General features: G+C 35.7%; 3 protein-coding genes and 2 pseudogenes across 3 annotated transcripts; all 5 read left to right on the forward strand.

Annotated features, from left to right (window-relative positions):
• Positions 1–2,012: 2,012 nt before the first annotated feature.
• On the forward strand, positions 2,013–2,675 carry LOC143610639 (L-type lectin-domain containing receptor kinase IX.1-like). Its single transcript, XM_077085058.1, has one exon. The coding sequence runs from the start codon at positions 2,013–2,015 to the stop codon at positions 2,673–2,675; it is 663 nt and encodes a 220-aa protein (XP_076941173.1).
• Positions 2,676–16,936: 14,261 nt separating this feature from the next.
• Positions 16,937–18,968, forward strand: LOC143610640 (L-type lectin-domain containing receptor kinase IX.1 pseudogene; annotated as a pseudogene).
• Positions 18,969–39,551: 20,583 nt separating this feature from the next.
• LOC143610637 (L-type lectin-domain containing receptor kinase IX.1 pseudogene) lies at positions 39,552–41,531 on the forward strand (annotated as a pseudogene).
• Positions 41,532–53,629: 12,098 nt separating this feature from the next.
• Positions 53,630–57,979, forward strand: LOC143610641 (putative receptor-like protein kinase At1g49730). The gene is made up of 2 exons (XM_077085059.1): positions 53,630–53,969; positions 57,273–57,979. The coding sequence occupies exons 1-2, from the start codon at positions 53,630–53,632 to the stop codon at positions 57,977–57,979; spliced, it is 1,047 nt and encodes a 348-aa protein (XP_076941174.1).
• A 1,058-nt stretch (positions 57,980–59,037) lies between these two features.
• LOC143610642 (large ribosomal subunit protein bL12c-like) lies at positions 59,038–59,349 on the forward strand (the record flags this gene model as incomplete). Its single annotated transcript, XM_077085060.1, has 1 exon — positions 59,038–59,349. A coding segment is annotated over exon 1 (312 nt), but the record flags the coding sequence as incomplete, so codon positions are not given.
• Positions 59,350–66,255: the final 6,906 nt, after the last annotated feature.

A 66,255-nucleotide genomic window follows, 5' to 3' on the forward strand; every position in this document is an offset into this window, starting at 1 on the left:
TTGTGGAATGAGACTAAAGCCCATGAAGAAAGTGAGTGCAAGGGAAAACCTAACCTATGAGATTGGAGATCAAATGATCTAGGTTCAATAGGACAACCTAACTGCATAAACTAAGGGGTCAATGTGAGGGCATAGCTTATGTATAAGTTGACGCATAAACTAATATCTATATCCTCCTAAACCACAAAGGGTGCTTAAATAAATATCCTAGTCCATTCCAAAGACAGTCAGTGACAAAGGGGAGGCTAAGCATAACATATGGTTAATGAAATGGGGATCATGATAACCATTATGCTTTTAATGATTTGAAGGTCAAATCAACTATGTGATGATTAATGATATGCAGATCATGGTAACCATAATGTTTTGAGGATCAAATCACCTATGTGAGAGAGAAGTGGGGTCGCCTCAAATGGATTTGTGGGGGCGCAAATCCTAGAGCTCTCGCAGAACCAGGCTAGTGTTCCATGACCAAGAAAGGACATGACAATGAGGGGTTAACCAGACCAGGAAGAGTGTTGTGTGAAATATAATAACGTCTACATCAAAAGGGGATTGGTTCAAGGACACCGCGTCTACCAACCGCTAGGAGACTAAGTATATTTCACAAAGGAGGTTCAAGGCTAACGCTACCTATCCTGCAACGCTCAACCGCTGTAACTCTATTTGACACGTGAGTTTACGGATCGATCTCCATTCATGTGGGGGATTGTTGGAAATTTTGGACTAATAACAATTGTTAGTAATAAATATTAGACTAATATAATTGTTAGTTATAAATATAAGACTAATAATACTTATTAGTATATGTTAGGGATAAATTAATTATTAATGAGTCCAAAAGAGTAGAGATGAATGCGATATCGATACTCTAAAGTGTGTAGCTGAGAACATGAACATTGGTAAAAAAGGGAAATGGGTTTGTCCCACATTGAAGTAGAACACTCGAGAGCCTCCTTAGTATTTTTGGTGGTTGGACCGGGCCTTGGGACACGTGTTAGACCATCTGACGAGTCATCACGACATGTGTCATCACCATATGAATGTTATGACAAGTGTCTCCTACAGTCGCCAAGTGTCAAGTGTGGTGATGAGTCAGCATGCTAGGTGTCATCATGTAGTGAACCGCGTGCCACCATCTAACAAGTGGCGAAGGTGTCTCATGCGTGGTGACAAGTGGCGTGATGAGTCACCCCTTAACCTACTATATATAGGTGTTATGGTGGGTGTTTATAGGGCAGGTTAATCAGCATCAGGTCAGTCGTATGTTCGAGCAAACTCACAACAACCGAGTCTCGCACCATTTATAGTTCAGTTCGTTTCCAACTTTCATGATCCCGAACTCGCGTTTCAAATATGGTTCGGGTGCTAGGGTAATCCCGACAGTACATACTGCTTCGGATGTTGTACCCTGGGAAACAGACGGGCTCGCGGAGGTGGCCTGAAATCTGTTTTAAGGGACCTCTGTTTAACAGAAATCCTCAGCCACAACTGGGAACCATAGTTTGTTCAGTTTTGCAGCTAGAAAGGTGTAGACGTTTTCGAGTAATCAAGACGGGTTCACCAAGGGAAGAGGTATACAAGAAGACATGACTCAGAGGTGATGCTCGGATCTCGGTGAACACGAGCTAGACGATGTGAGCTTGGTTCCCGTGCGGTTTCAACACGATGATCAACTCGGCTCCGGTCCGGTTTCAACTCGTCAAAGAATCCGGTGTTCGAGCACAAGTTGGGGACTTCGGTATGAATCAAGACATGTATATATGTTGTTATTCTCATTTATATTTGTATACGGTATATGCACTAAAATTTTCCAAATTGTATAAAGAGATTATTTATTTATTTTATTAATATTGTTTAATAAAATCGTGACCCATGTCCTACATAGCTTTCGAGATCAATAGCTTTCTTCATGAATCATGATACAAAAAATATACTCTACTAAGGTGATGCAGTGCCTTCTTCTGGTGCCGTAGAGTTCAACCGACTTGATGACTTAATGCTTGTTGGCCATGTTCAATACACATAAGCAGTCCAGACCTGGGACAAAAAAATCCAAGAAGCTCTCTGATTTCACTACTCACTTCACTTTCGTTATAGATACACTAAACCAGTCTAGATATGGCGACGGTTTGGCTTTCTTTCTTGCACCAGTTGGCTTTCAAATCCCACCAAACTCAGGTGGTAAATATCTAGGACTGTTCAACTCAAGTAACTATAATTCGCCCCAAAACCAAATTATTGTTGTTGAGTGTGATACATACAATAATTCTTGGAGTATTGAACCTCCATATCGTCATGTGGGTATCAATGTCAACTCGATTATTTCATCAAATTTTGCTTTTTGGAATGCCAGTTTGCACAGCGGAGAGCCTGCAGACGCTTGGGTGGCTTTCAATGCTACCACTCACATGCTGAGCCTGTCTTTGCGTTATGGAGCTGAAAATGCACCTACAGATTATATCCACCTATCGTATAAAGTTGACTTAAGAGAAGTTCTTCCCGAGTTGGTGGCAATTGGATTTTCGGGTGCCATCGGTCTTGTAAAGGAGAAGCATACTCTTCGATACTGGAAGTTCAGTTCAAGCTTGAAAACACTACAAGAAGGGGAAGATGAATCAAAGAAAAGGAAACTAGTAGCGAGATTAGCAATTCCTCTAATTTGTGAATATTAACTAATTGACTTTCTGGAATATTGGAATATTAGTTTGTGAATATGGATTAGGATTCATCATTATTTGAACATTAGTTTGTGAATATGGATTAGGATTCATCATTATTTGAACATCTGTGCATGAATTACGTTTATTAATTGGTAAGACTCATGATCTGATTGTTTTATGATTTCAATAATATGACTTCCCATGTTGCCATATAGATGCAACTTCACAAGAAAATTTATGGATAATGATTGCATATATAGGGTATGTTTGGCAAAACTAGCCGGTGGCTGGAAGCTGGTGACTGGTGGCTGGAAGCTGGTAGCTGGAAGCTGTAGCTTTTAGATATATTTAGATGTTTGGCAGAGTAGCTGGAGCTTTTAATAAAATGTATAAAATGACCAAAATGGGCATAACTAAAAAACAATAATATTAAATGTACTTATTTTGGAAGGTTATTTAAGTAATTAAAATACTAAAAGCTTGTAGCTCTTTCTAAACGCTATTAGTTGGAGCTTTAAGCTTTAAGCTGTTTCTCATGACCTAAAAGCTTCAAGCTCCTTCAACAAAACAAGACTTTTAATTGAGTATGAGCTTTTTCTTAAAAACTTGAAGCTTGAAGCCCCTAAAAGCTCATTGCCAAACATACATATAATGATTGCTATATGATTGTATTAGAATAGAAGATTAATGTTGTTTTATTGCCTATACATGAAATTATTATTTGGATCGTGAACCAATTTGGAACCCATTTAATATTTTAATTTATTTTATATTGATGGCCGTAACTATGTGATTTGAATCAAATGAAAAAGTTTAAATCACTTTTTGGCAAGTGTTTATTTGATTTAAAGGGTTCAAGAAATGGGGACTGGGTGTTTTTCTAAAGTTGCAAAGACCAGCGGTTTTGTTTTCTGTTAGTACAAAATTGGGTCCAAGAATACACCGTCACAACCAGGTAGGTATTAAAAATCTTGTTTGATTATTAATTTTGGTTTATAAGATATCAAAAATGTCACAAGATCCTAACTAATCTCCAGAAGAGAATCAAACATGTTTCACATAAATATATATATTTATATGATGTATGGTTATATGACCGACATGAGAAATATTTATAGCACCTCTGTATGCTAGTAATCATTTAAATATGATAGTATTCCTAGTTTTAGGGGGAGATAAGAATGAAAAGCCTGATGATATATGAAATAATATGAAATGCACTACAAATATCAAATTTAAGATCCTGGAAGAGGTCAATATAAATCTGAAGTCAAAGATGTCATACATTCATAAAGAGTAACTAAAGAGTTACTAGATGCATTCATAAAACACATATAGAGTGACAATGTCACATATACCAGTATCAAATTCATTTGCTCGAATTGAAGTAATCCCAGAAGAGATTACAATACAAAGAAACGTGGGAGACCAATCGGTTCCAAAGATAAGAACCCACGAAAATCGAATGACCAAAGTAATGTACTTGGTGTAACCCTAGAAGAGGTTACTTGTAAAACCATATAAGAGGTTATTAATATAATACCATGTTAGGTAAATGTCCCAGAAGAGACTAATATATTTCTAGAAAGAAATAATAAAACCTTGGAATAGGTAAATGTCCTAGAAGAGACTAATATAATCTATAAAGTTCCAGAAGAAACACCAGTATTAAATCGATATGAGATCTCTACAAATTATGTACTAAAGTACAATATGGAACCAACATAAAACGAGCGCTAATGAATGCTTGCATATGCTATAGCTACAGATGTAATCGATGAGAAAGATTACGAATCTAAAACTCTGTAAGAGTATACACACAGAGATGATTGCCAAAATGGCAAAATGCCTTTAAGGCTAAACAAGAATTGTATGACGAGCAAAACGTTTTCGAACCTGCAGTTCGAACATCCATAAACGTCAAACCAGTTGGTTATAAATGGGTGTCCTAAAAATAAAAAGGAATGAAAAGAATGAGATTTGCGATGTATGGCACGAGTTGTAACACAATGGTTGTTTTCCAAAATCCCAGAAGTTGATTATGAGGAAACGTATTCCCCTGTAGTGGATGCGATAACCATTAAATGTTTTAATCAGCCCCGCAATCTCAAAAGGACTTCAGATAAAAGTTATGTATGTTATCACTGTATATTTGTACGTGACAATTGAACATTACATATACATGAATATCCCTGTATGGATAAAAATGCCTGAAGCATTAAAAAAATACCCCGAGATATGAATCTAAGATTTTTATACGGTCTCAATAAAACTAGTCGTATGTGGTACAAACGACTCTATAGACATCTGAATAAAGGGTATGAGTTTGGTCAAATGTGTCATATGCATTTATCATAATTTCATTCTTAAAAGTTCATATAATCGCAGTTTACAGTGATGATGTCCTACATCATCGAGAGACTCTGTCGAACTATTTAAGAGAAAATTTTGATATGCAATAACTTGACGCAACTAAATTAATCCTCAACCAGCAGTTCGAGTATTTGTGTAATTGCATATTTGTTTGTTAATCAAATTGCATCCAGAAGATGTTAACATATTTTAATAACGGATAAAGTTGGTTCACTAAGCACACTTAAGATTGTTTGATCTCTAAATGCACATATAAATCTTTACCGTCCCCAAGAAGAGGGCGAAGATATACTTGGTCCAGAAGTACCATAGTTAAATGAGATCAATGCCTCAATGCATCTTGTAAATATTACGAGATTGAATACCGCAGTATTAATATATGTGCTAGTGAAATTTGATTATATTCTACCACGTTGCACTGTTTTTCCCTTCACTAAGTTTTGTCCCATGTGGTTTTCTTAGTAAGGTTTTTAATGAGGCAACATAACTGATATAGTAGCATCAGTTTATCTTATAGGTCCCGAAGTATTGATTTAACATCATCCTGAAGCATGTTGTTTGTTATGTACAATACGCGATGCACGATTTTTGCCCCTTAGCTATGGTTTTGTCCCACCGGGTTTTCCTAGCAAGGTTTTTAGCGAGATAGCATCATTAAGCATATTAAATGATAAGCTAATATCCTCTAAATGACTCGATACATGGATTTGTTCCATAAAGAAAATATAGAGTCCCATGTTATGTTTATGCAGGATATCCATCAGACTTGCACTAAGATTGACTATAATTCAGAAACACTATCAATCATGAAGATAAATGATCCAACACAACAAGATTCGTGGGATTTAGACTAAATCAAAGACCTAAAGACTATATATGAAGACAATACAACTTGCATAGTTCTTATTGGAGACGACTACATTAAAATCAAGTCAAGCAGCAACGAAAGAAGATTGATTTTTAAAGACTTAGATATTATGTTCAATTGAGGGGGAGAAACACACATGTTGTACTCTTTTTCCTTACACTAAGTTTTGTCCCTCTGGGTTTTCTTAGTAAGGTTTTAACGAGGCAACATAACTAATCCAGCAGTATTAGTTAATATCGGTCCAGAAGAACCGAGCCAACATTATCCAGTAGTATAATGTTGATAGTGTATATAATGTATATCTGAGGGGGAGTGTTGTAAACCAGATATACAATACCCCACATAAATGTATTTGACGGTTAGTTTTATATTTTACATGTGTATATACGTACATTATGGTTAGTATGAATGACTTGATCATCAATAATATTCTACACAAATTCTCTCTGGATTCTCTGGTTCATTTTAGAAACAACCATTATTAATCACTTTAAAGTTTAACTCCTTTCTTCTTCCTTCTCCCTTCTTCTTCCTTACTTTCTTCCCTACTTTCTACTTTCTGTAAACTCCTTCCTGTTTCTTTCTTCTTCCTTCATGTTTATTTTCTCTCTTCTCTTCACACTTTAAATGCTTAATAAGAGATAAATCATGTAACCGGAGGGTGGGCACTTGGACTTAAACAAGAAGATTGGACTATTAACTAGACTAAGAACATGGGTTAAACACCGGTTGGACGGTTGGCATTAGCCCACCCTCCTTTGCCCTTGGATCCGCCCCTGCTGCAGTGTCCATCTATTACTCGGCACCAGATGGCACTGAATTCAATTTGTCTAGTGCTGCAATGACCAACAGTAGCATCGATATGGCACGTTGAACACACATGGTTGTTTAAAGTAATTAATGAATTTATTTTGGGATTGTGTATCTGTGTTTGACATCAATTGAATTGTTGCATATTGTATTTAATGTAATTTGTAAGATGACCCCACTGATATAACTATCATCCAACTATCCAATCTACCTTATTAATGCATATACATGCTGTATTTTTTCTTTTAACGATTAAGTGTTGCACTCTACATGGATTGAGCCCTTACCTCCTATCAGCACATTTGAACAATGAATTGGTGGAGTTTGAATTCAGGAAAAATTAGTTAACAGATTTGTATATAAGTTTGAACAATAAATAATCTTGAAACACTATACTTGGTGTAAGAAAATGTTCTTTTTGTTGGAAAGTGTCAAAGTGGAACTGTGGAAGAGATAATCACGAGATACATAATCTCACACAGGTATAATCAAACAAGGACTTCATATTTAACGGGGTTTACGTAGTTATGTCATAACCAAACCAATAACGTACTGTTGCAAAATCAAATATGCATTAACACAATTCATCTCACAATAGAATGAATAAGCACAAGATTAAAAACATAATAAACTTGCTTGATTGCCAATAGTTCATACAACAAACTTCTTACAAACACAAATGACGTAAGTTGCACTTTCTAAAAGGACACAAGACCCCTAACTTATAGTTGATATATTCCAGCATTCCCCTTTAAACTAAACTAATTGCTTTGAACCCGCGTGTAATGGTGGGGACACGGGCGGAACTCAGCATTATTGATTCGGTTTGTTAGGACACTTTCATTCCTTGTAATAAGCAATGTGTGTAACATGCCTTGTTTGGCATTTCAAGAATATAATAACCAAAATTTTGCAATCCGAAAATTCAATGAAGCATGCCACACCAAAAGTAGACCCAAACCACACTAAAGTCTCTCAAATGAAATGAAAGTGAACCCCAGCCCCTTCAATGTCCCTGGCCTGGGCTTGGGCTTGACTCTTAAGGGTGGAGAGTTTCAAAATGTGTTTTACACACACAACTAACCTCTCTCACACACAAATATTTTGACATTTACAAGTAGAGATGCATACTTAGGTGTTCAGATTTGACATTTTTTAAACTGAATTCCGGGTTTAACATATTCGAATTCATTACATTCAAAACTGATTCATGACAATATATCAATATCTATCTATACTAGACATAGACACCTTCTTTTTAAGAGTTTTACAAATCAATCAACAGATAATACAACCTTCAATGCATCTAGGATAAAGGTAAATATGTCCAATATAAAAGTCAACTGTCATTAAATAATAGTTACAATATTGTCCCCTTCACTTTGCTTAACTTTTGTAAAATGTTAAAAAATAGTTACAATTATGATCATTGATCTTTCACTTATGTGTGATTTTTATTTTCACTTTTAATCCAACTTCCCCCATGATTTTTACACCTTAATAAATGTTTCACACATTAATATTTTTTAAAGAAATTGCACCATAAAACGGTAATGGGAAGGCGGTTAAAACGCACACGCTAGTTAGTTTCACGAGGGATGTCGACGATAAGTCCTAGTTTTAAGGTTACAATATTAAAATAAATAAACTAACGACATAAATGAACAAGAATAGGTTCATAACGGATTTGGGGATCGATAAATCATTGAATAATAATTTATATTACTTTTATATAAGTGTAATAAGAACATAAACAATTTAAATATTATGATTTTTAAACAATGAAAAGCTAATTTAATATTATAGATATTATCTATTAAACTAATAACTTGCTTTTAAAAGTTTACGGTGATCGGTTCATCTAGCGAATAAAAACTATTTTTAGTTAACTTATTTATAAATTATACTAGCTTTTGATTCGAAAGAAAACTTATGTGGGTTTATCAATAATAGATAAATAAATCAAACTGTGTGTGTATCTATATATACATACAAGGTACGTTATGTTAGAATAAAAACCTACCTGATTTGTAAAAACTTTATAAACTCATTCTCAACACATGTTTTTAATTAAGGTTTGAAATTTATGGTTCACAATTAAAGTTAATAAAATATGTTTACATTTTCTCTCTCCTGAAACTATGTTTAAAAGTTAAACAAAATGTCAAAAAAATAGATAACAATTTTTTTTAATTTTTTGATGTTTTTTATTTAACAACACATGTTATATATATATATATATAAAGAACGATGTTACATAGGGTTTTCACGGGTTTTCTCAACTTAAAAGGGTTTTCAAATTATACTTCTCTTATACATACATACATACATACATACATACATATGTGTGTGTGTGCGCGCGCGCTCGCATACAATAATGAGAATTTATTTTGAGGGTTTTAAGGTGTTCGGTCCACTAAATGGTTAAAAATATTATTAGTTTTTATGGTATTAATTAATTAACATAAAAGGAGTAAAAGAAAATAACAATAATAAAAAAGAAAGCAAAAACCGGCCTTTGTAGGGCTCGAACTCGTGCCAACCAAAGTCTAGAACCATAACAAGCATTGCACCAGCTAACTGGGCTGGTGTCTAACCTTTAATTACTTTAAAAAAAATTAATTTATAGCGTAACAGCAATAATCCTCAAATCCTATCATAAAACCCTAGATAAATTCAAACCCGATTGATCACCATAGTCCCTCTGTTAAACTAAATTGACAGAGGGCTTTTGATTAGGGCATGAAAACAAGCATGATCCATATAACAATTACCTAGAATAAAGTCTGCTTGAATGAGATCGACGAATTAGGGTTTTTCGGCTTGGACACGAACCTGAACTAGATTCAAACAGCTTCTGGATCAAAATTAGTTTAGGCTTGTGATTCGAAATGAGCTAAGGAGTATGTTGGACAAGTTAATTGCAGCTCGTTTAGGCCGCGGTTTATGATAGCATGAAATTAGTGACAATTAGCTGTTATTAGATCAATTACATCTATGATTGAACGCGTTTGCCAGTAGTTAACATGCAAAGAAGATTGGCTTTCACTCAGTTCTGTTCCTAGCCGGTTCGAATTAGAGATTGGCTTTCAGTCTTAGTCGTCATTTGTGCATAAGAAAGATCAAGGACTGATTTTCAGTCTTCAATTATTTGTCAAAATTATACCAATTGCAAAACTAATATTCATTATCCATAGAGATTTATAGATCAAGCAATTATCGAGTAATATTCAGTCTTCAATAACGACCCGTATACTATTATTTTGAGAACATATATTAGAGATTGACAATCAGTCATAACAATTAATGCGAGATATATAAATGAGTGATTTTCAGTCTTGAATAAAGAACGAATTAGAAACTGAAGTGATGGTCTATATGATCAATTATACTTAACCAGGGTAAATGATGGTCACATTGAGTTATTAATGGTTAAGTAGCATTTTTTTTTTTTGAAAAATGAACTCGTTGGTGTGACCGGTTGAACCGATAACCGGTGAAGGCGTGGGTCTAAATACACACTTGAACCATTTTACAGTTAATCGGGTAGAAAGGCTCACGGTTTTGAAACCTGGACCGAGCCGGTTGACCGAGACTCGATCATGAGCCGGATTTGGTTTGATTTGTTTGGACCAGTTTGAGTTTGATTGACCAATTCGACCGGTCGGACCGGTTTGATGATCATACTGGGTTGAGCAAATTTGTTTTTTATTATGAAACTTGTTAGATTCAAACTTGTTTAAAATGATTTACCAACGATTCTAGAAAGAACTTAATTTTATATTTCATATTTAAAAATTATATTTACAATTCACTTATGTATGAAGAAAAATATTACTCGTAGATTATATGTTTAAAAATTAATTTTTATTTTATTTAAATAAATGAAATAACTACAATTTTTTTTAATTCGACACTACTTAAATTTTATCTAATATTTGAATATATTTAAATTAATTATGACGTTATCCAGTTATAGTATTTGATCCGACTTGTAACTCGGTAAGGCGTGATTCAGTGCCCGGTCCGAGTCTGAAACGTTGGTTACGCCAGAAACCGGGTTGAACTTGTAGCAGGTCGAAGTGGATCATTGTCGGTCAAGTTGCAATGCATGTTTTTTTATATTTCGGGAGTATTTTGTTTTATAAACGAGAAAAGAAATGTTGAATGCTTGAATTTAACAAGTAGCGTTCTGAGATTCAAGTTTTAAGATAAGGAGCCTATTAATACTGAAAAATAATAATTTGAATTATGAAGTTTTAAGAAGTATTAGAAGGATTTGTAGCCATACAAAAATCCTCAAATTTTTTTTTTAAAAAGTAATAAAAAACCATAATTCAAAACTTAATAAAAAAACAAAAAATGTAAAAACACAATATTTCCACCGTCTTTCTCGTTCTCAAAAAAAATGTTGAGTGAAAGACATTATTGTGTCTTTTTGTTTATCATTGTATTTTATGTTTATTTTTGTCATTGATTATATCTTTTTTTCCTGACATTATGTTTTTTTTTCTTGATATTTGTGTTATATTACTCAACATTATGTTATATTTTATTCGACATTGCGTTATATTTTTGCGATCTATTGTGTTTTTTAGTTATAATTGTGTATATTTTTCATTTTCGTTATTGTGTCTTTAATCTCGGCATTGTGTCTTTTCGTTGGCTTTTTTAAACAGGAATGATGGGGCAGACATTTTAGTTTCTTAATTTTTTTGTTTTTTTATTTATATTTTGAGTTATGATTTTTTATTAATTTTTTGAATTTATTTTTAAATGATTTTTTGTGTAGTAACAAATCCTTCTCACACGTTTCATTTTTTGTCTCTCTTTTTATTTACTTTATCAAATTTCACAATTTTCTAGAAAATTAACTTCTTTATTTCCACTCTCAAAATTCATTCGTGCTAGATCTAAAATTAATAGAAAATTAACTTCTTTATTTCCACTCTCAAAATTCATTCGTGCTAGATCTAAAATTAATTAACTTCTTTATTTCCACTCTCAAAATTCATTCGTGCTAGATCTAAAATTTTGAATTCCCCACATCCCAAATTAATCTCTCTTCCTATAACCCTGGATCTAAAACAAACAAGCACACATGACACTCTTTTTCTCGTCTATATCATTGTATGGATACGATTGTAAAGCCCAATCCACCAGCTCTGCCGTTCACTTCCTCTAATCATCTCTTTATTGTCATAATTCTTAGGGCCTGAGTTTCCGCGGCCTTCTCGATGCAGAAATGATGTCGACTTGGGAATAAAGATCAAACAATAGTAATATATTAACAGTAGTAGCAGTAGCAGTAGCAGCAGCAGCAGCAGTAGTAGTAGTAGTAATAATGTAAAAATAGTAGCAACGGTAATAATAATAATAATAATATATTAAGAATAATAATAGTAATAATAATAATAATGGTAGCATATATTAGTTAAAAATCAAACTAACGACTTTATATTAAATAAATATACAACAAAACCTGGTTCAAATTTGGTAACCCCGCTGAGCTAGGCTGACCGTAAAATTGTTCAGTCTGAATATCATAACCGACATACTCCTAACAAAACGTAATGTAACATGCCTTATTTTAAAAAGCAACTAACGACTTTATACTAAATAAATACAAAACAAAACCTTATTCAAATCCGGTAACCACGGCGTTCTAGGATGATCGTTAAGCGTGTAACCCGGCTACTCCTCGTTCGAGTCTGGAAATAAATGGTTGAACCATGACATTTTTTTTGCTTCTCTTTTCTCGGGTGTACGTTATAAAATATGTGTGTGTGTTATAAAATATGTGTGTATGTTGATATTTAGTGTAATATAAGTGTGTGTATATATAATAATAAAGAGAAGGGAGTGAGAGGGAGGGAGAGCCGGGCTCAATAATTCAAATTGGCATAATAGGCCCCGTATAGCTCTGTACAGGGCCGGCCCTTGGGGTGGTTGGGTGGTCGACGGCCACAAGGCCGACACCTCGCTAGGCCCGAGTTTTTTTTTTTTTTTGAAAAAAAATTATATGTATTTTTATTAAAAACAATATGTATATTTAACGTTTAAACACAATTACATAACCACTAGCTTGGTCTAGTGGCAGATGGAAACTACTCACAACCAAGAGGTTGTGGGTTCTAGCCTAGACATGTTTAATTCTTTTTTTTATACAAAAGTTTTATACACAACTCAAATTATAACCAAGTAAGCCCATAAAAAAATTAAACCCAACAAAATACTCCTTTTACTTAAGGCCAAAAAAAAATTTCGCCTTCGACCCAAATTTTTTTTTTTGCTTTCTTGGAGCCGCCCCTGGCTCTGTAAGAGGCGTATAAGGTACGACGAGACAACCTAGGACTGTCATGGTCAGTCCTAGGCTGACTGTACCCTATACGGCGCGTATAGCACTATACGCGACATATTAAGGGGTGTCAAAGGGTGTCCCCAGCAGAACCCTTATTTTACTCTGTGAACTATGAAAGATAAAAAGATCTCCTATGTTAAACAAAAAAGAAAAATGCTAAAAAAGCATGTTAAAACCTTTAATTTAATAAAATATGAAAGTTGAATGATTTTATTGAAACATTTCTTAAAGTTGAGTGACCTAATTGAAACACTTTTGAAAGTTGGTTACTATTCTATGAAATTGTCCATTCTTTTTATCACATAATGGTGGATTTATTATACTCGCTAAAAATATTATTAAACATAATTCAAAATATAGATACGTAGATCATAACCAAGTTGGCTCGATGTTAGCTAGTCACCCCTTATGCGAAAGCCTCGTGCATCATATTTGTGTTTATTTCTTAATTAGTAATTTTAAGTTAGAGTTAGATAATAGATAACTAAACCGATGTAAATATAAATATTGTAGACATTTTCCTTTTTCTCTTTCAAGCGTTGGGACGGTCGTTGAAGATTTTTTTTTTTTTTCAAACTAGTAGGTTTTACCAAAAGAAAGTGGGTTTTAGGTGTCTGACAAGAGTGTTAATGAGTTAGGTGTTCCTCTATCTGAGATGGGGGAACTGATCTAATGACACTCCAAGTAAGTGGTGAAGTGTAAGTTAGAGATGTCTCGATCAGTTATCTGAGATGACTGGATCCAAGATTCCTCCATTGCGCCACATGACCGCTTAACATTAAATCCTCAATCTAAGGTGGAGGGATTGAACTCTATATATTCAATTTGAGCAAACTTACATATAATAATTAAAGATATGAAATCTCATAGGGGATAACTTGAAATGAGTGACGCCCTCCATATGAGATTAGGGATTGAACTCTAAGTATTCCATCGAACGGCTTTTACAAGCCAGAAAAGTTGGAACCGTTAATAGAATGTTACGACGGAAAGTGTCGCTAGTACGACTCGGAACAAGAGACAGATATGTACTCGTCGAAAGGCGAGTATAGTGACTAAGTTAATCAACTTTTATCGTCGATTAATATGTAATTTTAATTTTGAGAAAATTACTGGTTGCGTCCCTGTGGTTTTAGAGCGGAGACACAATGAGTCCTCAAAAATATTTTGAACTGGTTGAGTCCCCGTGGTTTCAGAAACGAACAATTTGAGTCAATGTGGTTTCAGAAACGAACAATTTGAGTCAATGTGGTTTCATAAACGAACAATTTGAGTCCCTGTAGTTTCAGTAAAATGAAAGTTTACCCTAAAAGTTAAGTAGCGGCATGGACTCAAATGGTTAATTTTTGAAACCACAGAGACAACCAGTTCAAAAAAATTTTCTGGGACTCATTGTGCCACCGCCTTAAAACCAAAGGGACGCAAACAGTAATTTTCTCTTTAATTTTTAGGAAGGTTATTTATGTTCTATTAATTTTCATTTAAGTAATTTCTATTTTAGTAATCTGTGTTTAAGCAGTTTCTTTTTATGTAATTGTTATAGAACGGCTAAAAGATGTAACCTTTGTTATTTTTTTAGTTTTCACATGCTACTCACATGAGAGCATATTCATCTATTAATGTGTTTAAACTGTCATCAAAGCATAAAAATCAAGTTTAAACCATTGTTGTTCAATTGTTATCAATAAAACATAGAGACTTAAACAAACGAGTTTATTGAAACGAAAACAAACATCAAACAAACTAACACCCTCTTACACTAGATATTTAACAACAAAACATAATAACAAGATAAAGATGATAATGTTCTTCAAACGGGTCTTTGCTTAAAGGACGACAACTTCAGATTCTAGCTTGTTTTTAGAACACGAAAGTTCCAGAATAATGGCTACAGGAGGATCGCACATGGGCTGGTCTATCCAACCAAGACAACACCCATGAGTGTGCCAAAACTGAAAACTTGGAGTTCAATCCCTTCGTATCATATGGAGGGTTTCAATCATTTTCAAGTTACCCCCTTATGAGATTTCATATCCTTTTTTATTATACGTAAGTTTGCTAAAAATGAAAACATAGAGTTCAATCCCTCCATCTCATATGGAGGATTTCAAGTTAAGCTATCATGTGACGCAAGGGAAGATCTTGGATCTAGCCATCTCAGATAGCGGATCCAGTCATCTTCAACTTGCATGTCACCGCTGACTTGACTTGCCATTAGATTAGTTCCTCCTGTAAGATAATGGTAAATACTGAGTTGATCATTAATTCAGTAGTGATTACAATATATAGAGACGAAATGCAAACCTTAGAAACCTAAGGTGGGGCCGTGGGCTTACGCTAATAATACTTAACAATAATACAATCCAATACTCCCCCACGGTCGGAGCGGAACGAAACCAGAAGCTTAGATTGAGAAAAGAAAAAAACATAGAAAGATAATAATTAGATAAATGTGCTTTGATCGATTTAGAAATCCGAAATTTTACCAAAAAATCCATATTTTGCTTGATTTTATCATCCACGAGCTTCAATGACAGATCCGTAATCCTGCAAGAAACATGCAATGCGGCGGCACAGCGATCAAAAGAAAAAGAAAACCAACCAACTAGCAGTGCGACGGCAGACCGTAGTCTAACAGGTGGCGTGGAAGAGGACCGAAGTCCAATAAGCGGTGGACCGAAGTCGACGGCAATAGTAAGGACCGTAGTCCAATAAGCGGCGGACCAAAGTCAGCGGAAATAAATAAAAACAAAAGAGTGTGGCAGTGTGGCGACAAGGAGTGGCTTGAGGAGTACGATCGATCGGTGAGATGATGCTGTAGCACCGTCCGTGACTTGGTGGGTGTAGCAGCACTTCTGCTTTGTTTTGAGAACCAAGATTGATACAAAATATTTTTATCTTGTTGCAAACCAAGAATGAATGAAGCAATAGGTGCTTACCTACACCCAGGGTCTGCTCAACGTCCATGGAGGCCTAAAACTAACTAAACTGTTGAGGTCTTTTCCTTTTCTTTTCGTTATGCATATAGCGGTAGAGCGTATACAAGAATAATAGATTATAAACGATATGCAATGATAATGGATATGAAACAATCCTCCTTAGCTTGTGACCCAACAATGAGTTACCAATTCTAAAATAACTCTACTTTCAAAATTTCATAATACATAACTCCTACTTAAGATGGAGGCCCTATAAAACCGGAGGCCTAAACCCATTGCCTCAATTAGTTTATCCATGAGACGTCCCTGCCTACACCAACATGATAATAATCCTTTGACTGAAATGTGTAATGAACGAACGGTGACCGTTTCAATGGTTGAGTTGGACAAAAAAGGATAACTGATAGTAAAGCTTTATTTGAACCAAAACTAAATATGGATAAGAAAAAATGAAACTGAAATCGAAGGTGGGGCAGGGCGGCGGCAATGGTGGCACGCCGCCCTGTCTAGGGTTTGAACTCGGTGGCGACGGCTAGGGTTTGTTTGTGTTTGGGGCAGCGAAAGTGGTTGTGGTTGGTTGTGATACCATGCAAGATATTGGTAAATACTGGGTTAATCATTCATTTAATGGTGATTACAATAAATGGAGACGAAATGCAAACCCTAGAAACCTAATGTGGGCCCATGGGCTCACACTAATAATACTTAACAATAATACAATTCAATACCTCCATCTCAATAGAGGAACACCTAAAACCTATTAAAACTCTTTTCAAACACATGAAATCTACTTTCTTTTGGTAAAACCTACTAGTTTTGAAAAAAGAAAAAAAAATGGGTCGTTGAAGGACCACATAAGGTTGTGGATGACAAATGAAGAACAATCAACGCAATGACTTTATGACTAATCAACTAATCATGGTTATTTATGGACTAGTTTAATTTGGTGCCTGTGCTCTTGCCTCATGGCTAAGTCTTTCTCATCTTCGAGGCTTGATACTGCTTATATCATTCTATTTGTTTCTTTTTCTTCCTTATTCCTCCTGCCCTTGTCTGAATCAATAGATTTCGAGATCACTAGTTTTTTTTATGATACAAAAAAAATACTCTACTCGGGTGATGCCGTACCTTCTTCGGGTGCCATAGAGTTCAATCGAGTTGATGACGTAATGCGTGTTGGCCATGTTCAATACACAGAAGCCGTCCAGATATGGGACAAAAAATCCAAAAAGCTCTCTGATTTCGCCACTCACTTCACTTTCGTTATAGATACACTAAAACAGACCAACTATGGGGATGCTCTTGCTTTCTTTCTTGCCCCAGTTGGCTTCCAAATCCCACCAAACTCAGCTGGTCAATATCTGGGCCTGTTCAACACTACTAACTATAACTCGCCTCAAAACCATATGATTTTTGTTGAGTTTGATACTGTGCCCAATACATGGCTTGGTGATCCTCCATATGGTCACGTGGGTATCAACATCAACTCGATCGGTTCAGTAAATTCCACTGTTTGGAATGCTAGTTTGCACAGCGGAGAGCCTGCAGATGCTTGGGTGACTTACAATGCTACCACTCACATGCTGAGCCTGTCTTTGCGCTATGGGGCTAAAAATCCATCTACAGATAATATCCACCTTTCGTATAAAGTTGACTTAAGGGAAGTTCTTCCCGAGTTGGTGACAATTGGATTTTCGGGTACCACCGGTCTTGTAAAGGAGAAACATATTCTTCAATACTGGAAGTTCGGTTCAAGCTTGAAGACAACACAAGAAAGGGATGATATATCATACAATTGGAAACTAGCAGTGGGTTTGGCCATTCCTTTTGTTGGTATACTTGTAGGAGGCATAGTAGCATATGCTATAATTTTGAGGAGAGGAAGGAAAGCTACACATGATCAATCAGAAGACAGAGTTGCCTTGACATCAATTACAAATTATGATGATCTTGAAAGAAATGTAGGACCCAAAAGATTTACTTTCATAGATCTCGCTTTGGCTACCAATAACTTCTCTGATGATCAGATGTTAGGCAAGGGAGGATTCGGGTGTGTTTATAAGGGCTACTTATCCCATGAAGATATCATGGTAGCTGTCAAGAAAATTTCACGGGGTTCTAAACAAGGAAAGAAAGAGTATGTGACTGAAGTGAAGATCATCAGCAGCCTAAGGCACCGAAACTTGGTGCGACTCATTGGTTGGTGCAATGAAAAAAATCAGTTCTTGCTAGTGTACGAGTTTATGCCAAACGGAAGCCTTGATTATCATCTATTCAACAAAAAGAGTATCCTTAAATGGGATGTCAGGTACAAAATTGCTACAGGTTTAGCCTCAGCATTGCTATATCTCCATGAAGAGTGTGAGCAATGTGTGGTGCATAGGGATATAAAATCAAGCAACATTATGCTTGATTCAGGATTCAACGCAAAGCTTGGAGACTTTGGATTGGCTAGACTCATGAACCATGAACTGTATCTAAAAACAACTGATGTAGCCGGAACTCTAGGCTACATGGCTCCTGAGTATGCACTAACCGGAAAAGCCAGCAAAGAGTCTGATGTGTATAGCTTTGGGGTGGTTGCATTAGAGATAGCTTGCGGAAAAAGGGCAACAGATATAGTTGACCCAGACTCAGACTTTGGGTTGGTTAGGTGGGTTTGGGATTTACATGGAAAATCTGAGCTGCTTTCTGGTGTGGATCAGATACTAAACAATGAATTCAACGCAAAAGAAGTTGAGTGTTTGATGATGGTGGGGTTATGGTGTTCACACCCTGACCGAAATCTGAGGCCATCTATCGGTCAAGCAATTCAGGTGCTCAAGTTTGAAGGTACACTCCCAAATCTTCCAACGAAGATGCCTTTGCCCAGCTATTTCTCAGCACCTGACAGCTCTGAAGTCGGTTCATCTAGCACTACGGGGAGCAGCAGTAGCATCGATATGGTACACTGAACAATCATAACTATTGAAAACATAAAATTGAACTTTGTATACACTATGTTCTCATAATTTTGTGTATAAAAAACTTAAATAATTATTATGAACTAGATTTTAGATAAAGAAAAAAATTATATGTTAAGATAATGAGCCTGATTCTTGCACGGCAGCAATTTGATTTGATTATTGCAGCTGACATTTGATCGAACAGTTGGTTTATGTATTTATTTGATCAGTTCTTAATTTTACATGGAAACTATGCTAAAATTCATCAAGTTTTTCGTCATTATGATACATCTTTCTTCTAATGTCTAAATTATTGATGAACGTGTTTACCAATTTTACTTTCCACACATATGCATTTAATTATTTTTACCTGCTTTAAAAATTCATTTAATTTGCTTAAGTTGAATCATTATTATTATTTTTTATTTTTTTTAACGGCCAACGAATCCTCCAAACGAGCTACTGGCTAAATTATTGGGATAAGCTCGTCTTCTGATCAGGGGAAAAACCCTCACCTAAGGCCAATGTCCGTGAACACTCGCCCGAAGGTACGACAGTGTGGTGAGATAAAACTCATTCGGTTCAAGAAACCAACTAGTGAACGCCACCTACTCGCCTAGTCTCTCATCATCACCCTAGTGCCGCCAAAACTAAATGTTGGGACAGAATCGAACCTAAATCATTTGTAATAATATAATTGTTAATATTAAATTCAAATGTTAAATTTTAGCATTATATTATATTTGTATTAAAGAAATAGAGAATGGAGGAATGAGGATGATGGAGAACGGTGAGTATTAGGGGTGTTCAAACAGGCCAGACTCGTGAGATCGCATCTGGATCCTTTTAGTGGCATTCTCATGTTACAAGCCAAACCGAAGAATTCAACCCAAAAGACTAGTCTGATAGGTGAAGGAACCTATTTGGCTTATAAAGCCCACATCAGTTGCCCATACAACCGATGTGGGACAAGTCCCATACCTTGTAATGGTTTCAGTGCATAACATCTCAAGACCCTGGATCTGTCCCTATTGTAAATAGCATGGTCTGAATGGTTCGGGTCTCACAGGTTTTACCAGACATGTACAGAGAAAATGGACAAACCCATGAGACCCGACCCAGATCCGTTATTGGTAGGGTTGAAGGGCGAAGGAAAATCTGATGTAGCGAATGGTCTCAATAGTAGAGAATGGATTATAACGCATAGCCTTGAAATACTATAGTATTATTATTATTATAAAGGGACACACCATACCATTAGAACAATATGCCATTAGTATTACTACACTTTCTAAACTAGTTATGAAAGAGATGAATATGGATGGTTTCTCTACATTTTCTGATCTGATTTACAAACCTTAATATTATGTTCTAGTTTTATGTTATAAAACCATCTGTCAACTTTTGTAATTACTTCTTTGATATCAAGATTCAAATGTGGTAGTTATTAAATAAAAAATTTAGACGTTACGCTATAACTAATTATTAAGGCTAACCTTTATGTTGTAGCGTTTTCATAAAGCTTGGGAATTTATTGAGCGTTTCATCCCAATCTAGTTCCATACAAAATTTTGTGCAAAACCAACTTCATTTATCCATTCTTTTTATGAACCGAACTTTACTCATTTAACAGGAACCGAACCAATCAGCTCGTTTATGATAAAGTTTGCAACTTTAACACTCATTATATCCCGATCTAACATCCTACCAATTTTATGGCAATCCGATATCAAATAAATAACTTACTTAACTAAAACATACCTTTTTGAGGTCGGTTCAGATTTGGTTTGAGATTGGTTCAGGTCGGTCCTCACTAGAGCTTAAACTATCTTGATCCCGCTTAAATTCTTGCTACTTAATACTAACGACCACCAACGAGCTCAAGTCTTCCTTTTAATTCCTTAGATCTAGGATATGGATAGGCAGATGGAGTGTGTGTGTGTGTGTGTATGTGTAGAGCAAAAGATGAAATATGAGATCTAGGGTTTTAGGGATGTTTAAAGTGACTTTATATGCAAAGTCCATGGACCTTAAGCACATAACCACTCATAAGTCCGTGTTTTTATTTCTAAGCGCATCCCTCAACCTATTTAAATAAATAAATAATAACACATAATTATAATAAAAATTCTTTATAATTATTTCGATAAAAGTCGGATGTTACAAGTTTGCCCTCCTTTAAAGAGGTTTCGTCCAGAAACCGAACTACCATTAAACAAAAACAGGTAAAACTTCTGCATCTCATCTTTGACATCCCAAGTAGCATCTGATCATTTATGATGCTTCCATATCACTTTGATCAGTGGAATGACTTCGTGACAGAGTTGTTTCTCTTACCGACAATCTCCATTGGTTGCTCAACATAATTCAGTTGTTTATTCACTTCAATATCTTCCACTTACGTGAATCTCTTCTTTAATTATTGGAAAACATATTCTTAATAGTTATCCCAAACAAATACTATAGTCCTTCTGGTCATACCGGTCAATAGTGCGTCCATCTAGGAGAAATTATGGATAAGTCTTCGGTAGTAGTCGGCCAACCCTAAGAAACTGTGTATCTCAGTTTGGTTATAAGGAGTCTTTCAATTTACTATCACTTCCGGGGTCCACAGTGATTCCTTTAGATTGATTATGTGTCCAAAGAACTGCACTTGCACTTCACGCAACCAAAATGCACACTTGGAAAACTTGGTATATAACTTTTCTTTCTTTAGAGTCTCCAATACTTCTCTCAAGTGTTTAGCATGGTCAGACTCACTCTTCGAATAAATCAAGATATCGTCAATGAAAACAATAACTGATTTTTCTAACATCGAACGACATATCTTATTCATCCTATCCATAAATAGTGCTGGAGCATTTGTCAATCCAATCGACATCAAAAGAAACTCGTAGTGTCCATATCGCGTCTGAAACGTTGTCTTAAGGATGTCTGCCTCTTTCACTTATAACTGATGATAGCCTGATATGAGGTCAATTCTGGAGAACCAACTAGCACCTTGTAATTGTAAAAAAGATCCTCAATCTGCGGCAATAAATAGATTCTTCACCATAAGCTTATTCAGCTTGTGGTAGCCTATACACATTCTCATACTTTCGTCTTTCTTCTTCACGAACAGCATTGGTGCACCCCATTAGGAAACACTCGGCCTTGTAAAACCTTTGTCAATGAGCTCTTGCTGTTGGGATATTAACTCTTTCATATCGGGCGACGCCAGATGGTAAGGTACTTTTGCAATGGGTTGTGCTCATAGTATTAACTATATCTGAAATTCTACCTCCTAGTATTAACTATATCTGAAATTCTATCTCCCGGCCTTGTGGTAATCCTAGAAGATCCTCAGGGAACACTTCTAGATAGTCATGCACCACATGATCATCTTTTATTTCTTTTATCCCAGCTGGAGCTTTGACAACATATGCCAGGTAGGCGTTGCACTCTCGTTTTAACAAACCCTCTACATTTATCGTTAAAATAACGTTAAGCCTTAAGCATTTGCCAGTTACACCAAAAGATGCAGTCAATACAGCCAGAACCACACCTGTAACCAAAGTTAATTCGCGTGGTTTTTAAATCCACCGGTGAGATATACACGAAATACATGTAGGATTATCATTAGGACCATCATACTTACCGACCATCGATGAACAGATCGGATTAACCAGCCAAAATTAGCTTCAGTCATTATGTATTGAACAGAAGCAAAAGCATCAGTAACGGTCGGACGGTAGTAAAAGGTCATAGCAAATCCTGTAGCCACATGTACTAGAAAACAAGTAAGCGTAACCCCCCCTGGACAATAAAATATGTTTACATGAGGAGGAACATATTTACTAGTTATATTATCCGCAATCGCCTGAATCTTGAGGCGCTTTTCAAACCAATCATAAACTTTATTGAGATAGGTGTTGCGATCTCGGAGGCCGTAAACCGTCACTTTACCATCATCCAAAGATCTTAATTTTATAAACATACTCTCACACATTATCCGAGCTACAAACTTAGACAACCATTCCATTCATAAAACCACATCAAACACTTCTAAGGTCATAACATAAAGAGTAACAAGGAACTCATGTCCTTCTAGCTCTATCTTAAAATTCTGAAACATTCTCATAATTTTAACAGAAGTATCACTAGTGTTCTCTATCGTAAAAGTCTCAGGCACTCGAATACATTTTATTTTTGCTAACTTACAGAATGACAAAACTATAAAACTTTTATTCACACCAGAATCAAACAACACAAAAACAAAAGTACCATTTACTAGGAACGTACCTGAACAACCTCTGGAATATGCTTGGCTTGCTCCTGAGTCAACACATAAGCTATGGTATTAGCTCTAGGCTTCTCAGCATCATTCTTTCCACTTCATCCAGTATCAGAGTTGGTACTGTAATATGCCTAAACATATGTTTTCTAAACATATTAGGGTTTTAAATATTTTCTATATAAATTAATAATTTTAAGTGATATTTTTTTCCACTGCGTAAAAACTCTAAATTAACATAAAGAAAGCATACCAATGGTTGGTTATACGTATAGACCTTTGTAATTAGAACATATAAAAATAGTGAACTCCTTGTAAAAAGAATTTATGTGGTTCCCTACTGACACCATTACCTGCTTTCTAACCATGATATGCCTCTGATTAAGAGTATTCTCAACTCATTCCCTACCATATATCCATATATATCATATAATTACATAAAAAATTACTTTTTTCTATCTCCTATTTAATTAAATAATACTTTTTATACCTTTATTATTATCTTTTCACTTTTATCCACTCACAATCACTTTTAGAAAATATTAAAAAAAATTATACGGTATGAACAATGAAACCACAAATTTAGTTTTCCCATATAACATTTTCTCCCTCTTTTACTCATAACCACTCATAAGCATATCATATAATGTAAAATCTCTCTCATATTTTTAAGGAACGGGATGAAAAGGCTCTAAGTGATTAGGTTAGTTTGTCATTGAAAAATGTATTTAAAAAGAAACAAAAACAAAAGAAATATGGGTTTTACCAATTCCTAGCAATTAGTATGGGGGAGGGGGGGGGGGGAGGGGGGGGGGGGGGGTTTGCTACACGTACCTAACAGATAATAAATATGATATTTTATTATTTCAACAACGACCTGTGCTCGAGACATGGAGCGGAGACTTTGAAAACGTCTTTCCACCCTAGAGTCTACCATTAAACAATTGTTACTGAGTTCACCCAATTAATATATTATTTTACTATGTTTAAATCCGTGTAATACACATGCTGATAGTAAAACAAAAAACAACAAAAACAAATAAATATAATAGAAAAAATAATTATTATCTATAACAATTAGAAAGTTTCATGCGGCCAAGTCCCGATAGGGCCACTTGGCGGCACCATATTGGGGATTGATTTTTTTTATCTTTTGTTTTAGTTTTGTTATCGTAATGAATATACGAAAGCCAATCAAATTCGCAGATTTATAGCCTCAATGTCCGCGATCGACAACGCTACGGTTTTACCAACGACTGAGTCTATCAACTGACACCATCTAATTGGTCCACCTCCTTTTTTTATAAATTTTTCCCGTTCCTTAGCTCTGGCACCATAACAAAATTAACCGAAACCTACTGGTCCACCTCGATTTTTATTTTCCACCCTTATTTTAGTTCTTATATCGTAACAAACGTAATCGAAATCGACTGAATTCGGGTTGAATTACCGCCTCAATGGCGGGACCGACAACGCTTGAATTTACCACCGAATGGGTTTACCGACCAAATATATAAACGTCGAAAATTTTGTTTTTAGTACCGGTACAATAATGCACTTAACCGAAACCGACCGAATTTGTGTAGACTTACCGAATCAACGCTTGTGTTTAACCACTGCTCGGGTTTAACCGACATGCCCCGGCCCAACGCGCCGGCCGGTAAAACACTAGTTAGATATATTTTTTATTCTTGCCATAAAATTACAAATAGCATATTTTTCCTCTCAAAGGGTTCTATTAACCGACCTAGATCATGGCTTTAGCTGGCATAAATGTCTTACTAACATAGGTATATATCAAATTGATTACCAATTAATCCTCAAAAGCAAAATTGCCCAAGATCCAGAAATCCATGATATTGATCAACAACTCAAGACCCAAATGACTAAGATGCCTTTCACCTACCAAAGTCAGTATAGAGTAACAAGTTAACATTGACTAAAAGAGTAAATTAATCTAGCATAGTCAAAATAACCAGAAAGACAATTGTGACCTGTTAGTTTTTTTACTTAAAAAAACGAATATGCACATTAAAGTGTTACCTAGAGTGTTACCTATGTTAGCATATGCATATGGTGATGAATCCATAAGGGGTGCTTGAAAGTGACTCCCACTTTAGCTTTGATACCTATTAATTATACATAAAAAATAGTCATAGGATATTACAGAATAATTAAAAAGATCTTGCAATAGATCAAAACAAGTAAAATATCTTAATATTAATAACAATAATAATAATAATAATATATTTCTCAAACCAAGTGGTTACCAAAAGAAGAAGAAGAAGCTGCAAATGCAGAATCGTTTGGATTGTCAACAAAAGACTCCTCATAAATGAAACAACCTTTCACCTTACCTATGTATATATTCTATAATAACAACATTGCATAAATATCTTAATTGATAGAGTGAATTTAATTGTTTACGAATCTGTCACATTGGTTAGTTAGTTCAATAAGATGTAATGATGCTTATATCAATGGAGCAGCTAAAATATATACCTGCTCAAGTAATTCACATAAAGGTATAAACGATCCACCTATGAGGCTAATATATACCTGCGTTGTCTGGTTAACCCGTTAACTAAATCAAAGCTGATAAGACTGCATTCACTATAAGATGAAAAAACCAAACAAACTTCTATTTTACCAATACCCTGTTGACCTGTTACTAAATCTACCCGTTCCTTAGTAAACAAGTTAAAAGTGTCACTTCCATCTAAACTCAATCAAACTTGCTATTAAATAAAAATCATAAACGACAAATACCCGTTCAAAATGAGATTCGTTTGAAAATAAGATTCGTTTGAAATGAGATTTATTTGAAAATGAGATTCGTTTGAAAATAAGATTCGTTTGAAAATGAGATCTGTTTGAAATGAGACTCGTTTGAAAATGAGATTCGTTTGAAATGAGATTCGTTTGAAAATGAGATTAGTTGAAATATGATTCGTTTTTAATGCGATGGATCTAATTCAATCATTCGATGCGATTGGTCTAACCAGGCGACGCGAATGGTTTAACCACGCAATGCAATTGGTTTTCATTATGTGATGCGATTTAAAAGGATAGTAATCCGTGTGACTAAGTCAGATTAGTTACTAACTTGGATAAACTTAATCAGTTAAATAATACCTATGATTGTTACACAGAAAGTGGTGCCCAGCTAAGGAAAGGTATGATAGCTAACTCAGAAAGGAACAGGACCCAGATGAGTTCTAGCCCCCCATTTTCCTTTAAACGTTTTTGGGATGTATGCATACTCAAGAAATAATTTAAAAGATGAATGTGACATGCTTATATACGAAGGTAAATGTGTAATGAAAATGGAGAGACAAGCAATTTAATAATAAATATACATAACTCCTTTTATGGATATGGATATAGATGTTCCTTTTATGGATATGAGTGGACGTTCCATTTATGGATATGAATATAGATGTTCCTTTTATGGATATAAGTAGACGGTCATGTTATGGATATGAATATAGATGTTTTTTTTTATTGATTATGAGTAGATGTTCCTTTTATGGATAAGAAAAGATGGCTCGGTTATGATCAAGGATAGACGGCTCGGTTATGAACAAGAACAGATGGCTCGGTTATGAGAAGAATAGACGGCTCAGTTATGAGTAAGAATTGACGGCTGAATTATGAGCAAGAATAGGCGGCTCGGTTATGAGCAAGAATAGCGGCTCGGTTATGAGCAAGAATAGGTGGCTCAGTTATGAGAAAGAATAGACGGCTCGGTTATGAGAAAGCATAGACGGCTTGATCATGAGCAAGCGTGTGTGAACATAGTTAGGTAATGATTGATAGATAGACATAGAGAATGTAAATAATGAATGATAATTGTTATGTTATGTGTGAATGCTTCACAGATGCGATTTATTTATAAATCGTAGAATATGAAAAGAGAGAAATGTTAGAACTCACTCAGCGTGCAGCTGACTTTTAGTATGCATGCAGCTATTGTTAATGATGTGGCAAGCTTGAGGTGCGTGAAAGGCTATCCATATTGAAGATCTAGTTAGAGATAGAAGTTATTATTTAAAAAGTTTTAGTTTCCGTTGCAAATTGTATGTGCTTCCGCTGTAACGAACTGAGTTTGTGAGTAAATCCAACATCCAATGCAGGGCACCGGGACCGAGCCTTACATAACCTTCAACTGCAACAAAGGAAGTTATAGCAAATCAAACACCTACACAGTTTGACAGCTGAAAGAAAACAAACAATGTAGGGTCAACAAATTTGTAAACTGTAATAGCAATTCACATTAAAATTAGGCCCTAACTATATGTGGTACAACTATATCAAAAGTGAAATTAGTATGATAGTAGTTATACAACTGATATGAATTGTTTAACAAAACAAAAGCATGCCCACCCACTAGAGCCGAGGGTGGTGATCAAGATAGACATTGATACAACACTTACAAAAAAAAATGTAACTGTCATGGTCCAGCCCGGTCGGTAAATCTTGAAAAACATAAACCCAATGCCTAAGTGTTGGAAAATTTGAAGTGTTAACATACAAGTTGGTATGTTTTCATTGTCCCACATTGGTGGTGTAAAAGAAAGTTGAGTGGTTTATAAGGAATTAACCTTCATGGGTTCACAAAGTGTTGTGTGAGTTGAGAAATGGGCTAAGTCCACACGCGCGCCGAGCCGAGCCGCGAGCTCGCGAATGGGCGCGTTTGAGGCGCACTTCGCACGTACGCATCGTCGCTAGGAGCTAAGGAGCTTTTCTTTTTAGCCAGGGTCTGGTCAAGTGTGTTAAACTTGTGTATCAGATAAAGATCAAATGAGATAAATGTGAGTCTGAATTCGAAACTGGTGGGGGTTATCAGATTATCTGTTATCTTCTCATTCAAACTCGTTACAGATAACAAGATCAGTTTCAGTTCGAATTAGAGGAATATCTCTATATCAGTTTATCTCGTTTTAAATCTTGAATCAAAGGCTATAAATATAGGTTTCTGTTTCTCATTCAACACACACCAACACATACGAATTCTCTCTGCTTTCTGCCTTCAATTCGTTCTTCTTTCCAGCTTCGCGTTTTCTGGTTTCTATTGCTGTTAGAATACCAGATCAGTTCTGCATTAAATCCTGGGAGTTTACGCTGTCGCTTACAGCAATACAAGCGCGTAAAATCCTTTAAGGACAGGAGTCATCCGTGCAGTTCAAATCGTCTTTGAAGTTTCAAGATCACCAGGTTGGTTTTAATTTTACTTGTCGTTTAATACTTCAGAAAACGGGACAGTCTTCTTCTACCTTTCTTTAATTAGTTTTGATAACGTTGTATCAAACTGATTAGGTTCATAACTCGGTAAAGTAATTTTTCAACATTCTTAAAGGATTTTATTCTGTGTTTTAATCACCAGAAATATGGACGCTGAACTACCAACAGCTAATCTGAGATTCATGAACCAAGAGTTTGTCAAGCTGGACAGATTCGATGGACAGAACTATACCCGGTGGGCGGACAAGGTTAAGTTCATGCTCGTTGTGCTGAAACTCTACTATATCCTTGATCCTAACTTGCCTGAAATTCCTGAAGACCCTCCTCTTGAGGCTGGAGAGGTACCGAATCAAGATCTGGCTAAGCAAAGAATTATCCGTAAGGAAGCTGAAGATCTTTGTCTTGGTCACATCAAGAATTCCCTTTCTGATCGTCTCTATGATTTGTACGCGCCGGTAACAAATGCTAGAGAACTGTGGAAAGCTTTGGAAGATAAGTACAAGGCACATGAGGAAGGTACTAACAAATACCTTATTTCCAAGTACTTAGATTTCCAAATGGTCGATGACAAGTCAATCTTGGAGCAAGTGCATGAGCTCCAAGTTCTTGTTAACAAATTGACTGCGCTTTCTATCCTGCTACCAGAAATCTTCCAAGTAGGGGTGATTATTGCTAAACTGCCACCTAACTGGAAAGATTTCTCAAAGAGAATGATGCACAAATCTGAGGACTACTCTTTGGATGAACTGTTAAAGCACCTCCGAATTGAGGAGGAGACACGCAACAGGGACAAAAGAAGTAAAGTCGGATCGAGTGTGAATCATGTGGCAGGAGGATCTGGGCAAAAGGGAAAGTGGGCATCAAAAAATAAGAAGTTTGTTGCACCAAAGAAAAGAGAATTCAAGAAGCCTAATCAGAATAATAACCATCAACCAAAGAGGTCTGGAAAATGTCATGTTTGTGGAGAAACCGGGCATTATGCACGAGAGTGCTCTCAGAGGAAATCTGGGCAGACGATTGGTTCTACAAGCAATGTTGAGGTTGAGAAAATCACCAATCTAATAGCCAATGTGGGTATTGGAAACGTTAACATGCTTTCTCGACGTACTCGCGTGATTGCATGTAGAGGGTGGTTTCTGGATTCTGGAGCCACTGTTCATGTTTGTGGGAATCGACACTCGTTTCTCACGTATGGTCCTGTTCCTGAAGGAACAGTGGTGGTGTGTGCTGATGGTCATCATGTGAAGGTTCTTGGTAGAGGCACGGTGCGACTAAACTTTAGAGATGGTCAATCGGTTACTCTTCAGGACGTGTTGCATGTTCCGGGTGTTACCAAAGGTCTTGTTTCTGCTGATAAGTTTGATCGAAATGGTTACAAGCTGGTTCTCCAAAATCTTCGTGTGAATTTTTCTCTGAATAACATCTATGTGGGTCAAGCAAGGAACACGAGTGGAATGTATCGTCTTGACCTAACTGGAGATGGAATTACTGAAGAAGATTCGGATGAAAGTGACATTTCTGCGATTGATGGCTTTGGGAATGAAATTGATAGTGATAGTGGAAATAGTGACAGTAGTGACTATGGTAGTGATAGTACTAGTGTTGGTCAATGCAATGTAATTGGTTTTGAATTGAATGAAATTCTGTCTTCTGATTATATCGCTTGTTCAATTTCTTTATGGCATAAACGCTTAGCTCATACAAATGTTAAAAACATTGGAAAAATGCAAACTAAAGGTTTACTCAAATTAAAAGATAAAGATTTTGAAAAATGCGAAACTTGTGTGAAATCAAAATTTACAAAGAAACCTTTTCCAAGTGTCCATAAACGCAATACATCACTACTAGAACTAATTCATTCAGATATTTGTGAACTGAATGGAGTTCTTACCCGTGGGGGTAAGAGATACTTTATCACTTTCTGCGATGACTATAGCCGATACTTATATGTTTATTTATTGCATACAAAAGACGAAGCTTTTGATGCATTTAAAATATATAAAGCCGAGGTTGAAAACCAACGAGAGAAACGCATTAAAATTCTTCGCTCGGACAGAGGCGGAGAATACTTTAACCGAAAATTCGATGCATTCTGTGAAGAGGAAGGCATCATACATGAGAGAACTGCACCATATACCCCCCAACAGAATGGTTTGGCTGAGAGAAAGAACCGAACCTTGGTAGAAATGGTTAACTGTATGTTAAATCAATCGGGTCTACCACTAAATATGTGGGGGGAAGCTTTGTTAACCGCATGTTATGTTCACAATAGGATCACTAGTCGTGTGATACCCACTAGTCCATATGAGTTGTGGAAAGGAAGAAAACCTAACCTAGAGCATCTGAGGGTTTGGGGGTGTTTGGCGTATTATCGCGTACCTGATCCTAAGACAATGAAACTAGGAGAGCGAGCTTTCAAGAGTATATTCATTGGATATGCTCCGCATAGCAAGTCATACCGACTTTTGGATGACGAATCAGGTACTGCTGTAGAATCTAGAGATGTGGAATTTTTTGAGGACAAGTTTTCTAGAGATGATGAAAACTCTAACCCCACCACAGCTTCTAGTACTTCTAGAAAAATCGTTCAACCTTCACCGATAGTTGAAGAACCTAGAAGAAGTACTAGAGCTAGAAAAGAGAAAAGTTATGGAGATGATTTCTTTTCTTACCTGGTTGAGGGAACTCAAAAGAAAGTGACTAGAGAGGTCATTTTCACTGTAAATTTGAATGATGATCCTAAAACTTTCAGCGAAGCAATGTCATCAAGAGATGCTCCTTTGTGGAAGGAAGCTGTTAATGATGAAATGGATTCCATAATGGGGAATGGAACTTGGGAGTTAGCTGATTTACCCAAGGGAAAGAAACCTATTGGATCCAAATGGATTTTCAAGAGGAAATATCATCCAGATGGATCCATCTCTGCCTATAAAGCGAGATTAGTCGCTAAAGGGTATAGGCAGAGAGAAGGAATCGATTATTTTGATACCTATGCACCTGTGGCTAGAATCAGTTCTATTAGAACTCTAATAGCGGTGTCTGCTTTGAAAGGACTGTACATCCATCAAATGGATGTGAAGACAGCATTTCTAAATGGGTATCTAAATGAGGAAATTTATTTGGAGCAACCAGAGGGATTTGTGATTCCTGGACAAGAGAACAAAGTTTGTAGACTTATTAAATCTTTGTATGGTTTGAAACAGGCTCCTAAACAGTGGCATGAGAGATTTGATACCACTGTGACGACTTTCGGGTTTCGACATAATAGTGCTGATAGATGCATTTACACTAAATGTGAATCCTGTTGTACAATCGTGATTTGTCTTTATGTTGATGATATGTTGATCATTAGCACTCACCTTGAAGGTATCACTGAAACTAAGAAATATTTATCCTCGAACTTTAAGATGAAAGATCTAGGAGAAGTTGATACTATTCTTGGGATCAAGGTGAAGAGAACTGAAGGTCAGATTTCTCTAAGTCAATCTCATTACATAGAGAAAATTCTGACTAAGTTTCAACACTTGAACATCAAAGAGTCTAACACCCCTTTTGATCCAAGTGTGAAACTTAAGGTAAACTCTGGGAGAGCAATGGCTCAATTAGAGTATGCGAGTGCCATTGGAAGTATGATGTATGCAACGCATTGCACTCGACCTGACATTGCTTATGCTGTAAGCAAACTAAGTCAGTATACCCACAATCCAGGAACAGAACACTGGAAGGCAGTAGTTAGAGTACTTGGATACCTTAAAAGGACCAGTAACTTAGAACTAACATACTCTGTTTCTTCCAGAATACTCGAAGGTTATTCTGATGCTAGCTGGATTGATCAAACCGATGATTCTAAATCTACAAGTGGGTGGATTTATACTCTAGCAGGAGGAGCAATTTCTTGGGGAAGCAAGAAACAAACGTGTATTGCTCACTCAACTATGGAAGCTGAGTTCATAGCTCTAGCTGCTGCTGGTAAGGAAGCAGAATGGATTATTGATCTGCTTAGTGACATCCATCTGTGGGATGTTCCAATGCCGTCTATTCCCATGTATTGTGATAGTGAGGCCACACTATCTAAAGTATACAACGCAGTGTATAATGGGAAGTCAAGACACATAGGTCTTCGGCACAATTATGTGAGACAACTGATTGAAAATGGTACCATCAAGGTTGTCTATGTCAAGACAAGTAGGAACTTGGCTGATCCGTTCACCAAACCTCTGACGAGAGATTTGGTTGTGAATACCGCGAGAAACATGGGTCTAAAACCACAATAGAATCGTTAGTGATGGAAACCCAACTTGAACTTAGTGCTCCTATTTCTCAAGTTTAATGAGTAATAACGAAATCATTTAATGATAGAAGGTACTATCGATTTTGATAGATCCATGTGAGGTATGATAGTACGACGTTGCCGAGAACTAGGGTGAGCTAAAGCTCTTAACAAAGTATTAGAGGCATCCAAGCAACGTGGATGACGTAAAACTTTGCCTATATGATCTAAGGGTGGTGCCGCTTCAAATGAAGATTAGTGGTTTATCTTCTAGAGGGTCATGAAAAGGATTTATAGCGCACGGCCATATTCGCGCTCAGTGAGAACGCAAAGTTGGCGGGTGATGTGTGGGGGTAAACCGAAGGGGGTCATCAGGTTAATGGTTTAATTCCATAGGACACCATCTAATCTGTCTCTTCTTGTTTATCAACTTAAACTGGGTTTAATCTCCGTGATACCTAGTAACATCTTCTGTCCGAGTGAAAGAAAACATTCCAACTTGGTGGGGGATTGTTGGAAAATTTGAAGTGTTAACATACAAGTTGGTATGTTTTCATTGTCCCACATTGGTGGTGTAAAAGAAAGTTGAGTGGTTTATAAGGAATTAACCTTCATGGGTTCACAAAGTGTTGTGTGAGTTGAGAAATGGGCTAAGTCCACACGCGCGCCGAGCCGAGCCGAGCCGCGAGCTCGCGAATGGGCGCGTTTGAGGCGCGAATGGGCGCGTTTGAGGCGCACTTCGCACGTACGCATCGTCGCTAGGAGCTAAGGAGCTTTTCTTTTTAGCCAGGGTCTGGTCAAGTGTGTTAAACTTGTGTATCAGATAAAGATCAAATGAGATAAATGTGAGTCTGAATTCGAAACTGGTGGGGGTTATCAGATTATCTGTTATCTTCTCATTCAAACTCGTTACAGATAACAAGATCAGTTTCAGTTCGAATTAGAGGAATATCTCTATATCAGTTTATCTCGTTTTAAATCTTGAATCAAAGGCTATAAATATAGGTTTCTGTTTCTCATTCAACACACACCAACACATACGAATTCTCTCTGCTTTCTGCCTTCAATTCGTTCTTCTTTCCAGCTTCGCGTTTTCTGGTTTCTATTGCTGTTAGAATACCAGATCAGTTCTGCATTAAATCCTGGGAGTTTACGCTGTCGCTTACAGCAATACAAGCGCGTAAAATCCTTTAAGGACAGGAGTCATCCGTGCAGTTCAAATCGTCTTTGAAGTTTCAAGATCACCAGGTTGGTTTTAATTTTACTTGTCGTTTAATACGTCAGAAAACGGGACAGTCTTCTTCTACCTTTCTTTAATTAGTTTTGATAACGTTGTATCAAACTGATTAGGTTCATAACTCGGTAAAGTAATTTTTCAACACTAAGTAGAGTAAAGTAAGCCATGAGCATTGCAGACGCCCTCTTTGAACCATGATTTCACCAGCTATTGGTTGATGTATAAGGAGAAACACAATTGAACCACATTCATTATAGACCATACTGAAAGTTGTGTGAAACACATTTTAAAAAGAAAAAACATAAATCAAATTGTTTTTATTTTTAAATAATAATGATTCTAAATTAGAAAAAAAAATGCAAATACAATAAAATTGTCAAATGAGTAGATGAAAGGATTAAACTAAAAACTGACAAATAAATATATCAGTCATCACCACATGATCCTGAACGTAAAGTGCTTGTTAAAGTAAAATGAAATAAAAAAAAAATAAAATAAAATAAAGTAAAACCAATAGACTCAGACATATAGATCATTATAGTCATTATGAAACAAAGAGGCTTACGAAACAAAGAGGTTCAAATACATAGTTCATCATTGTCAACAGCTTAGCGATGTTATGGCTGCATCCGAGGTTGCCACGCCAAGTAACTGATCGCCATCATTGCCAAATAAAAGAGATTAGTAAACCGAATTTTCAAACACCACAAGCAGTAACTTATAAGGCATCATGCATTAAACATTATGGTTGTCAAAATGATCAACGGTAAAACTGATGTTCACTAAACTTTCAAGAGTAAAAATAAACGAAACATATGAAAGCTATGGAGGTTGAAATGAGGCAACATCATCATCATAAACTTTTATCAAACAATTCCAGACTCAAAATCATCATCACATTGACATTGTCATCATTAGTTATACGAGTAAATGCACGTGTAAGCCAAAGAACACAACAAAATAAGTTTCCAAGCCAAAAACAAAAAATAATAATCCAAGCCATCCATCTAAGAAATAGGTCATTAACAAAGTATCATCAAGCCACAAAACGATGGTAAATAGGTATAATCATAAAATGCTCATAATCGTATCACGGCGTCAACAAAAGTTGCCATGCCAAAAATCGAATAATGGTTGCAACAAACCACGCCAAAAACCTAATCACGACAATAACAAAAGTTGTCATGCAAAAACCCGAATCATCATTGTTTTGGTCAAAAATTGACAAATGTGATTTTGTAACCAAATTAGTGAATGGGACTTGGTGCTTGTTTGAAATGAATGTAAAAATGCTTGAACACAAGGATTTGTTGCGAGGAAAAATCCCGTTATCCTGAGGATAACAAGAAAAAAAACCCCGAGTGGTGAAAACTATCACCACCAGTTTATTAATAGCAAAAATCGATTACAAGTGGTGGAGCTAACTGGATCGTGATTACAGAGTGCGAGTACTACTAAGTCTCGAGTGATAAGAGTGTGTGTTTTGACCCAAGTTACAGCTCTATTTATACACAAATGAAGCTAACTAATCTTCCCAAAATTCCGGAGATAATTGACTCCTTCCAATTAGCCGTTTCCTTTTTGAACACGTTCTATTTACAGTAGGCGTTTGATTTCCACGTTTCCTTTTGTACCACGTTTTATTTGAAGTAACCCAAATGCAATTCCGAGTCTTTAGGCAATCGTGGTAACGTCCCTTGACCTGGTAAACAAGGAAAGGCAGCGAACAATTTGTTAGTTATACAACATATTTAGGATACTTGTTACCTTGGAGGATAACATATCCTGGAATTATCCTGAACATATTGCTTGTTAAGGATGCCGAAAATCCGAGCCCTAACAATCATCAAAGCCATAAACCAATTTATTAGACCAAATTACCCTCAAATCTGTGTTTCGAAGGCCCGCCAACGCCATAGACTGCCGGAAATGGCTGCCGTCAACAACAACAACAATACATGCCGATTCCGATCGAAGCTCAGGTGACCGTCATTGCTTCGACAGAGGCCATAATTGTCATCTAAAACAAAGAGATAAAAGATCTACTCAGTAGACGATGCTTGTCTCAACTGCAATAATACAAATGCTACAGTGGTAGCCCAAATCATAGAGATAACAGAATATCACATAAGCTTGCTACCTTGCATAGCCGGAACAAAACAAATGCAGGAAATAACTCCAGTCACCATCACCTAGGGTTCCAAAATGGAAGCCGACAACGATGGAAATCGGAAGAGAAAGCAATAGACGCGGTACAACATCAGCGTTATACCTTTACCACCGACGTCACCAACGATTCTAATACGAAAGAACAGTATTTGTGAGTGATGAATCGATGAAAGTATGAAACACGTGTGGTATAAACTTGATGAGTGATGAATCGATGAAAGTATGAAACACGTGTAAAGCCTATCATCACAGGTTGAGCCCAATCAGATGTGCACAAAATGTACAAAATTCACTGCCATAAATACAACTACATTAAGCACCGTACAACAAAATCAGCTAAGAGTGCAACTCCATTAATGTAACATCCATAAAATTTTTGGTTCAAATTTGACAAGTTTATAAGTTAAAAGAATGTTAAGTATTTATGAAATAAGTAATGAGGAAAATAGATAAAGAAATGAAGGCATTTTATGCTAAGGAAATAAGTAAGAAAACTTCATCCCACATGAAAAGTGGGAAAGAATTAAGAGCATTTTATAAGGAAGGAGTTTTCCATAATAATGTTCTTGTATGGCTAACCACTCTCACTAGTCATAGCGGAAGGTGCGAAACAACCGACGCGCACGGACACGGACTCGGGCGATAGGCGTAATGTGGCGTTTTAATGGCGCACTTCGCTTGCTCGCATCACCGCGAGCCGCATAAGGGCCGCTTTAGTATTTTTGAACTATAATCAAGATGAGACAAGTTACCAAAAGATCAGGGACTAAAAATGAACAGATTCAAAGTTTTGCATCTTCGCGATATGCGAAGATGCAGGGCACGTCATGGGACACGTGGCAGACCGGAGTGCCACGTGGCGACATGTGGCAAACCCACGCAATGACTCACCTAAGCTAGTGCACCTTCGCGATATGCGAAGATGCACAGATTCAGGCTATAAATAGGCAGCCATGGGGATAAAGTCTCCATTACATCACCCACACTTCACCTTGTTTTTCATGCCAAAATCCCGTCATTCCCGATACGCTCGTTGTCTAGAAGTACGTGCAAGTAGGAGCGCTGCCCACGTGAAGTTTAAGCATTTCATAGATAAGTCATACAAGGTAGGGGTTCTGCCCGATTATTTTATTACATATGGCTTAGACCCTAGTCGGGGGTATAGTCTATACCTTGATCAAATAATAAATAAATGTAGCTTTCATAAGATAAGATTATGAATAAAATATTATTCTTTATTATAAAGATATATCTTATGGATGAAGAAATGAAATATATATATGTTTCTTCATGATAAAGAAACGTAGTATATAAATGTTTTATAAAATGAAATGAATATCATGGTAAAAGTTATGCAAATAGACTTAAGGTCTAAAGCTAGATCGTAGATCTAGTTATTTATAGAATGTTATTCTCGTACTATAGGTCCGAGATAAAGATCAGACATCTGTTGGTGAGAAATCTTGAAATCAACAAAAGGTGAATACGTCCAAATCTTTTTATAGTGTGAAATGTGTTATGACGAGAATACGTCTATGTAATGTATATTTTGAAAAGATATTTACTCTTTAAAACTATGGACTGTTATCCATATGTAAAGGAGTTATGGAAATATTTGCATGGGGGTTGGTTCAAATCCTCTAAAATGTGTTGATACAAGGTAGTACTAAACACTTAGACTAAAATACACATGTGTCTGGATCCTTACATATATGTACTGTAGTGGGCACACTACAGACATACTGACCATGAGGCAAGTGACTGCCTCTAGGGCGAGTGAAGTTCGATTATGTGGTTTGTGCGTATGTTAGTTCCGATGAGATGGGGTTGAGACCCACTGAGTCGTTGAACACTATTGGTGTTGTGTCATTACGAATTGTGAAAATGTTTTATTGAGTCAGCGTATTCACCAGCATATAGCTGACGTATTTTGAAACTGTTTTCAGGTAACCAGGAGTAAGAAATAGTGATGGATATGTCAGTAGTGATAGAAGATCACTAAGCATAGAATGCAGCTGGTAGCTCAGCTAATTTTGCAATGAAGCATATATATATATATATATATATATATATATATATATATATATATATATATATATATATATATAACTTGTTTTTAAACAAGTAATTTTGTAAAACAATCAAGGGTATTTAATTCCCTGTATTATGAAAGTAAATATTTGAATTAACATTTTCCGCTGCAAACTTTGATAAATTGACAGAAACGGTACCAACTGTGAGTCACACGCCTAGGCCCGAAGGCAGGGTGTGACAATTAAGCTTTAGAAGGTTGCCTTTTAATATATCTTATCTTAATCTTAACTATATATAAACGAAACTTTTAAAAGTTCTCTAGTTGCTCCCTACTTTCTTTCAAGCCACCAGATTGTTTTATTTGTAAATGGAGGTTCTCATGCATTTGACCCGAATTCACGGGTATGGGTCTCACCAAACCCAAATAGCCCTTAAACGGGTTATAACATCTTATTAAATTAAAAATTAATCTTACCAAATATTTGATATGAAAATACTATAAAATAAGGATATACTAAAAATTAATATCCAATTCAAAAAAAGATATTAATTATAATTAAGAAACAATTTTGTAGTAAAAAGAATAAGCGAGTCATGGGTCTCACCAAACCCAGATAGCTTTTAAACAAATTATAAATATTTCATTTATTTGTGAAACCTTTTTATCATAAAACTCTAAGTATATTATTAACTTATTTACAATAAATAAAATTAAAATCTAAAAAATATATAAATATTAGAAACGCAATATGTAAAACAACCCCGTAATAACCTTGTGTGTGTGTGTATAATTTCTTCATTTCAATCAACAGTTTAACAGTTGAGATATATGCCAATGAGCTAGTGGTGGAGTGGTAAGGGAGAGACTTGGTGTTCCATATGACTCAGGTTCGATTTTGCTCCCAGCATTTAGTTTCATAAGCACAAGAGTGATGATGGGAGACTAGACGAGTAGGTGGTTTTCACTAGTTGGATCCTTGAACGACGAGTTTTATCTCACAACATTGTCGTGGTTTCGGGCAAGTGTTCATGGGCGTTGGCCTTAGATAAGGGTTTTTTTTTCTGATCGAAAAACGAGTATATCATAATATAATGAATTTAACCAGTGCCTATTAAAAAGATTCGTGATCGTTAAAAAACAGTTGAGATATATAATGAGTATTAAATTAGTAACAGCAAATACTCCAAACATAATAACAATATACTTTATGACAATTATTTATTTATTTCAAAACGGCCCCCAAAAGGCCAAGTGCACGTTACCAATGACAAGTGGATATCTTTTTATTCTTAATTAATATATATAGTTGGAAGTTGGACTGGTATTTTATGGCTATTTGTGGACGCCTTTGCTCTTGCGTAATTATGGCTCTCTCTTTCTCATTTCCAGGTCGTGGAATTTCTTGCATCATTCTCTTTGTTTCTTCTTCATCCTTATTCCTCTTTCCCTTGTCTGAATCTATAAATTTCAAGATCACTAGCTTTTCTTATGATACAAAAAATATACTCTATATAGGCGATGCACTTCCTTCTTCTGGGGCCGTACAACTCAACCGAGTTGATTACCAGATGCGTGTTGGCAACGTTCAATACGCAGATGCAGTCCAGATATGGGACAAAAAATCTGGCAGACTCTCAGATTTCACCACTCACTTCACTTTCCTTGTAGATACTTTAAATCAAAATTATACTTATTATGGCGATGCATTTGCTCTCTTTCTTGCTCCGGTTGGCTTCCAAATCCCACCAAACTCAGCTGGTCAATTTCTGGGCCTGTTTAACACAAGTAACGATAATTCGCCCCAAACCCAAATCATTGTTGTTGAGTTTGATACTTACGCAAATGACGAGTTCGATCCTCCATATCCTCACGTGGGTATCAACAACAACTCGGTTAGTTCAGCTAAAACCACTCGTTGGAATGCCAGTTTGCACAGTGGAGTTCCTGGGGATGCTTGGGTGTCTTACAATGCTACCACCAAGATGCTGAACCTGTCTTTGCGTTACGGGGCTGGACAAGCGTCTGAAAATAGTACCAACCTTTCCCATAATTTGGACCTATGAGAAGTTCTTCCTGAGTGGGTTACAATTGGATTCTCAGGTACCACTGGTGTAGCAACGGAGAAACAAACTCTTCAATACTGGGAGTTCAGTTCAAGCTTGAACTTAGGACACGGAAGCGATGGTAATTCAAACAAATGGAAATTAACGGTTGGATTAACCGTTCCACTTTGTGTTCTAGTTGTAGGAGGTATAGTAGCATATGTCATATGTTGGAGGAGACCAGGAAAAACTACAGAGGAACCAGAAGATATAGCCGCCTTGAGACCAATAAACGATGATCTTGAAAGAGGAACGGGTCCCAAAAGATTTCCTCTGATAGATCTTGTCTTGGCTACCAACTTCTCTGATGACCAAAAGTTAGGAGAGGGGGGATTCGGGGGCGTCTATAAGGGATACTTATCCAGTGAGGGTGTCATGGTAGCTGTCAAGAAAATTTCACAGGGTTCTAAACAAGGAAAGAAAGAGTACATGACTGAAGTTAAGGTCATCAGCAGTTTAAGGCACCGAAATTTGGTGCAACTCATTGGTTGGTGCCATGATGAAACTCAGTTCTTGCTAGTGTATGAGTTTATGCCAAACGGAAGCCTTGATTATCTTCTATTCAACCAAAAAAGTATCCTTAATTGGGATGTAAGGTACAATATCGCTGTAGGTTTAGCCTCTGCATTGCTCTATCTCCATGAAGAGTGTGAACAATGTGTGGTGCATCGCGATATCAAAGCGAGTAACATCATGCTTGATTTAGGATACAACGCAAAGCTTGGAGACTTCGGATTGGCTAGACTCATGGACCATGAACTGTATTTAAAAACAACTGGTGTAGCCGGAACTCTAGGCTACATGGCTCCTGAGTATGCAACAACTGGGAAAGCCAACAAAGAGTCAGATGTTTATAGCTTCGGGGTTGTTGTATTAGAGATAGCTTGCGGAAAAAGGGCAACAGATATAGTTGACCCACACTCTGATCTTGGGTTGGTTGAGTCGGTATGGGGTTTACATGGAAAATCCGAGCTGCTTTCTGGTGTGGATCACAGGCTGAACAAGGAATTCAACGCAAAAGAAGTTGAGTGCATGATGATAGTGGGGTTATGGTGTTCGCACCCTGACAGAAGTATGAGGCCATCCATCCGCCAAGCAATTCAGGTTCTCAAGTTCGAAAGTGCAGTTCCAAATCTTCCAACAAAGATGCCCGTGCCGGTCTATTACACAGCATCAAATGACTCCGAAATCAGTTCGTCCAGCGCTACAATGACCAACAGTAGCACCGAACTGGTTCGTTGACCAGTCATAATAATTGAAAACGAAAAATTGAACTTTATTTATGCTAGATTCTTATCATATTTTCTGTATGTAATTATAAATAATAATTTTTCTGTATTAATGTGCTATAGACTGAATGGATATACTTTTTTGGTTGAAAATTTGTTTTCTCATAGTGAAATTAAAGATGCAATTAAACGAACATCTGGTATTCAAGTGTTACATATTTCATTATACTTGATCAATGTTTTCATGAGTTTCATCTCTATAATTACTTGGACGATACAATGAATCAAAAAATGGGGGTGAAAAAAAAGAGAAAGAAAAAATTATATAAACTCTCCTAAACATTTTCAATATATAGCTACGTTAAAGAAATTAATGATAAATAAATGCGTCAATATGCTAATGCATGTGCCATCGCAAGCTGGACAAGACAGGATCAAGATGTTTGCAAGAGGTATGTTGTTAGAAAAATATTATATTAAATGCAAAATGACATGAACATACACGAAATTCATCGGTTTAGGTTCAGTATAAATGGGTCAGTTTCAATTCAAACCCGCTAACCCTATTAGGTAAATTGGTCGTGCTTGGGTGAGCTGGGCGGGTTTGCAGTTGCCCCGTTTAACACGTCTATTTTCTATTTAACTTTTTTAAAATGATTTTATTTAATAAATTAAATTGGTTAGTTATCTTATGTCAAATTTATAAACTAACAAGAAAATTGATATAAGATTTTATGATTAAAATGAATTTTGTTTTATATAAATTTGAATCTTTTTGTTCTAAAGATGTAAACTTAAAAGAACTGATATATGAAAACAACAAAAAATAAAAGGTTTTGGGTCAATCAAGTCGTGTTCGGGTCAACTCACGAATATGTGTGCCATGTTAAAGTTCACATGCTAACACGCTTTTTTGGTTCGTGTCAAACTTTCAGGGCTGTATCAGGTTGGACCCGCCAACCAACAAACACAACATGTTAAACACCCCTACTCTCCTTGTTTAATATAAAGTGCAAATAAATCATTAAATGTTTGGCACGTTGATGGAATGTTGGATTAGTTTTTAAATACGTGGCTCCAAGATTGTCCACCACAAACCCAAGAAGACCCCATTTATTTGCAGCTAGGCGGATGCTAAGGTATATTAAAGGTACAGTAGGGATGGGTGACGAGTCCAAAAGGGAGCAAATGGTGGAATTGCACGGCTACTGTGATGTCGACTATGTGGGAGATCCGAGCACTCGTCGTTCAACTACCAGGTATGCCTTTTTAATCGGTTAGAGTGTAGTATTGTGGTTCAGCAAAAGACAACCGACAGTGTCATTATCCACCACCGAGGCTGAATATCGAGCTTCAGCTGTCGCTTCATAGGAGTTAATTTGGTTAGTTCGTTTGTTGAAAGAATTGAACCAAGAAGTTGACCGTGGGGTGAAGTTTAGGTGTGATAATAAGTCGGCTATACAGTTGTCAGAGAATCTGACTTTTCATGCACGAACGAAATATATCAACCATATAGTTGGTGGTAAAGTTTTAGTCTATTTTTATCTTTTATTTGTGTTTATTTTTGTTTGATTTTGAGTCCGATTATAATTCTTGTAGGCAAGTAACTAGCCTGTTTAAACTCTTGTTTCCCTTGTTTATTTTATTACGTTAATCAATAAGAAAAGAGTCGATATTGTTGATCAAACTCTGCGTATAGTTCCAGCTCTTGGGCTTCCGGTTTAGCATGGACAATGTCAAGATGTTTTGTACGTTAATAGAACATTATATTAAGGGCAAATCACTGTGGTTTCAAACTATAGGAATTAGGTTCACCTTGAAATAAGAATTAAAATAAAATAAAGATACTCTATTTATTTGGGAAAAATAATAGTATCATAGCCTGTACATAAACAAATAAATATAAGTAAATAAACCTTATTTGAATGTAGATTGATTCAATTCGTTGGTCTTCAACGAGTAGAGACTTTTGGGTTACTCCTCACTGCAACAATTAAACAAGTTAAATTCAACGCTGCGTTGATTGAAGATTCGTGTTTAACATGGGTCTTTTAAAATAGATTATGTGCATCTTCTTAGATGGACGCTTCTATCTCCAAGGGTTCAACCAAAATAGCTGGCGTACTGTCGGAGATGGCTCTTGACCAAGAAAGCACCAGGCTTATTGGTGTTCTTGAGTTTCTAGCATCGTTTAATGCTAATATCAAATTTTTTGGTGAATAAAAATTTAGAGAGTGCTCATCTCTAAATATTTTTGAAACAAAAATGTGGGAGTTCTCTCTACCTGATTGCAGCATATTGATATTTTCTTCCAAATAATGTGTGGTATTTTCTTAAGGTACCGGAGGAGATTAACAACACTCCATTTTTTTTTTGAAAAACCCACCATGACCCTTTTTTTTAATCCTTCGATTCGGATTCGCTGGTGTCAAAGTTATGTTGAGCCAGAGTCGGGTCTATCTTTCAATCATACTATATAGAGTAAACTGTGGTTTTCGTCCTTGTGGTTTGTCCAAATATGCGATTTTAGTTCAATAGTTTCAAATTTGCAATTTTCGTCCCTATGGTTTCATTTCACTTGCAATTAAATCCTAAATACCTAATTCCCATACCCTCTTTTCATATGTGTGTGTTGGCCACTCTCTTCCGATAGATGGTATACAAGGATTGGAGTCAACCACTCCACTTCCGCCGCCGCCGCTCCGGCCAAACCACTTCCAACAACCGGCGGCGAAGAATCTTCCGCCTGAAAGATCACCGACGAGTTCACCGGCGCCGAAGCGATCGGACAGGTGTGCCAGGTGATAGGTGCGGTGGTGGACGTGAGGTTTAGTGAAGGGTTGCCACCGATTCTGACGGCTTTGGAGGTGTTGGATAACTCGATAAGGCTGGTGCTGGAAGTGGCTCAGCATTTGGGGGAAAATATGGCTAGGACGATTGCTATGGATGGGACTGAAGGTCTAGTTAGAGGTCAACGTGTGTTGAATACTGGGTCTCCAATTACGGTTAGTGGTCAACGCGTGTCACGCCCCAAACCAGGGCCTAGGAGTGTGACCATCAGTTGGTACCTGTTTTGTAAATATTTCAGAGTAGCGAGTTCATTTTAGCGGAAGTCTTTAAATATTAAAATAGTAATTTACATTATCAAAATTACTCGGAAATTAAACACCCGAGTTTCAGTTTTACAAAGCAGTGATATTAATAATACAAGGATTTATAATTTTCAAAAAAACGAGTCATCTTGAGCGATCTTCTATGACTCCAATCCTTGTATACCATCTATCGTCATCTAATTACCTGCAAGGGTGGGAAAAACACGTCAGCTATATGCTGGTGAAACGTTGACTCGATAAAACATTTATAACAGTCGTTAAATACAAACATAGTTTTCTGTTTCACAAACTCAGCAGGAATGCCTGTCCATTCCCGGGATTTGTACCACTACCCTACACACACAATTCAAAGGTTCCCCGAGTACATAGCGCCTGTTCGGAGACAACCTTCCCCTAGGCTATGTAACCCTGTTGGAGAACCGGTTATGACTGACTTGGTTTTGTATGCCAATTATCAGTTATGCTTGGATCCAGACACATGTGTATTCGGACTGAGTTGCTTTTTATTATCCATTTTGTATTATAACGATTTTAGAGATTATATCTCATGCAAAAATTTATCAGACTCTTTGTAATAAACAACCTGTCTATTACAAGAGTAAAATCAGTTCAGACAGTAAAAGGTTAACGTGTTCACCTTATATTATCAGTAGGAAATATCAACCTCCTTGGCTTCAGTATGTTATTAACCTATATTCATAATAGGTATGCATAAGTACCTAGTTGGTATTATTCAGCAGAATTTTAAGTCTGTTTCAGTTTCAGCAGACTCGAGGTCTGATCAGCAGACTTGAAGTCTGATTCAGTTCAGCAGACACGAGGTCTGATCAGTAGACTTGAAGTCTGATTCAGTTCAGCAGACACTAGGTCTGATCAGTAGACTCTTAGGTCTGACCTAACCTTAGGATAGTTATAGTCGTTTTATGAAAATACTTTGGATTTACATATGACGTTTGAAATAGCACGCTTTGGCCTAATAAAGGATATCATGTTGGTAAACTTCTCCAGGTAAGCAAACGGGTCCCGTGGTTGATTGGGATTTGTACGAATTGCTTTCCTTAGGCAAGAGGAGTCTACTAATGATACCCCCCTTCCAGTTACTACATGCCCGTCAAAATAATAGTTTTGATAACATTACTTCACGTGGAAGCAACGTCTTTGCTTTATAAAACATTACTTGGAAAATAATTATAGTTTAACGACTAAACCCTTAACTAAGCTATATCTTATGTATTTTAAGTAACTAGTAAAGTAACTTAACCTTAATCCTACCTTAATCGTCTCGACGGGACTTAGGAGCTAAGAAATCAGCAGTGGTTCGGCTTGTACTTCGTTTATATGATCAACAGCTCGTTAAACAGCGTAACGACACCTCGTCTCTTCGCAAAAACATTCCTCGGCACCTCGGAACTCTCTTGCACGCTTACCAAGGTTAACTATGTGAAAACTAAGATGAAAATTGGATGAAATGGCTTGAACCCGTAGCTGCCCTTTTATAGGTGAGTTTTGCAGACCATCGCGTAGCGCGATGGCCTTTTCCCCAAGGCCGTCGCGTAGCGCGACGCCGCAATTAATCAGAAGCTGCCACGTGTTGACACGTGGTTGGCCACGTGTCCCGGGTTACTTAACCTGGTCATCGCGTAGCGCGATGGACCAGTTGGGTTTGGCCGTCGCGTAGCGCGGCGCACCCCTTTTTCTTGAATTGTGTGACTCTCTGTCGCGTAGCGCGACGGAGTTAATCAGGGGACCATCGCGTAGCGCGATGGGTCTCAAAACCCAAATTTTTCATTTTAAGTCCTTTAACTTTCAGAATTGGCATTTTTAGCCAAAATTAGATGGGGTATTTCCACAGTGTTACAATGCGTGTTGAAATTGATTTGATCTGGTTGTTGATTGATTGTTTTAGATCTGGTTGTTTGTGTTTAGGGTTGGTTGGGGTTTCTTTTGGGAGTATAGTGACAAAATTGCCCCTCAAGCCGATGGACATAACCAGGTAGATTTAACAGAGTTAGTGGGTTAGGATTTAATTACAAGTGAAATGAAACCACAGGGACGAAAATCGCAAATATGAAACTACTGGACTAAAATCGCATATTTGGACAAACCACAGGGACGAAAACCGTAGTTTACTCTACTATATATTATTTTATTTTACTAAATTCCTTTAAAAAAATAACATAATATTAATCAAAAGAACATTCTATGAATTAAAAAAAGAGACAAAATTTTGTGGTCATCATTTCAAAAAGTTAATTTGGCTAATCATTTTGGCCAATCAAAAAGAAAAAAAACAAAATATAGCAAATCATACCTAGGTTGAAGTTACTTCATCTTCTTCATCAGCTCAATCGTCCCAGCGCCTCCACCATCTCCGGCAACCTCCGCTGCCGACATCAAGCACCATGGCCACCACCATCAACCATCCATACCGCATCAGCAAGGCTTTTCTTCGTACCACCGGTCACCGGACAGGGTGCCCAATCCCCCCGCATGCTACCTATTTGGTCCTAACTCACTCCCACCACCCTTAATTATTAGGAGTGAACTCACATATGATAGTTACTTTATGACCCTCTATGTATACTAAGGAATGATCCAAACCTACACTATAAAAAATTGGTAACCTTTATTTTACAAAAGCAGTTGTATTAGATGAATTTGCATTAGACCTAATGCAATGTTTTTGTTACCAATTTCAACTCTTTTTTAAAGAGTTACATCTTGAATACATTGCATTTGAACAAAAAAAAGGTTTCATTATGAAACAAAAAGGTTGCATTAAGTATAATGCAACTATTTTAATAAAATAAAGGTTGCATTAGACCAATTTTGGTTTGGAAATATTTCATTTATTTTAACTCGAAACTTGATATACATAAACCAAATGCGTATAATTTTAAGCTATCAAATAAAACAACATAAGTAAATACAACCTAATTAAACCGACAAAACACCTTATTTGATCTCCACCACCTTGAAAGCCATGTTTCTTTTGCACCATCCGTTTCATATATTAACAAACAAGATTAGTCCAACAATCATCCCTACTCTTGGTTTGTTCACATAAACCATCACACTAATATTCTTTCGTCATCCTTATTTTGAATCAACTTTGTCACTTCTTCTGTTTGTTCCCACTTCAAGCATTTAGCCACATATTATACAAAATCATTGCATTTAAAACATCTAATATGATTTTTGTCTTGCTCTCTTCGACCGTAGGAACTGACCATCTCGATCTTCACCAAACCTTCGATCTCTACCAAAAGCTACATTAGTCTTCTCGGTTCAAATTCTCTATCCCACCTTGACCATAGTGTTTAAAAAATATGCCTTTTTCTCTCTTTCCCATTGGTTTTGATAAAAGTAATTAACATGAGTATTGCCATCTGTGAACATAGATCTTATACGTTACAAACAACATGTGTGAACGTCTATCTTATACGTTACAAACATATACGCCGCATATGTTTTCCTATATATATGGTTTCTTGTTTGTTGTTTTGATGTCATTTTTCATTCTGAGATAATAAAGTTTTCTTCTCTGCTTCAATTCTTCTTTTATTTATGTGTTATCGTTTTCTACGATTACATGGTATTAGAGTAGAGTTATTAATCGTACTCTTCGTTTCAACTGGTTTTTTTCTCAATTAACCGGTTTTCTCTCTTCATCCGCTGTTTGTTTTTTATTTTCTGATCATCTTGTTGATCATTCCTCTGTGTTTATTCGGGTATTGATCTTGTTATCTTCTTGATACATCTCTTTTCATATCTTTCTATCTTCTTTTATTCCTTTCAGAAGACTTAACCGTTCAAATATTACCAAATTTTCTCAACATGTCATTTTCTTGGTTCTGATATTTTTCTCAAAGTTTCAAATCATTCCACATTCGTTTTACTCAAAATCCTATCAAATTCTTTCTCGGAGCATAAGTTTCTCAGCGCATAAGTCTTGATTTTGACTTATACGCCGTATAAGTCTTATAGTTTTTTAGCGTATAACTCTTATATGCCGTAAATTTTTCCCTTACTTACGCGGCGCATAAGTCTCAAACATATATACTTATATGCCGTATATGTTATACGGCGCATAAGTATTGTTTTTTCGTTTCTTCCTTCCGTGTGTATGTTTCATTATGTTGTGTTTTCTAATGGTAGCTTCAAGCAGTTCTGTGGCTCCAAATACGATAATTGATTCCTCGAATCAGCTTTATCTTCATCCTTCTGATCATCCTGGTATGATCCTCGTTTCCAAATTCTTTGACGGTAATGGTTTTGGAGCTTAGAAAAGAGCAATGATGATTATCAGTGGTTTATGTCGCTGTGTATGTCGATGACATTCTAGTTTCTCGGAACAATTTGGAAGAGATCAATAATCTCAAGAATTTCCTAGATTCATCTTTCAAAATTAAAGATCTGGGACGTCTCAATTATTTTTTGGGAATTGAGGTTCTTTACACTACAAAAGGTGTTATCATGTGCCAATGCAATTTCGCTAAGGGCATGCTTTCTGAATTTGGTACTTCCAATCTTTCTGTCACCAACTCTCCATTACCTCATCATTTACAACTGAAAGCTCACGAGGGACTCGTTCTTGATGAACCTTTACGATATAGGAAACTTGTTGGTAAACTTAATTACTTTATTCACACAAGACCTAATATTTCTTTTGCTGTTCAATTTCTGAGTAAATTAATTCAAGATCCGAGAATGTTTTAGTGGAATGCAGCGCTTCACACTCTTTCATATGTCAAAGGCACTTTATCTTAATGATTATTCTTCAACCACAATCCTTCCTTTGCTTCACAGGCATTCGGTGATTCGGATTGGGCGGCTTGTCCTAATTATACTCGTCGATTGGTCAGTGGTTTTTATGTTTCACTTGGGGGCTCTCCGATTTCTTGGAAATCTAAGAAACAACCTACCGTTTTTTGAGCTCTACTAAAGCCGAGTACCGATCTCTTCGATGCGTGACTGCCGAACTTGCATGGTTGACAAGACTTCTCTCGGAGTTCAATGTTCCTAACATTACGCGTGTCACACTTAAATGTGACAGTCATGCTGCAATCTATATTGCAAAGAATCCTGTCTTTCATGAGCTGACTAAGCACATTGAAATCGATTGTCATTTTGTTCCTGAGAAGTTAGAAGAGTGCCTCTTGACTTTGGTGCATACAAACACGAAAGATCAGTTTGCTGACATTTTTACAAAGAGCTTGCCAGTGCCACATTTTCACAAGCTTCTATGCAAGTTGGGGTTTTCTCTGCGCCTAACTTGAAGGGGGGCGTGAATGTATATCTTAAACGTTACAAACATATACGCCGTATATGTTATACAACGTGTAACTTACACGCCATATAACATATGCGCCCGCATATGTTTTCCTATATATATGGTTTCTTGTTTGTTGTTTTGATGTAATTTTCATTCTGAGATAATAAAGTTTTCTTCTCTGCTTAATTTTTTTCTTTTATTTCTGTATGATGGGTTCTTTGACACACTCTTCATGGGCTTTCAACCTTCCAATAACTTCATTAAATTGCATCATAAACCAACTCAAAACAATGCTCAATTGTGGCATCAATCTAAGGAAATGATTTTGGCAGCAAATAAACACGACAGATTTCCCATGCTTTAGTAATTTTTGATCTAAAATCAAAACATGTTAAATTTTCATTATGTCATAATTAACCCCCCCCCCCCCCACACACACACACACCAGACATCAGTGCCACACGAACAAACCACCACAACCTAAAAGCAACATCGCACGAGCAAACCACCACACCAACAAACCATACAAACCAACCACACCAACATCGCAGTAGCACCATGCTAATTAAATGCTTCACCACGCCATCACCATTGTGAACGACCCAACAAACATTGTGTCACCATTTCTCTTCATTTCTCGTTAGTAAAACATCCTATATTTGTTTAATGTGTAACTGAAAATAGGGTTAAAACTATATAAGTATGCTTGTGTATTATATATGACTTTTGTTATAGAAGTTATGTTGATATATATGCATATGAGATGTTTAGAATTAAAACTCATTTAAGTTAAGAAAACCCGAGAAAACACAATGTAACATAATTTTTTTTTAAACATATGTAATATATGTTGTTACATTTAATACAAAACATCGAAACATTAAAATACATTATTTCATAATTTTTTTTAACTTTTAAACATAGTTTTCAAGAGAGAGAAAATGTAATTTTACTTTTCCATTTTTTATTAACTTTAAATTTGGATCATAATATTCAAACTTTAATTTAAAACATGTGGTTGAAAATGAGTTTCTAGAGTTTTCTCAACAAATCATTTTAAGTTTTAAGAACTAGAAAGAACTCAACGTAAGATTTTTTTTTTTGAATTTTTTTTACATACATGTAATATATATATATATATAGGTTACTTGTACGTAGAAAAATTACATCATTTTTTACGCACCAAATCGACTTCTTACATAGGTGTAACGGACGTTTAAATCAGTGTAATCACTGTACATCTTTAATCTCTCTCCTACTTAAATTTTTTAATCAGATTTAATCTCAACCACATAATCTAACCTATTTAGTTAAATATGTGGTTAAAAATGAGGTTCTTAAAGTTCTTAAAACTCAACTAGTTTCCAAAGTATCCCTCCCCTATATATACACACACATACATGCACACACGTGTGTGTGCGCGTGCGTGTACAAATAAAGAACCAATGTATAGAAAGAATGGCGAAAATGGGTGTATTAGAGAGGAGTTTATGAATGGAGTCTATACATTCATATCATTTATCAATGATAGATTTGTCGAAAAAATGAGTAAGAGTTTTTTTGGAACTATTATTACTATTAGGAGTCCTTGTTCCAAATGTCATAACAATTAGAAGTTGTGTTAGTTTACCAATCATGACAAGAATTATATCTCTATATTTCATTCAGTCTTTCTATTTTCTAGCGAAGAAAGAAAGAAGAGTGACAAGGTAATTAAGTTTAGATTTGACTGTTTCCTTTAAGTTGGATAGAACTCATTATCAAGGCCAACTTGTTTAGATTTGGATTCAAGCTTAATTATCATGTGTTAGAGCCATGGTGGACAAAGGCAGGAGATAGAGGATCGTCTTTGTCAATTACCAAATAGGAGAGATGATAATGTCAAGGGTTGCATACAAATGGTGTTAGATATTTTGTGATATGCATAGACAACGATGTAGTAGAGGAAGAACCCAAACCGGCTCAATTGCAATAGTTGACATGTTAGATGCTACTGACGAGCCTTTGTGTGATGGTTGTCAAAATCACCCAAAATTAGAAGATATAACTAAAGTGTTGTATTGGAAAGCATCTTGTAACACACCCGCTTCGAGTTATAATCATTTACATCCCATCATTCAACGCATGCTTCCCAAGGGTGAAAAGGTACCAAGTAATGGTTTGATCCTTAAGAGCCAAACGTTTAAAGGCCAGCAATCACTCCATCATAATCGATCGATCTTTATAATTTTGTAAATCATCCTACATCAAAGCCTGACTAGAACAGTGTTGGGGTAATTTTTTGCCTATTAGAAAGCCCAACAAATACCATTCTACATGGGTTATATTACTATTATTGTTTAATAATAAGAAAAAAGAAAAAAAAGGAAATATATTTTATTGATTTTTGTTTGTTGACGGAAGAAAAGAAGGGGGAATTGGTTTGGGCCCACATAGACTTCTTGGACAAGAAAGACAAAAATCCAAAGTTTGTTTTTTGGAATATATATTAAACCGACATACCTATGTATATATATACATGGAAGAATATTGTGAGCCGTCAATATACACGAAGAAAAGCTGTGAACAATTAGTATTCCTCTTCTGCCGAAATAAGAGATTACGAAGAGAAGAAAAAACCGGCGTCTCAGTTTTTGGTGTTCGTGAAGATAAGAGACGTTTCAGAGATCGATTTATTCTCTCGTCGATACCTCTTATTCGTTTACTCTCTTGTATTTGATTTCATATCCTTGAAGTAATTGTTGTTCCAAGTATATGATGATTTGTGTATGCCTCTAGTTTTATCTAGAGAAGACTTTGTATTGTTATTATTGGTGATAGTGGATTTGAAACGCCTCTAGTAGTCCTGTGGTTTTTACTCTTGTCTTGAGAGGTTTTCTACACTAAAATTTTGTGTCCTTGTTACTTTTATATTACCCTATTTGTTTGCATCCTCATTGGTTCATTCGGGTCGGAAAATAGTTTAGCCAAACGAAGATTAATTCTGCAATTTTTTGTTTACCGTTCGTGGCTAGGTGTGGTTTTTCCTAATAAACAGATCCAATTAAGCCCAATACCTATCCTAATTCTTAAGTCTTCTAAAAAGTTGCTGGTCCAAACCGATCCTTGACTTTTTCTCATATCATTTAGAGAAACGTTTTTAGTAACTCTTGTCTTAAATAGGCAAGAAGTTGAAGGTGTGTTCCAAGTAACGTTTGACAAAAAGATAATAATTAAGAAGTCAAGATAAAGGTTATCCTTATCTTCGTGTCATTTTCAAAGTAATATGATTGGAACTTTGTTTTGGCTTTCTAGATTTTTTGAGTTAAGAATTTCAACGGTAAAACAAGTAAAGACACAATTGAGACCTCTAAGTGCATATGCACTCATGTTTTCTCATGCTCATAACCAATATTTTGACTTGGTTGACCACTTACACTCCTACTACCCTCCAAACGTAAGGATATTCTCATTCCAGCAATTGATAAGTCTCTCTCCTCACACCGTCCTTCTCATGAATATAAGCTCATATCCTATCACAGGCTTTATATCGAAAGATCATACACCGAAAACATCCTATCAATCACCCAAATCATTTTATTGGGTTTGGGTTAAAAAGTCCAACATCACATAATCATGGGAAAGTTCGCCATGCACACATCTTCATCAGAAAACATGTGGATAGGAGGAGCAATAGTATTGATCATCATTCTAACCATCTTATTACGAAAACTAGCAATCTGCATGGATTGCAAAGCAAAAGCAAGAGCTTTGGCGAAAGCACATAGGAGTGACCATAGTCAGAAAGACATAGAGTTATCTTCATTGTCTACTACTAAGACTATTAGGACATATGCACTTGAGGAAATCAAGGTCGCGACAAGAGATTTCCTAATTCGAATAGGTGTTGGAGCCACGTCATATGTTTATCTTGCAGAACTCGGGGATGGAAGGTTTGGCGCGGTAAAGAGGGTGATGGAGGAGAGAGGTGGCTGTCAGAAGATGTTTCTTGATGAAGTCTCCATCTTGCTTAGGATTTGTCACCCTAACTTGGTTGGCTTGTTGGGTTTTTGCCTAGACAAAGGTAAGTCCATAGTATTTTGGATTAACCTTAATCAGCTTAAACTATTTCGTTTTTATATATATTTTCCCAAAAGTACGATGGAATTTTTGAAACATATCATATATAAACAAACAATTTAAAACTTTATATATAGTTTTTATTTTTATTAAGACTTTAATATAAAGTGATCGTTGCATGTATACTATTTTCTCTCTTTTACCAAACGGACATAAAGAGAAAAGGAACTATCAAACAAGATCACCAAAGTTTCGATGATGCATATTCCTAGCTTTGTATCCCTCCGTAAAGGCCTAGGATAATATTCCTCTAAAGGATTATCTTCTTGGAAACTAAGTATTCTTTCTTCAACGATTTTCAATAAACATAAACATTTTCAATCTATCTATAATATATATAAACGAAAACCCAAAAATCTTATATGTCTCGATGTGGTCGCTCCCCCCTTTTATGAAAGCCACCAGATTTCTTGATTTTTAAATGGAGGCCTCTCATTGATTTAACCCAAATTCATGGGTATGGATCTTACCAAAACCAGATAGCTCTTAAACGGGTTATAACATCTCATTAAATTAAAAATTAATCTTACCAATTATTTGATATGAGAATCCTACAAAATAGGAATATACTAAAATTTAATATCCAATTTAAAAAGAAAAAGATATTATTTATTAATTAATAAACATTTTTTTAGTAAAAAACATAAGCGGGTCATGGGTCACCAAATCAAGATAGCTTTTAAACGGGTTATAACATATCATTTATTTTTAAAACCTTTTCATCATCAAACCCTAAGTATATATTATTAACTTTCTTACAATAAAGAAAATTAAAATCCAAAAAATAAATATTAAAAAACGAAAAATGTAAAACAATAATTCTCTCAAGCCATCAAATTACTTTATTTGTAAATGAAGACTTCTCACGCATTTGACCCGAATTCACAGGTAAAGGTCTCACCAAACCCAGATAGCTCTTAAATCGGTTATAACATCTCAATATAATAAAAAATAATCTCATCAAATATTTGATATGAAAATCCTATAAAATAATAGGAATATACTAAAAATTAATATCCTGCTTTATTTTAAAAAGATATTATTTATAATTAAAGAAACAATTTTATAATAAAGAAAATAAACGGATAATGGGTATCACTAAACCCAAATAGCTTTTAAACCGGATTATAACATATCATTTATTTATAAAACCATTTCATCATCAAACCTCAAGTATATTGATTATTAACTTTCTTACAATAAATAAAAGTAAAATCCAAATATACATATATAAATATTAAAAACGAATAATGTAAAACAACTCCTGTAATACAGGGGGATAAAATCTAGTAGCATTATATTCTAGAATGCGTACAAGTTTACAAAATGGGTTAATGCGTGTTTCTAGAATTTGTATATGGGTTTATTTAAATAAACTCAAATCAACTAAACTGCGGGTTATTTGAGCCACTGATCATCATAACAAAAATGTAGTGCGTTTCTCATTTTGATACCTTGTTTTTGTTATTGAAGTAGCTATTTTCAGCCCAAGCCCATTTTGTCAGAACTCGTTTTTACCAAACCAAACTGACACTTTCTTAAATTATCCATTTTGACTAAAGCACGTTTTGCTTAACCCATTTTGAGCCGAAGTCATTTTGAATCAAACCAATTTTTTTTAGCCAGAGTCATTTTGAATCAAACCAATTTTGACATTTCACTTGCCCGTATTACCGGACATATCTTCTTTGAACCACACACACCCGTTTGTTTAGGCTCATGATCTTTGAAACATGACGATGCTATCTCAATATTAGGTGTTAAAAATTAAAATAATTTCTCCTTCATAAAGAAGCATAATAAGTTTATGTTTTTATTTCGAGTATATATGTTAATAAATTTAATCTTATTTAAATACAATTCCAGATACAAGTTTTAGCTAGCTAACAATTTCAACTCGCCTATTTAATTGTGTATATGCAGTCACAAGAAAATACTAGTGTTATGTATACCAAAGGGCTTCTAACCCAATGATACCAAAGTGTTAAAAATGTGAAGTCTTTCCCGATTGATAAGGGTTCAAAACTTCAAATACATTGAGACCAAAAGAGTAAATTTAGTAGTAGGTTATAATGGGTCAATACTAAAAACTAAGGGTGGCAAAACAAACCCATTTGGGTTATTTTGGGTCAATTTGGATAACTTTTAAAATTGAGATGGGTCAGGATGGATTAAAAGAAATTTGCAAGAAGGTCAAGATGGGTTAGGAAAATGCTAGTGGCATTTTGTTATAGGTTAGAATGGGTTTGTTTATGGGTTAGAATGGACTAAAACAAGTTTTATCCAATTTTATTTCAAACAAAACCCGAACCGAATAGAAACCGAGAAATCAAAACCGAAATCGTTGAAACCGAACATATACCGAAACCGACCGAAATAAAAAAAAAAAAAAAAAAGCAAAACCGAAGCGAAAAAAACTTGAAAAACTGAACCTGAACCGAGACAAAACCAAGTTTTTTTTTTCTTTATGAACGAGGAAGACGGGGGAAACATTTTAGTTATTTTACTTTTTGCGTTTTCGATTTATATTTTGAGTTATTATTTTTTTATTAATTTTTTTGAATATTTTTTTGAGGGGTTTTTGAACCCTTTATATTTTAACATTTACTTAGTTCAAGATATGGGTTAACTTTACTCATCTTGACCCATATCCATCATAAACCGAATGAAACCGAGAACTCGAAACCGAACAAAAACCGAAAACATTGAAACTGAATAGATACCAAAACGAAAAAAAAAGCAAAAATGAACCGAAAAAAAACCGAGCCTGAACCGAGACAAAACCGAGTTTTTTTTTTTTTTTATTTATGAATCAAGGACAACGGCGATAACATTTTAGTTATTTTACATTTTCCGTTTTTTATTTATAAATTGAGTTATCAATTTTTTATTAAATTTTTTGAATATTTTTTTGAGTGGTTTTTGAAACCCTTTGCATTTTAACCTTTATTTGGGTCAAGATGGATTAACTTTACCTATCCTAACCCTCTATTTTAAAAATCCATCCTGACCCATACCCATCCTAATCCTCTATTTTAAAAATCACCCTCTATTTTAAAAATCCATCCTGACCCATACCCATCCTAACCCTCTATTTTAAAAATCCATCCTGACCCATCGCCCAAATCCAACCCAACCCACTCATATCGCCACCTCTGCTAAAAACCCTCATCTGATATGCATAATGCATTCCAATAATATAGGGGTGTATGAGTTTGCTTTTAAAAAGTATTATCATTATCTTTAGTATTGTGTCCTTCCTCCTTTACCAACCATGTTTCTGTAACTATAACAGGTGAACAGCTTCTTCTACTGGAATACATGCCTAACAAGAGCCTATTTGATCGGCTACACACCCACAAAGGCAAGTCTTCAGGATGTCTCTCGTGGTCTAGTCGTTTAAGCATTGCCCTAGACATTGCGTATGCTCTCGACTACCTCCACTCCGTCGCAGACCCTCCAGTCATCCATAGAGACGTCAAGTCATCCAACATCCTCCTCGTAAATGACGATCATGCTAAACTTGCAGACTTTGGGCTATGCAAATTGGGACATCATGATGCTTTCACTGCTCAAACACCGACAATCATACGAGGCTCCTTAGGCTATGTTGATACCAATTACCTCAACACGGGTCTAGTATCACCTAAGAGTGACGTATATAGCTTTGGTGTTTTATTGCTTGAGCTCATAACCGGGATGAAGTCTTTGCAAGGCTCGATAACCCTAGCTGAGTGGACGAGTGAGTGTCGAAAACATCAGGAGGTGGAAGTTTTGATGGGTATGTTGGATCCAAAGCTAAATGGTCAAGTGAATGTGGAACAACTTAGAGTTCTAGTTCATGTTGCAAATATGGCATTGCTAGAGAACTCGATGGCAAGACCAAATATGTCAGAAATTGAGCATAAGATATCGAGCTGTATGGATCCACCTGAAACTGAATTGCCTGTATGATTAGACTCATTGGTAGCAAGTATATATATACATTGTTAGCATCAGTTAGGAACACATACGTAGGTGCATTACACCTACATTGTATATAGCATTATTTATAATCTCGAGAGGTGATACAAAATATCACTATTTTACTAAATTTGGGTGTTTATTTTCTTGGCCCAATTACAAATTTTGTCCTTTAAAAAAAGCCAAATTACGGTTCGTGTCCTTTCCTTGCAGGCGGTGTCCTTTAAACTTTTTTTTCCTACAAGTTTTGTCCTTTACGCTAACTGGGTTAGAAAAAGTCAGTTAAGTATGACATGTGCCAGACATGTGATGGGCATAATTGTAATTTTAGTGTATCTTTAAATTAAAAAAAAAAAAGAAAATGTTAAGTTTCCCCTCCTTTCTCTCTTCTTTCTCTCTAAGCCACCACCATCACCATGAACTCCGGCCACCATAAACTCCGGCCACCGCAAACGATCCCTATCACCCGAACCCGACCCATCCTTTTCCAAAACCCGTATCCCTATCACCTGAACCCGACCCATCCTTTTCCAAAACTCCGGCCACCATGAAGCCCAAACCCACAGCTACCGCCACACACCAACCTTTCTTAAATCGGCCACCGCCAGCCACCGTCACAAATTCCGGCCACCAGAAACAACCACACCACCATACCGCAACCACCACTACACAAAAGCCAACACCTGCAACTGCCACCATACCGCAACTCTCTCTCACTCTCTCTAGAGCAAACCTCCACCACCGTCCACTCCACCTGCCGCCACCATACCAGCACCATCCAACTATAACCACCTTCATTATCTGATTCTTATTCACCTTCATCAAATCCCCTTAATCCTATTCACCTTAATCAATTGCTTCATTTCAATTTCAACCTCTGTTACAAAAAAGGTGGGTTTGGGTTTCCCAACATATCCACAAATAGTTGATTCTTCTTCCTTGCCGGTCGGAAAAATGACCAACCCATTCATTTTCTTTCATCTAAAATCAACCAAACCTGTCAATCCTCTTATCCTGTCGTTTCTTCAGTCTCTCTAAACTCTGCTTCAATGGCATCATCTTCCACACTCTCTACGGTGACTCTACGCGCCTTCTCTTATCCTCCACGCGCCACCACCACCACTCAATGTCTTTCCCCCAAACAAACCCTAGAATTCGGCCCCAAACTCACCCACCGGTCCACATTCCTCCGTCCAGTCGCCGCCGTGGCAGAGGAGAAAGTCGTCCAGCTGGGCGATGACATCTCAAACCTAACCCTAGCTCAGGCACAGTCTCTGGTCGAGTACCTTCAGGACAAGCTCGGAGTCACCGCCGCCTCATCGGCTTGTTTCCAGGAGATGGTGCCGGATGTGGTGGTGTTGGTGTGGAGAGAGAGAGAGAGAGAAGATGGGAAGAGAGAGAGAGAATCATTTTAATATATATTAGACAAATTACAGGCGAAAAGACAAAAATGCCCTCACATGCGCCTCACGTGAGGGTATTTAACTGACTTTTTCTAACCCAGTTAGCGTAAAGGACATAACTTGTAGGAAAAAAAAGTTTAAAGTACACCGCCTGCAAGGAAACTTAGAAAAGGACACGAACCGGTTTTTGGCTTTTTTTAAAGGACAAAATTTGTAATTCTGTCTATTTTCTTTTGCCGTATTTTTATGACGGTTATTAAAAATTAAATTTATAAAATTCATAAAAATACAAAAAAAATATATATATTTAAAATTTATTAATAAGATAATAAAATTCTTAGCAAAATTAGAAAAAAAGTATATAATAGAAAGATAATTCAACAAAATTCGCTTTAAAAATGATAAAATTAATATATTAAAACTAATTAATAAAATGTGTAGCCTCAAGAAAATAAATATTTATATAATAACTAAAAGTATTGTAATAAATAGCATCTTAATATTCAAGTATATTAACATATATAAAACTTACATCATAATTTTATAAAAATTTGTAGTCTATCTAAAAAGTTTAGGAAATTAGATTTTAATAGTTTAAACTATAACCTATTAATCGATAATAATTCGCAGTTACAGTTTAACTAATGCTTATCCTACAACTCACTTTTGTTGTCAATAACAATCTTCGAAGCATAATCGTCATATGACTGCTTAATCTATCGCTAAATCTTGTCCTCTAATTTTGTAGTCTTTGTACTTTAAAATTAAAAAATTAAAAAGTAAATTATATATTTCATTCTTTATATGTATACTTAGTTACAATTAGGTCTTTAATCTTAATTTATTGATTACATTGTATTGCGTTTCAACTTTGTGAACGGTATACTTGTGTCGAGACAATTAAGTGTACGCCAAGTACAGTCGTATGTACTATGTAGTAGTGTCATAACAAGTGAATACTGAGGTATCTACCTATAACTAGTGTGGCTTTCTCTCTATATATTTAGTAGTTTTGGCATATAGTGTAAATTAAGAATCAAATTAAGTCTCAACATATTAAATTTATGCTTCACATGGGCCTACATAACTAGTTGGATTGACATTAAAGATACCACCATCATATACATTAAATAGAAAAGAGTCTCCTGAAATTGTTCAAGACCAATTCGTTAGAAGTTTGCTTAACAAGTTTTCTTCTTTTCCACGGCCGGTAGGTTAATTTAAGGGAGCATTCTTAAAAGGGAAAATTCCCAAAATAAATATTTATGAAAACAAATTTCTAGTTTTAAGTATCATTTGCAAAAAATTTCAGAAATAGGTATTATAAACTAGTCGTGACGAGTAGTTTGTAGAAACTAATTAGAACTTGTCGTGTGTCCTTAAACTAAATGTAACGAGCACGTTTACTAATTATTTACTCGTCACGACTAAATAAGTTTCATGCCTCGTAATCAACACCCACGAGTAATTCATAAGTCCTTTAGCCGCGACGACTAGTTTATCCGGTTTACATTCCCTACACGAGTAGTTTATTAGTAGTTAACTCGTCACGACTAGCTTAACCTTATGATCTACTCGTCGCGACTAAATGACTTATGAATTACTCGTTGGCGTTGATTACGAGGCATGAAACTTATTTAGTCATGACGAGTGTAGTGAACGTGCTCGTTACGGTTAGTTTAAGGACACATGCCAAGTTCTAATTGGTTTCTACAAACTACTCATCACGACTAGTTTATAATGCATATTTATGGAAAACTTTATAAATGATACCTAAAATTAGAAATTTGTTTTCATAAATGCTTATTTTGAGAATTTTCCCTTCTTAAAATGGATCATTTGAAGATAAAGAAAAAAGAAAATGGCTAACAAATATTCAATATTCTCAAAATGTCCAAGAAATCTGGACCGAGGCGACACTTAGGTAGCGTTTCGACGAGATTTCTCGATAAATTAAAATCTAACACGTGTAAAGAATTTGACAAGTCCGGCCAAAAAGTTTAAAAAATTGAGAGAGCCGTCCATATTTTCTCATTAAACTTTTTCCTCAAGACGCATAGTTGAGAAAATATTGGCGGCTCCCTCAACTTTTTAAACTTTTTGGCCGGGCTTGACAGATTCTTTACATGTGTCAGATTTTAATTTGTTGAGAAATCCTATCGGAACGCTACCCAAAGTATCGCCACAGTCAAATCTTTTTAAGATATTTTGGAAATATTAAAGATTTACGGACAATTTTTTTCCTCTCTCTTCAAATAGTCCATTTTAGAAATTTTCCCTTAATTTAACCACAGCCATTATAAATACTTGTTTGAGCCCTACTCATCTTAGCAAAAATAAATTAAATAATACTTGTTAGAGCCCTACTCATCTTAGCAAAATAAATCAATTCCAATTCTTCAGCACACATAAAATAAATTTCTATTTTTGATGTCGCTTAAGAGCGTAAAAATGACAATAAGAACGCAAGAAGGGTCTCAAAAGTCAACAAAAACATTTGACTTGTGGTTGTACACGTTATTAACCGTTATTATAGTTGTGCATTTCAGTCATGAGCATATAATTCAAGTACTAACAACTAACCATTGTGGTGAAATACATACAAGAGGGTGGTGTTGCCCTCTCGATCAAGCTTCTCAATTTGTTATTGCCAAATGTTTTCAGTTCTGATGCGTATTGCCAATGTTGCCACCTCCATTTTCAGAGAAATTAATGTTTTGGATTGTGCTATCTAGAAGTGTTCATGAATTGCACTACTGATAATAACCTTAATATACAGCAAGTCCTTGAAACTTTGTATTTGGATGTTGATGAAGCCTCCCAATATTTATTATGATTCATCTTTGTAAATTATATATGAAGTTAATGTTTCTTTTCTATAATGACCAAATTCCCCATCAGACTGATTCAACACGTTTACAACTTGTTTGCCATCTGCCAACCTGCTTGGCACGTTTACATAAATGGATTAAACATTTCATGCTCGAGTTACACGATTATAACTTATAAGCGTGTAAGGGTTAGGGTTAACATTTTTTGCACTAACAAAAATGCATGTCATGTTCAAGTTAAATAATTCAACCAGTCAACCTAACATAATTGACACCTCTAATGACTTGGACCATATTACTAGTCAGCTCCAAAAACATACAACCTCCTTCCTACACATCAATCAGTTGTGAAAGTTACTCAGGAAAAATATACACCATATTTTCGGCATAAAGAAACGAAAACAATTGTTTCCTAAAACACCAACTTTTCTCCCATTTTAAAACTCATGTGCTGGGATTACATGATTTCAAGTGTGTATAGGTTATGGTTGACAATTTTTGCACGAATAAAAATATGCCGTGTTTTGGTTAACCTAACACCACCAAGCACAACTGACAGATTCCGAGTTGGCTTCAAGACATATACTTACTATGCATCAATCACTTGCGGAAGTTGGTCAGGGTTTCAAAAGAAGACAAGATGTGGCAGTGTCATAACAAGTGAATACGAGGTCTACCTATTACAACTTAGGCTTTCTCTGTAGATTTTAAATAGTTTTTGGCACAATGTGTTATATTAAATTAGCAATTGAATAAGTCTCGCATATAATATTTATGCTTTGCATGGGCCTACATAACTCGTTGATTAAAAGATACCATCATATTTAAAAGAATATAATGCCTTGACCAATTCATTAAGTTTGGTTAGCAAGTTTCCTTCTTTTCCACGACTGGTAGGTTAATCACAACCATTATAAATACTTGTTTGAGCCATACTTGTCTTAAGCAAAATAAATTTCATCAATTCCAACTCTTTTTCCTCACTCGGAAAATTGAATTTCGGTTTCTAGTGTCACTTTCGTGCATAAAGATGACAATGAAAGATCATGGAGATTCTAAAAAGTCAATTAACACATTTGACTTACGGTTGTTGTACGTATTAATAACTGTTATTACAGTTATGCAATTTAGGTACGTGTATATCACTCAAGTACCATCCATTGTGGCGAAAAACACACATGAGGGTTGTGTCACACTCTTGATCAAGCTACTCAACTTCGTCATTGCCAAATGCTTTCAGTTAAGATACGTATCACCAATATTGCCACCACCATTTTCGGGGAAATTGATGTTTTGGATTGTGCTATCTAGAAGTGTTCATGAATTGTACTACTGATAATAGCCTCAACATACAAGTCCTTGAATCTTTGTATTTGGATGATGATGGATTAGCCCACCAAATTTATCATAGTTCGTCTTTGTAAATTATAGTCACACTCGGGATAATTCAAATTATAAAATTATAAGTAAAATAAATAATTACATAGCGTATATAAAAAAAATATATTACATCTATGCTTGTCTATATACAATGTGTATATAAATTGATTTTATTTATATCATAAAATGATTTTTTTTAATGAACTTAATAAAAAAATGCGGATGCAAAATCGTACCCGAGAATGCTTCTTTCTATTAAAAAATTCATTCGCGGGTGTCATATATGTATAATTGAAAGAATTTTGGTTATGAACCAATGTCAAAAATAAAACTTCTCATACGATAATAGTTCTAACCACTCAGCCTAAATACAAAAGAGGCGCTACCTTTATTCATATATTTATCAATTTACCACCCATCAAAGGAAAGTAGGATATTAAATTGTAGCAATGGATGTTCTTCAAGAACTATGTTTTTCTGATCTACACCATAAAAAAAGATTTTGATAAGTTCAAAGGGCTTCTCGACTTTGTCATAATGACAACATAAAAAATAACATGCTAACCCATTCAATTCATTGAATATTTTATTTCATTTGAGCATAGTTTTAGATGACATGCTTCCTATACAACATTCTGATCACCATTGAAGGAAAAATTAATGTTGCCATAAATATTTCAAATTTGATAAAAGTTAGAAGCATTGATAGGCATGGGTGTGGCATGTCGAAAGTGTTCGCAATCTTTTCTTAAATTTTAATAATTGAGGGAAAAACAGTCAATTTGCCAAATCCCGAACCTTTTGATTATTTCAAAAAATTCCCTTAAAAATAAATTTGAAACCTGAATCATGTTTAAAATTCTAACTTTCATACTTTTGACATTTTAAAGTCAACACTTTGAACCCATAACAAATTTGACGATAAATCTATTTTGCATTCTCAAACTTTTAAAATACTCAAAATTTTCGTTTTTAACCTGTAACAAGTTTTGACCTAAATGTAGTTACCTTGTACCAAACAATCTATTTACCAACTTTTGACCCATAAAATCAAATTTAACTTTCACAAAAAACCCGAAACAATTTTCATTTGAGAAACATGATTTGTTGTTGATTTTTGAAATTCACTAAGTATTTTGAAATATATAGTAAAATAATATGTTAATATTTATATTTATAAAAATATATAGATATTATATAAATATAGTGTAAAAAAAAGTGAATAATTATTGATTTATTACATATATTAGGGTATATTAGTTTTGTAGAGAAAAAATTATAAAAATTAACCAAAACATGACAAGTATTCACATTTATTTTACTTTATTAGAATATGTAGATAGATATGTGAAGTTAATATTCATCAAAAGTTATATAATAAGAATATATATATATATATATATATATATATATATATATATATATGGAAGGCTTCCTTTAAGGCTGAGGGGTGTGGAGCGCTAGGAAGGGCGCAAGAGGCCGGACCCTCGCGCCCCGGGGCGCGGAGAACCACACCACCGAGGCGCGAGGAGTGGGCGCGAGAGGGGCGCGAGAGCTGAAAACGAGGCAGGCGCAAGGGGGGGTAGCGGCTGGAATGGGCGTGAATGATGTGTGGAAATGCGTGAAAAGAGCCGTTGGCTCGGTTTTTATTAAAAAAAAAAATTTTGTGCGCCTGCCGGAGCTTCGCCGGAAATCCAGATGGCCGGAAAAATGTTGAGGGGGAGGGGGCTGCGGGGATTATTTTATTTTAATATAATTTGAAATATTTACAGCTTTAACCCTTGGACTTTCATATAATATTAAATCATAAATTAAAGTATAATTGTTAAATAAACCTTGAACTTTGGAAAGTTTTAATGATCCTATAAAAGTTTAATTTCTTGGATACTCTACATATTATACCCGTTTTTTTAATAATACGTTTTTTTAATACATTTATAAAAAAATAAAAAAATAAACCGCTCGCGCCCCCTCTCGCGCCCCTCCACACCATGCCCCGGGGCGCTATCACCACTACCAACACCCATCTTATCAAGTTTCTCTCTCTGCCACACGTCACAATATTATTGGATGGCGCCCCCACTCACGCCCCCTCTCGCGCCCCCCACACCCCTCAGCCTAAGAACTCAATATTTTTTAAGAACTTTAAGAACCAACCATAATCAATCATTTAACTTGTTTCATTTTCTTTTCATTTTAATACAAGGGTATTTTAGTAAAATAGGTATATAAGTAGTTATACCAATTCTTTTTGAGTTTTCTTAATTATCTCCTTATGTCATTATTATCCTTTACCTTTTTTATTCATAAATTTATTTAATATGAAATTTTTGAACGGAAGATAATATGATATCGTTGAATTTTTCTATAATAAATCTCCATTAGTGCCATTTTCGAAACAAAAATTAAAATTATTTTGTTACATAGTTTACAATTTTTTTAACATATAGTAAAATGCATATATGTAATTCTTTTAATTTTGTAGATTTGAAAAATGAAATTCTTCAAGAAATACATATATGTATATTTGTAAATTTTTACTTTTTCAATTATGTATATTTGTCTAATATACATATATGTAATCTATAGTATCTAACTTTGTTTTATATACGTAACATTATTTTTTTACATACGTGTAAGTTAAGTATATACA

Source organism: Bidens hawaiensis, unplaced genomic scaffold, assembly GCF_021521415.1.
Source record: "Bidens hawaiensis isolate Kalapana, Puna unplaced genomic scaffold, B.hawaiensis_p1.1 tig00027288_1, whole genome shotgun sequence".
Classification (NCBI taxonomy): Eukaryota; Viridiplantae; Streptophyta; class Magnoliopsida; order Asterales; family Asteraceae; genus Bidens; species Bidens hawaiensis.

What these genes read in the sequence shown, in the direction of transcription:
- LOC143610639 (XM_077085058.1), top strand. Translation starts at nt 2,013, where the DNA reads ATGTTCAATACACATAAGCAGTCCAGACCTGGGACAAAAAAATCCAAG.
- LOC143610641 (XM_077085059.1), top strand. Translation starts at nt 53,630, where the DNA reads ATGGATTGCAAAGCAAAAGCAAGAGCTTTGGCGAAAGCACATAGGAGT. An exon ending in GGGTTTTTGCCTAGACAAAG is followed by an intron (nt 53,970 to 57,272) that starts GTAAGTCCATAG and finishes CATTATCTTTAG; the next exon opens with TATTGTGTCCTTCCTCCTTT.